General features: G+C 35.3%; 1 protein-coding gene across 1 annotated transcript; it reads left to right on the top strand.

Moving 5' to 3' along the window:
* Positions 1 to 14410: 14410 nt before the first annotated feature.
* On the top strand, positions 14411 to 31128 carry LOC128999140 (testin-like). Its single transcript, XM_054425514.1, has 12 exons — positions 14411 to 14528; positions 15770 to 15855; positions 17619 to 17758; positions 18962 to 19041; positions 19809 to 19960; positions 20919 to 20994; positions 21425 to 21842; positions 22875 to 22965; positions 23787 to 23946; positions 25134 to 25244; positions 26896 to 27063; positions 28469 to 31128. Exons 1-12 carry the CDS (start codon positions 14448 to 14450, stop codon positions 28652 to 28654), a joined length of 1749 nt encoding a protein of 582 aa, XP_054281489.1. The 5' UTR covers positions 14411 to 14447; the 3' UTR covers positions 28655 to 31128.
* Positions 31129 to 72089: the final 40961 nt, after the last annotated feature.

A 72089-nucleotide genomic window follows, 5' to 3' on the forward strand; every position in this document is an offset into this window, starting at 1 on the left:
ATATTTGGACAGTAAGTTAATTAAAGTATGTTCTTTCTGATTATGTGTTTTTTTGTCTTAGGTAAAAAAAATCCCTCTAGAAAACAAGTGGCCTCCGAATAATACCAAAGTAACGGTACGGTATTTCCTGAAGCATGAAATGGAATTTCAAGCAGAGCATGATAAATTCAATAGAAATCTTGGTTTAAGATATCTCCTAATGAGATTTTTGGAATATATCTGTCTGGTATGAACTTCTCTGGGCAATACCCTTGACTCAAGAGGTCAAAGTATGTTACCGGTTGGGTCGAGTCTAGTTCTGTATCCTTTCTCAGATTCTTCTAAATAGAAAAACAGGTGCGCGCTAGTCCACACACAAAGTACATTTTAGTCTGTTGTACTCTGTATCAACGATGTATATTTTGTTTTATGTTTTTGGTTGAATGTATTATTATTTTCACCTCAATACGGTTTTAAGAGAAATTATAACCGAACAATACATTTTCATAATTTTTGTTTAGGCCATACACACGTGATTTACAATTAATTGATGAAGTTGTTGTCAGGTAGGTAACTTATTTTTCCTACATTCACCCGACAAAGTTGGCTTCCTTGTACTGTTTATAGTACAGAAAGCTGCTAATTGCTGCATATTTATACTTTGCCGTACGGTTTATACTTTTCCGTACGGTTTATACTTTGCCGCACATCAGGATTCCAACGAAACAACACAAAACAGCGTGGTTCTATTATGCACGTAATCCGTGTACGCTTGGAAATAGGTTGGCAACACTTAAATATAATAATACTATGAGCAGCTGATTGACTATTATAACTACGATTTAACCTGTCATTTCGTGTTTATAGTTTCGGTATTTCTGAACTTTCTGGACTTTTCTTTTAAACGTTTTTAAAACATTCCTACGATCTTAATAAACAAGAAAATACCTTTAAAGCATTTATTTAGGCGCGGAAACCACTTCAAATTACAAAAACATACGGAACTATATTCTCAAAACGCGGAGCACATTTCTTGCCGAGGAAAAATAGCGGAGTGATACGGACCGCGGGTACTACTTTCTCTAGGGCACCATTTGTGTTGCCAGCTGAACCTAAAAACGTGTTGTATAGTGTTTGAAAGACTAATTATTTATATGCTTTATAGTGACTGTAGGAAAAATATAATGTGTAACACGAGTGAAAAAGGCCTTTGCTGCACTCGAGATCATTCCGCACTCGCCTGCGGTTCGTGCGTAAACATTGCTCTCGTGTGCAGCAAAGTGCCACTTTCACCACTAGTTACACAAATAACTATTTCCTACATTCACCCGACAAAGTTGGCTTCCTTGTACTGTTTATAGTACAGAAAGCTGCTAATTGCTGCATATTTATACTTTGCCGTACGGTTTATACTTTTCCGTACGGTTTATACTTTGCCGCACATTGCAATTCGATTGTCATAATACCACAGACAATGGAAACCCAGACGTATCACTGCGTGATGCGTAGGGCCCCGTCACATCCTGCCTCTAGCGGAGAATCGAGGAAACACGCAGTCTCGCCAGTCGCCGGCATGGTCGGCTGTCGCTGGCTTGCAATTAATTGCAGCACTAGCAGTTCAACTCAACGCCAAATTCTCGTCTATCATTCCTCCTCCACAACTCGCGCGGTCCACCGATATCGTACTCCCTACGACTGTGTGCATCCATCTGCCTGCGGACGGCATTTATTTTTCAATGTGTGATTATTTTAATCACATTTCCGACCAAGTTTAGCAATAAATTAAACATGGTGTTAAAAAAAGGTAGGGGACATATTTTACCTAGTGATTCCTTGGGTAAAAATAAAGAGAAAATCAGGAATTTTTTTTCCAAAATCGCTTCGTTACCTAAATATCCGCCATTTTGTATTTTTGACATACACTTTTTTATATTTTAATGTTTTTTACTGATTTTTATGAAACTTGGTATGCATGTTAAGGTAGAAAAGACCCGTGTTAGAAAAAAAGTTCATCTAGATTCAACCTACAATTTCAAAATGATGGCCATTAAAAACATTTAAGCTTAAATTACTCAAAACTGGCTGGTTTTTTGAAAATATTCCAAGTACAATTTTAATTTTCTATTATTTTAATTAGTATTATTTTAATTATCCTTTAGCATTTTTAATTTTCTATCAAACGATACCAAGTTCAAAAAGATCAAATAAAAAATAGCTGAAATATTATAAATTTTAGTTGTAAAAGGGGCAAACCTGACTATCTTCTGCCTTATTCTACCCCATTTCAGCAATAAAAGTTTTAGCAATAAATTTTATTCAGTCTGTAGTACTGTAATAGAGCGGAGCGAAGCGAAGCTTGTTGGGATCGGCTTCAATACAAACTTCCATACACAAAACAAACACACAAATCACTCAAAATGGCTTAACTTATTTTAGCCAAACTTCCAAGAATATTTGTTTCCACAAATAGGAATTCGGAATATTTAAGACCAAACCATTTAAATTTTTGATAATCTATATAATTAAAATTACAGTTTTGTCTGTACATTGCGTAGAATCATGCAGTCTTTGGTTAATTTTACGTTTCATAGCCTAAGAAAGCCGAAACGAGTCTTCTCAATTTCTGTCTGTCTGTCTGTTTGTCTGTCATTGTGTCATTCTGTATGGACTCCAAAATGTTAGTTTTTACTATGAAAAAGATAAAACATTAAGTGAAAGATTTTTTTAACAAACCATCATGATTTTTAAAGCTTTACGTTGTTAACGTATCAATTATTTGTGGCCTTTGTATTTATTTACATATTTATATATTTGCCAACGGATTCACACGAAATTTACAGTTGGATTACAAGTCGTGAATTGCTCAATATGACTAAATAGCCTATAAATAAAACGAATATCAAAAGTAACAATAATAAGAATACAGTACATGCAAATACTTGGACAAAGAAAGAACTAAGAGTAACGAGAAGTAAATACCCAAGTTGGTTGAATAACAATAATAATGAAAATATGTATACAATAAATGTCACATTGACCAATCTAGGAAATAATAAATAATAAAGATAACAATAACTATGATGAATATTTTTGTGAAAACAAAAATAATATAGCAATGATAAATATTTGAAGTGAATAATTATTGTACATTATTACCCATCTAAATCTTCTTTTGTACTTCGTTTCATAATTTATGCCCTAATTTCAACAACATTTCGAGTCATTTTCTGACTAAGCAAAGCAAATATAAATTGTCATTCCATACGGCATTTTCACTGCACGATGAGTAGGCCTAAATACGATTATCATAAAATTTGACGACACTATCAAACATTTCAAATAATTATTTTGTAAATACTTTGCTTTGGTTGATTAAAGCGTAGCAAACCCCCTAATTCAATTCTGTGTTTGTGTGTGTGTGTGTCTGTTAGTAACGCATTAATGTCCTTATATCTCAGTGTTTCATGGAAAAGACAAGAGCACCTTTGTTAATGAAAATTTCAACCGGAATAAGGTGTGCATGGTGAGGTTGGGGTAGTATTTTAACTACTAAACAGTGTGGAATGTATTTTAAATTATAGGCCTACCTTGAGGCAATTTTTATCATTGGATATAAAATATAGACTAACACGAGAGGGTGACATTTAATTGCGAAGCATTCGTTTTGTAAACATTGTAAACCGTCAGATATTGTATTTGCGAAGGTTTATATGTATTCCTAAAGTAATAGCACAAACCACGGAAACCTATTACAGTATTATATTGTCTGTGGTAATAGTTTTGCCAGCATATCTGGAAAATGCACACTAAATATGCAAACCAACTCCTGTTCTGAATTTAAAGGTTGGAGGTTTCAACTTACTAAAAGATCCCCGTGCGTAGAACGGGCACACAGCTAGTGCCTGTATAATTTTTAAGAAACTCAACGTTTTTAAATTTTAACATTGACCTTATAGGTTGCCATGATGGTCATAAAATAACGACGTATATGTAAACAAAACAAAGAATCATAGCATATGTTTAAAATCAAGTTAAAATATGACCTAAACACAGTACAAAGGATAAACATTCTGATGATAGGTTACAGGTGTTGACCACTGATCAATATGGTACGGACAGTCGTAAGTTTACATTTACGTCACCATTTGGTAACTACCACTGATGGAATAGGTGCATTTTATGAATTTTTGTAACTCCAATCTGGGGCGAGAGAGGTGCCTTTTGTCACCAGCATCATATTTTTAAGCTCACATACCTTAATCATTAAATGGCTTCATATAGGAAGGGCAGATCCAGGGCACGTATTTCACTACTCCTAATATCACATTTAGTTACAACCGCATTAGTTTTGATCTAGCATTTTATTCATCACAGTTTCCTAAAAAATAATACCCCCGCCGCAGCAAACCTGCCGACTAAGTGAATTTCCAGTTGCCTGAATTGATTTTCAATTAAATGTATTGAATTAATATTTGGTTTTATGAGTACATAGGCTTGCTGCTACAGGGAGGGTAAAAAAGTGTATTTTTTTGTAAAATATTAATAACTTAGTACAAAATAAATACATTTACCAAGTTTGATCTAAATATATCCATAAACAAGCAAACTACAACATTTTACAATATTCTCCATACAATTCTTAATTGCTACTTGATGTACGTACATCCCCAAAATGGGGGATTTTGGGGAAAAATAAAAAAATTCAAATGTTAAGCCCCATCGAGTGACGCCTCATTTTGAAAGTCGTGATAAAATAAAACTAATAACGCAAACTAGACGTCTCTATCTTTACACAGTAAAATATGGCAGCCAATTGAATATAAAATTCCAAGTTATTCTGATTTCTAAAGATTTCAACCAGCTTCCATTTTTACTGGATTGAGATAGAGACCTCTAGTTTGCATTGTTAGTTTTCTGTTATCACGACCTTCAAAATGAGGGGTCACTCGATGGGGCTTAACATTTGAAATTTTTTATTTTCCCCCAAAATCCCCCATTTTGGGGATGTACACCAAGTAGCAATTAGGCTCAAAAAGTACTTCATGACATGCCATAAAGGTGTGTAGAGTTTATTTTTCCTAGTGTGAACCGTTACAAAATTTACAGGGGGTCTCAAGACTTGAAAAACTGTAAGTTAAATTTAACTTCTGAGAATTTCAAATGGCTGCCATTTTGAACTGGATTAAGATAGAGACCTCTAATTTGCGTTTTTGGTTTTCTCTTACCAGGAACTTCAAAATGATGGGTCAATTGATGGGTCTTACCCTTTGAAATTCCTGAGTTTCCCCCAAACTCCCCCATTTTGGGGATGTACACTAAGTAGTGGTTATGCCCAAAAAGTACTTCATAACATGCCATAAAGGTGTGCCGAGTTTGGGTTTTCTAGTATGAGCCGTTAAAAAATTAACAGGGGGTCTCTACACTTTTTACTAACCCTGTACATATAGTCAATGGTAGGAACAGAAAGTGACACATTGGAAAAGCGAGTTTAGCATCATCCGTAAACATCTGTTACAATCACCCACTGCAGTGGTGATTTAAGTTTAATTTAATTTAAGTTTAGAAGCTTTTAAGAAGTTTTTAAGAATTTAAGTTTCCCAGCCGTATACAACACTGATTCAAGGTCTTCTTTCTGGTTACCAAAACTCAAGAACAATTTTATACACAAAGAATCTCTGATTCCTGACCTGGATGATGCCTAGTTATTTAATTTCATTTACATTGCACTTGCGATTAATTAAATCCGTTTTGTAATTATGTAGTTGTAGTTATGTAAGTAAAACGTTTTTAATCTCACTTGGTTGGGATTTGCTTTCAAAACGTGATCGAAAATGGTTGCGGTATTTGTAAACATCATATTTGTAAACATATCAGTGACAGGTAGAAAAAATAATCTTGATCTGAACAGCTGTTCGTTATTTCATAGATGATTAATCTTCTATATACATAAAACTAGCTGGCCCGACATACGTCGTCCTGTCCTATTGTGGTTTTATGTCACATGTTCGTTCATTTTCAAGATGAGCTCGTTCGCATGGCTCAATCACGTCCTGGTTGAAGTTCGTTCGCTACGCTCACTCACCTTTAGGTTGGAGCTCGTTCGCTGCGCTCACTTGCCTTCAGGTTAGCTCGTTCGCTACTCTAACTCGCCTCTAGGTTGAAGTTCGTTCGCTACGCTCACTCACCTTTTGGTTGCAAATAAGCTGTTCTTATAAATTAAAAAAAATATATAGTGCTGCACCCTGTTGGTAAACCTATTAACTTTTTAATGCTATTGAACATCACAGAATCAAATTGTTCAGTTGTTTAGTTTTTAGGTTATTTTTACGTTTTATACATTAAAGAAGCTGAAACAAGCCTTATCTCTATTTCTGTCTGTCTGTCTACTGTCTGTCTGTAACACTCAGGATGGCATTTTACGCAATATTCTTCAGAAAAACGAGAGTACCTATCAAAATCTAAGTCATTTTAATGTGTTCACTGGATTGGCGAGAGCGATTAAAATATGATCGTCCGTAATTTTATTTACAAAGTAGTGAGGCCATATTTTAATGGCTAAAGACACTCTCGCCAATCCATTGAATACATTAAAATGACTTGGATCTTGATAAGTACTCTCGTTTTCCTGGATAAGATGGCGTAAAATGCCATCTTGAGTGTTACAGACAGACAGCTAAAATGTTTCCAATAACATATATTTTTCCACGCCTCAAAATTTTCTGAGCCCATTAAACTGTTTAAAAACACTTATATCTCGAAAACGGCTTGAGATATGGCAACACTGTCTAAATTCTGGCACACTACGTGGGTGTCAACTTTTGATTATGAACAATATTACAACATAAAATAATCAAAAAATTAAAAAAAATAACATTATTTTATATTGGTACAAATAACAGTTACCAAGAAAATTTTCAAAGTCCAGACTTGTTGACACTTTTTTACACCTCAAAATTGCAAATATAATGGAAATTACAAGTCACAACTTTTAACCTGTAGTCTTGTAGTGCGGTGTTTATTATGAAACAGGTACCTGACCTGTTCACCTAAATATCCTCATTTCTCAGCTGTTTGTAATGGGATCGTTTAAAACTTGGTGGCGTTTGATAGGGTATATTAAATGCTAAATAAAAGTGTCCATGGCTTTTTTTCATAAAATCAGCAGTTTTTTTTGTAATTAAAGATATATAGTTTAAAATACCCGTATTTTGATACAGAAACATATTTTCAATGATTATTTTTTCTTAAATACATTATAACGTATTAAAACTGTTTACCAAGTTTCATAAACATATCTTAAATATCTTCAAGAAGAACTGGTAATATTGGAATTAATATAAATTTGAAATAAAAACTTCACCAATAAATTCAGAAATATTGGTGAAGTTTTTATTTCAAATTTATATCTTAAATAGTTTTCGATCCCCCACCCCTACCCTGTTAAAGGGGTTAAAAGTATTGTTGATGTAAAAAAAATTGTGGAACCTATGTTAACAATTAAATCGACAAAAAGAATATTTCTATCATTTCGGTTTTACAAATACAGATTTGTTTTTATATTTTTGAAATTGGTGCTTTTTCACATACATTAAATCGCATTTTGAAATACCTGTCATTTTGGCTAGGGGTGAGATATCCACCAAAGGTTTGCGTCATTATGTTTCTTTTGATAAATCCTTAAAAATGAGGGGTCACTCAATAGGGGTTGCTATTTGAAAACAATAAGTCACCCCCACCCCCGCCTACCCTGTTAGGGGGGTTAATAATATTTTTGATGTAAAAAAACGGAACCTTTGTTAACATTCAATGCCACAAACATAATATTTTAATCTATTTCGGTTTAAAAAATACAGGTCTATTTCAAGACTTTATTTACACACTTTATATGAATTTGAACGGTTGGTGATTTTTGACTCTAGGGACCTCAAAACGAAAAATAAATCGGCCCCAGGTCCAGGTACTACGATAAGTACTACTGTAATAGCTTATTCTATGTATGGGAAATTCGCTAAAACGCAGCAATTTTGAAACAGGATCATATTTTTTAATGAGTAATTTTCCTTAAATACATTATGACGTATTAAAACTGTATACCAAGTTTCATAAAGATATCCTAAATAGTTTTCGAGAAATATCTCATTAAAAGCGCATTCATTCAAATTCAAATAGAATCCCACGGCGCCACTCGAGGAGGAAACGCTTCGCGTCTTCCGCTACAGTGGCGCGGCAATACAGCCGCATCATGAAACAGCGCCCAGCGCAGATCCAGTTGACCGTCTGCATTAAAGTATTATATTGTCTGTGATAATACTGAAAAAGGTATACACCTATAAAAAATCCTAAGAAACTAATAATTTATTTTTCAAAATTATTAAAGTTTCATGTTTTTGTCTTCAATAAAAATATGCGAAAACATAACAAATATTGTTATTTTAATTCTAGAATGACCCTAAGTCGTTAATTTGTAGTGAGTTTATCTTACACATTTTTTTAAACAATAACCGTTGATTAAAAGGTAAAATTGTATTGCGTGGATGCGCGTGCACTTTATTTCTATGGCAGATCTTTTTAGGAAAACGATTCGAAAATTAACGAATTCACAATAACTAGTCCTGCAGCTAGCTATACTTTAGTGTGCAAACTTGCGTATACTCAATGTTCTTGCAAAACGTTTTAGTTTGATGTCTAGGGAGTTTAAAAAACCTGGGTGTTTACCTCTTACCCCCCATGTTTTCCGGCTATGACGTAATCAAAATGGCGGCCATTGATTTTTAAAAAGCGTATATTTCGCAAACTATTTGTCGGATTGGAATAAACTTTTTTTATTTGAAAGATAAGTTTAAATGCTATCTGTTTTATATTTACACATTTGTTGTATGTTTAGTACATTTTTTGTAATTTTGCAAAAACCTGTGTTTTTTAATATTTTTGTGTTATTTCTGTTTGTAACGTTTTATTGATACAATATATCAAAAACCACCAATGGAAAAAGTTGTAGAACATTTAAAAAGCTTTACAAAAATACCAAATTCGATATGTTTTACTCAAAATATTACGTCAGGAAACTAGATGAATCTCATAAAAAATCTATTTTGGCGCAAAAACGCCTATTAGTCCGGCATCTAGGGCAGTGCACAAGTCTTATATAGACAGTTTTACCATTCAATGTTGATGTATGTGTCTAAATAAGTGTTTTCAACTCGGGTGTCACTTCTGCACCCACTGCAGTTTCCGGTTATGACGTCATCAAAATGGCGGAAAGTGCTATATTAAAAATAACTATATTTTACATACCATGTATCGGATCGGAATGCACTTTTCTTTGTTTGAAAGATAAGTTTACATGCTATGTTTCATACGTTTACACTTTAGTTGTATGTTTAGTGCTTTTTTCGTAATTTTTTCAAAAACCTATTTTTTTAAATATATTTGTGTTATTTTTGTTGATTACGTTTTATTGATACAATATATCAGAAATAACTTAAAGAGAAGAGGTTGTAGCACGTTAAAATGGCTTTACAATAATACCAAATTCGATATGCTTTACTCAAAGGATCACGTCAAGAAACTAGAAAAATCGTACAAAACAACCTAATTTGGCGCAAAAACTCATATAAATCCGACATCGATGGCTGTGTACGAGTCATATATAGACAGTTTTACCATTCAATGTTGATGTATGTGTCTATAGAAGTGTTTTTAACTCGGGTATCACGTCTGGACCCACTGCAGTTTCCGGTTATGATGTCTTTAAAATTGCTACATGTTACGATTTCACCAACTATTTTACTTAAAATAAGACCATTACCCCCTTTAATGCAAATAAAAGCACAACAAATCAATGTAATTAGTTCATAGGAATGTTCCCACTATATAAATACCCCGGGTGCAGCAATCCTGTTGACTAAGCGAATTTCCATTTGCCTGGGTTGATTTTCAATTAATCTATTAAATTAAAATTGTTTAAGAGTGCCTAGGTTTGCTGCTAAAGGGAAACTAAGAATGTGGTTTTTTTATTAAAATATTAATGGCTTAGTGTTGGATAAATAAATCTGCCAAGTTTGATCAAAATATATCCATAAACAAGCCAACTACTACATTTACAATATCGTCCATAAAAATAACATTGGAATTTTAAATGAAAAATGTTTTTATTTTCTCCTTAACCAATAACCGTACAAAACACTTTTACATAGGCTACTACATTATTTGTTTTTTTCAAGGTCTTTCAAAAGGTTCGGAGAAAAATTGATAAAATTTGTGTTATAAGGGTAAAAAAAGAGAAAATCCCATTTTAGTCCCATAAAACCCCTCTTCGAACTCCGTTCCTATGGTCCGATCATGCTGGTTTGCGCAAATATCCATATTTATCCCGCCTTACACCTTCAAACCAAATTTTATCTAACAGTCTAACATTATTTGAACACACAGGTTTTTGGCCTCTGGGGACATCAAAATAAAAAATGTTAACGGTCCCGGACCATTACCATGAGACTTGCGATAATAGCTATATACTTATAATAGTACTAATTAATAGCTACTATACTTTCAAATGTGGAATGTGGAAAATTCGCTAAAATGTGCTTTTGAAAATCACGTAACTGCCTTCCACCATTTGTGTCCAACTAATAGTGCAAAAGTACTTGATTCTGTCGCAAATAAATATACAAATTAACTTAAAAAACAACTTTATTATTAAAATACAATACTTATTTGTGCAACTAGTGAGTGAGCAAAGGGAGCGATTGACTCACTGAGTAAGGGTTTCTCGAGTGAGGCAATTGCACTTTACACTCGAGTTGCATATTATATTTTTCCTACAGTTACCATAAAACAAATAAATTGGTAAAGAAACGTAACATATTTTTACACAGAAGTGAACTTTTAATATGACATTTTTAATTATACAACAGAACAACAGCTGACCAGCTGATTTACAGTCAGTGCTGCCAACGTATTTCGCGCGCATACGACCTTGTCTGCATGTTACTCGCTCACTTTTTCGTGCCTTCACGTTGTAAATCTGAAGCGAGTGAGACAAAGTACGGTAATTAAAGTGAGACAATGTTTTTTGATGAGCGAATTGGCCACTTTACTTTCTCAAATCAGTGAGAGCACATGTACTAACAATGTACTTATCTTTAGGTATCTTTAGGAAAAAGTATTTCCTTATCACACAACCAATGGACTGTAAACAATACACATTGTTGAATACCTATCAAGTAATAGTACCAAGTATCAAGTAATTAACAAGGTATTCAACTATAGTTATTTGTGCAACTAGTGAGAAAAGTGAGCAGTTGACTCACTTGAGAGAAATCCTTACTCACGAGCCGTAGGCGAGTGAGGAATGGTTTCTCGAGTGAGGCAATTGTACTTTGAACTCGAGTTGCACATTATACTTTTCCTACAGTTACCATAAAACAAACAAATTGGTGAAGAAACATAACCTATTTTTACACAGAAGTGAACTTTTAATATAACATTTAATGTGAAGTGACAAATACAACAGTACAACAGCTGACCAGCTGATTTACAGCCAGTGCTGCCAACGTACTTCGCGCGCTTACGACGTTGCCTGCATGTTACGCGCTCACTATTTCGTGCATTTACGTTGCAAATCTGGAGTGAGACAAAGTAATTAGAGTGAGACAATGTTAACATTGTCTCACTGATGAGTGAATTGGCCACTTTGCTTTCTCAAATCAGTGAGAGAACATGTACATTGTTAGGTGACTGTAGGAAAAATTTATAACTGTCCTGATTGTTTTTTTTTTTACCCGTCTGATAACCAACGCACTCTTACTTTACTTAGGTTTACTTAGGTAACATACCAATTAAATAAGTTATAACTTAACTTAATTGGCCAATAGTGGTATTGCTTGCTACTAGCTCAGCTTTTGCTTAGGATTAAAATTTTAAAGACAATTTTTAAGACATCATAACCGGAAACTGCAGTGGGTCCAGACGTGATACCCGAGTTAAAAACACTTCTATAGACACATACATCAACATTGAATGGTAAAACTGTCTATATATGACTCGTACACAGCCATCGATGTCGGATTTATATGAGTTTTTGCGCCAAATTAGGTTGTTTTGTACGATTTTTCTAGTTTCTTGACGTGATCCTTTGAGTAAAGCATATCGAATTTGGTATTATTGTAAAGCCATTTTAACGTGCTACAACCTCTTCTCTTTAAGTTATTTCTGATATATTGTATCAATAAAACGTAATCAACAAAAATAACACAAATATATTTAAAAAAATAGGTTTTTGAAAAAATTACGAAAAAAGCACTAAACATACAACTAAAGTGTAAACGTATGAAACATAGCATGTAAACTTATCTTTCAAACAAAGAAAAGTGCATTCCGATCCGATACATGGTATGTAAAATATAGTTATTTTTAATATAGCACTTTCCGCCATTTTGATGACGTCATAACCGGAAACTGCAGTGGGTGCAGAAGTGACACCCGAGTTGAAAACACTTATTTAGACACATACATCAACATTGAATGGTAAAACTGTCTATATAAGACTTGTGCACTGCCCTAGATGCCGGACTAATAGGCGTTTTTGCGCCAAAATAGGTTTTTTATGAGATTCATCTAGTTTCCTGACGTAATATTTTGAGTAAAACATATCGAATTTGGTATTTTTGTAAAGCTTTTTAAATGTTCTACAACTTTTTCCATTGGTGGTTTTTGATATATTGTATCAATAAAACGTTACAAACAGAAAAAAAACACAAAAATATTAAAAAATACAGGTTTTTGCAAAATTACGAAAAATGTACTAAACACACAACAAATGTGTAAATGTAAAACAGATAGCATTTAAACTTATCTTTCAAATAAAAAAAGTTCATTTCGATCCGACAAATAGTTTGCGAAATATACGCTTTTTAAAAAAACAATGGCCGCCATTTTGATTACGTCATAGCCGGAAAACGTGGGGGGTAGGAGGTAAACACCCAGGTTTTTTAAACTCCCTAGACATCAAACTTAAACGTTATGCAAGAATATTGAGTATACGCAAGTTTGCACACTAAAGTATAGCTAGCTGCTGGACTATGTCTAGTTAACTAGATAACACAAGTCCAGGTAAACTGCAAAAAGTTATGCATTTTATAATACACAGAAAACAGCGGCTTTTGCCAACAAAGATGGCGGGTTGTCGTGTACGCCCCATGTTAACTCTCGTCAACCCGCCACCTCGCATGTAAGCGACAACGTGCCACCACGTCAACCCGCCATCACTATTTTATGAGGTGGCGGGTTGTCGTGTACGCTCAATGTTTGGTGTCGTCAACCCGCCACCTCGCACGTAGACGTCAACCAGCCACCACGACAACCCGCCACCACAATAAAGAGGTGGCTGGTTGACGTGTATGAACATGTCTAAGCACCACCAGGACAACGTGCCACCACGACAACCCGCCACCACACATTTTTCCGAGGTGGCGGGTTGTCGTGCACGCTAGAGTCAACGTGCCACCCCGACAACGAGCCACCACGTCAACCCGCCACCTCAAACTTCTTCTTCTTTTTGATGGCGTGTTGACTTGGTGGCGGGTTGACGTGGTGGCGCCTTGGCGCGTTCCCACCGTGAGCAACTGCAGAAGTGCAGACCGGTTCATAATCTCTGTAAAATCCATTAGCGGTTTAAAATTGGTCCCAACTATGACCCAGATTTTAAAATATAATTAGAACTCGACAAGTTCACTCTTACTATTAGCATTGTGTATACATGTATACGTGTATACACTATACTCAATGCCACAGATAAAACATACTCCCTTAGTCAATGCTATATTGCTATTAGGCTCGAGGATTATCCTCCTAGTTCATGAATACATCGAATGCTTCGAGCGTTTGTTTGAATGCAGGAATAGGAATACTAGGGATATATTGGAATTCGAATAGTAATTTATTCGATTATCCTATCCCTAATCCCTATACCTATAAACTTCACTGATTCACTCAGAGAGTAAACGGTTATGTCGTTCCGTCATTTAATTAAGTTTAGTTTATAGTTTATTTGTTTATTTTATACTAGTTTGGTTTATAGTTTAATTTACTGAGGTTGCAGGTCGACGTCGACGTTACGACGTTATAGTTTCATGTTTATTTTATTCACACCATCGTGATCGTGCACATTGTATTGACGCTCAGTACGATTGAATTGAGATTGATCAAAACTCAAAACTTCAACTTCCATTGTCAAACCAAACGAGAACGAGAACGAGAGTTGTAGTGATAATGAAACATCTCCAGGCGTCCAGAGAAAGAAGGTGAAGACTGAAGAGATAAGTAAGATGACTCATGTCGACGATTTTTCGTTTTCGTTGATTAGTGAATCACCTATACATACGTTGACGTCATTCAGAACTCTCTTAAACTGTTGTGGTTGTGTGTAGTTGTGGTTTCAGTTTAAATAAGTTTATCTATATTCAATAAAAATGGACAACGATTCTAATAAAACAACTGTACCATTATGTATTAGAAACCTTGAAGAAAGGCTTAAAAACAACATCGACAAGGTAGGTATCAATGACAAAATTGGCTATATATGTTAAGGAGTAGGTCTACTGTATAGGTAGTGGCCTTTGTCCGATTTGTTACATTAAAGGTTGGTATTGTCTTCCCTGCAGACTAATCAGCTCTTATTTAGGTATGAAGAAGGGTTCAAAACATTGGAACAGGGCAGGTAGCTGAGTAGCCTGACTGGTTACCGGTACTGTGTTGCAGAATTGCATCACAGGTCTTTAAATGGGCACTTAATTAACTTACACAGTCGCGCCTAGCATGTTGCCGGGATGGTAGCAGTGAGCTAAGCTGCAAGTGGCAAGAATTGCCAAGTCGATTGTTTACATTGCTTTAACCGACGGGATGGACCGACTGGCTAACGTATGGTAGCATTTTAGAACCAAGAGTTCTCCAGTTTTCCGACAAGAGGGTTTTTGGGCACTTCCGTATCTGTTGGCACAAACAACCGAATGAAAATATTGATTATTTGATTGTTTCATTTGATATATCGTTTGGTTAACTTAGTATAAGTTAATACCTTACCTAACTAACCAAACAAAATATTGATCGATATTTTCATTCGGTTGTTTGTGCCAACAGATACGGAAGTCTACCTGGGTTTTTTATTAACTTACCTATTCTCTGTATGGTGCATTTTGTTTGTTTGCTGATTAGTTTTGGTCGGAGTACCGGTAGGCTACCTTATATTTTTCCACCTGAGATCTGTTGTGGATATAGGCGCTATCATAATGTCTGCTTGAGACTTAAACATCTTGTAGCACAGTTTACAGAAAAGAAATTGTTAGTAGGCTAACACCATCCTTCTTTATTCTATTCTAATTCTATACTTATGTCGCTCTGTGAGCAGTGGACTGCTTTGTTAAACAGATTTCATACTAAGATGTGGTAACCCACATACAACTGACCACTCAACAAAATACTGTAACCAAATCCAATATTTTGTTCTTCCTGTCCCATCCCAGGATGTTAGATCTCCATTCTTTTGTGATCACAGGATGAACCTTAAACTTGTGAGCAAAGCATTTAATTGAGTACTTAAACAGTTAACCAACAAATGACTTAGGCATAACACCGCTTGGTTTATTTCATATTTTCCTTTTAATCCATATTTATTTTTTACAAAAAATATTTCTTTAAACTTATGTGTGGTCTATGAGCACAATAGGCCTACTATTTATGTTACGTTTTTATATTTTGGTTTCTTTTAATTTGATTTGTTTTATTCTGTTTTTAGACACGTTTAGGCCATGAGTTTGGAGCAGGTGCACCGTGCTTAGTTTGTAAACAGTTATGCCCTGGACTCGACCTACATTATTGGAGGTTAAGTGTAATAATTAATTACTTATTTAAGAATTAACAGTCTCTTTATCTGTTGATGAATATTTTTGGATAAATAGAGTTTTATATTGGGAAGTATTTTATACCAGAGAGAAATAAGGTGCCTAGGCGAGGAATCACGCCTATAGGACGTCCGTGCGCTTTCAGCTTTCGGAGGCCTATGTTGCACCGGAAATATACTTGTAATGAGCAAGGAAGAGGCCGAGCGGTTATAGCACTTTGCTAAAATTCCCATATCACAGGACACAGGGTCTTTCTCCACCGAGAGCGTTGTAGTAGGTACATGTAAGAGAATTACTTTGTCCTAGACGCCACTAGGTGTACCATTGAATGTTTCCTCTCTACCTTACTTCCCTGTGTTTATACTTAATAATATAAAGAAAGGAAATCCAAAATGGTTTGTTATACTTCAGAAGGTGTATGATATAAATAATTAGGTTAATACATTTTTGTAATTAGTCATCAAATTCTACAATCAAGCGAGAGGGCCACAACTGGGAATTCCTGAAAAACCAGGAAAATCAATGTTTTTAGTGCCATTTTGTTATGGATCCAAGACAAATTTAGTAGGGTTTAGACCCTTAGCTACAAGTACAAAATGCAAAATGTTTGCCGAAGGTCTAATTAGACCGGGATTTAGACCCTCAGCAACTGATCCTACTTTCAGTAAAATAGTTTTGCCTGCATATCTGGAAAAAGTTATCTTTATTCTGTCCGATTAATCCTTTAAGGTATGCCTTAAGGGATTACTTGGACAGAATAAAGGTAACTTAACCTCTTGTCCCTACAATTCATGAAGTAATCCGGAAGGCAATACACAAAATGAAGTATCTGAAAAAAGCCCAACTCAAAATGCATACAAATTGCTATTATGAATATAGTAGGTAAAGTTTCCATGTAGGATAATTTTTTTTTTTTTTTGAGGATACATTTCCTGAATTTTTTGACTAAAAAGCATATCCACATGCCAAAGTTTTTGTAAATATGTATGTTTGTATCTTCTCGAATCAGTTGTTTGTAAATGTATTTTGTATATTGAAATTCTGACACCATCAATCCCTTATTGGGTAAAAGGTGAATACATGGTAATAAGGTAGGCTACCTAATAGTAATAATATAAGATCCCCACCCGTAGAACAGGCACACTGCTAGTTTTAGTAAAGCTATACAAAATTAAACTCAGAAACTAGGTATATTAAAGCTTAAATAAACATGTTTGTAATGTGTTTCGCTTTCCGACTGATTTACGTTTTACATCCGACAAATAGTTCAGTGACATTACAATATAGATTAATCCACTCAGTTCTTGGTTCCCACTGACAGAAAAATGTGAGGGGTAGTAGAGAAGTAGGCCTAAACATTGACCAGCACTTCTGTGCGTCGATGGTTTGCTACTAACCACACTAAAACATATGGGTGCTGGTTTTTGGCAGTGCTTGAGGTAGGGATGAGTGAGTCACGTTGAGTAGCAATACACGGATGTTTTCACAAAAGTACCTCCGCCCCCTCGCCAAGACTCGACCAGTTCTGGTCACGCACACAGAAATTTTGGCTGATTGTCGAGAGATTTTATTTTATTTTATTTACATAAAAAATACAACTTTAATTGCTAAAATTTAATTACTAAAGTAATTACTTTAATATTATTGATCAAGAGGGAGGTTGAGATGTGAGATTCCAGTGTGTTTACAAAGTAATATCCTGTGATTTCCATTTAGACTAAATAATTGTTTTGTTTTTAACAGAAATACTTGCAAACTTTGCAAATGTAAAAAAGAAATCCATGACGTAGATGAGGGTGAAAATTTAAGATACCACCTTATTTTCAACAATGAAAATGACAAGAAAACATCTCTTAGATCCCTAATAAAGGAAGAAGACAGGGGTAAGTAATCGAATTATTGAGTTTCAGGTTTTTATTTGTTATACTGTCTTAGAACTCCCCATTAAAGGGAATTATCTGTAAATGTTAGTATTTTAATAAATAACTCGTATTTCATATAACATTACATTTAGCTATAACCAAGATACCCAATTTCCATTAAGATGTATTGATAGAATTATTTAAACTTTTTCGGTTTATATTTATAGGTATGAGCTCCTGAGAAGCTTCTTATTTTTAAACCACTTGTTAGTGTAATTTAAGCTAAAATGGTTTAAATTCCCTTGTTCTGCCAAATTAAATTTTCCTTGGTCAGTAATAAACAACTGTAGTTTCAGACTACAAGAGTCCATGTTCAATTGGGACTAAAACATTAAGTCATCTATTCAAGTCGGACAGATCCATCAAAACCTCTGGAAAATGCACATGACTCATACACACAACAAAAATATTTAAAAAAAAAACTAGTAAAACATTGAAAATACTGGCCAGTACTGTCACGGGTGACACTTGCGGCTATGTCATTGCGTGGTTGGTGACGTAACGTCCTTCTCCTGGCCTACCTTAGTCTGCAGATAGCTTCATAGCCTGTATACTAGTGGTTTCAATTAATCACGTAGGCTGACATGGAATTTTTCTTTTGTAACATTGTAAAGCCCCCCATACACGGGCGAGCATGTTCGCAAGCATGTTGGCGAACATGCTCGGCATTGTCAACAGACGGACGAGCATGCTCGAGAACATGATCGCCGCTACTACCCAGTAGGCCTACTCTTGCTTCTCTTGAGCTGTGACAGTCAAGTTGTGTTTATTTATTTAAATTTAATATATTTAATTTATTTATTTTGATTAAATTCAAATGGATGCTAATGCTGTTGTGGCCATTTGTGGTGACTATATTATGGCGACGAGCCGAGCGCCGAGCCCAACATGTTCGCTGGTACAAAGGCTCGCGGATCCCACACAGAGCGAGCATGTTCGCCGCCAACACCGTCACGAACATGCTCGCGAACATGCTCGCCCGTGTATGGAGGGCTTAACTTGACTTGTTTTAAAATCAAACGAGAGGTTGGTCCAATGTAGGATGAAGAACAATGAGCTTAAGTTCAATGACCCAGAGATTATACCAGGAGAGTGTAATTTGTTTTATTTCTATATTCATTAAATTCATTGGTCTGACAATTTTCCTGCATTTATTTTTCATAGTCCTGGCCATCAAGCGGACCAACAACGCAGAAAAACAGATGAAATTCGATTGGATACCACCTGAGGTTCCTTCAAATATCGTAAGTTTTGTAACAACCGTTAACATACAGAATATGTAAACCCACAACTTTGCTATAAATCCTATGAGTATTGTACGTAAAAAGAAAACCAAAAGTTTTTTTACAAACCTTTGTAATTTGATGTGAGTTTAAAATCAAATACAGAAAAAATAATAAAATGCATTCAGATTCCTGTATAGCCTACAGTTAATTGTGGCATTACAATATTGACAAATAACTTTTTAATTGCGTAATGTATGGATAAAATTAGGTTATATGTTAGAGGCAGTTGTTGCCCATTCGTATTCATTGCATTCACTTTGTAGAGACAGCTCAACCGGTGAGGGAGAGGCCGGTTGCTGGGGGAAGTGACTTGAGTAGAGGGGGGGTGGGGGACTGATGCGCGAGCGCGGTGCAGACTACCTTAACTCAGCGTGTCTCAACGCAGACTGAGCTCAGCGGCGTACTGCATTACCATTGACTACCACGACCCAAGCGTCAGCGGCCCGAATTACGTCGTCAAAATTGGTACCGACTAATAGTATAGCGGTGGGCTCTCTAGTTACGTTTATACTCAATGGTATCGACCATGTAATATATAATTAGTTATAAGTTAATTTACCTTAGAATGTGGTACATGGATACAAGTTCTTTGTGTTCATATTTTTGTCAGAAAGATGCTCAGGTAGTAGCTGTTCAAAGGCATCAAACTTCAGTTAAAATTAGATATTGATATCCTTATAAAATATATTTAGATAATTTTTGTGTATTTTAAATTTGTTCTATAGGCCGCTGATTATTTGAGCAGCCTCCCTGAGGACAAGTTGCCCGTTACAGGCACAGTTGCAGCAGAATGTAGGAAATTGTGCATCAAGAAACAATTTCCAATTCACGACATTATACAGAAATATGAAGAAATGCCGAAAACAGAACTGAAAAGGTATGTTACTTCAAGCAGCCTTCTAAATTACAAGTTCCTAAAAACTTTTGTCTGAGGACCCCACCTTAATCCTGGATTTTGTTAATGACCCATTTCTTAAATATATAAATAATAATTATTATTACTATTTACTAATTTACTATTATAATCTTATTGTTATTATTTAGTAAATTAACTTGTTAGGGTCTACTGAGAAAATTATCTCCAAATGACTGTATAATGATGGTTTAGTTGAAAGAACAATATTTATTGCCAAACAATTTTATATAAAAAACATTTTTATGTAAAAACATTTTAATTTGCGAGTTTTCATAAGCCAAAGGGTACTATTTAAAAAATACTACATCTGCATTGAATGTTGACAACTGTCTGCTTCTGTGTGTGTTCGTCATTTTCCACATAAAGGATTTTTCTGTATTACATGCTAAGACAGTTTTGTTTTTTATCTTATGTTCGGAATAATGAGGGACAGTCAACACAAATTTTGTTAGAGGTGAAATTTACCAAGTAGAGATTCTAACTACAAGAACTTCTCAAAACCAAGGTGGATTTATTTTGCTGAGATTATAAAATCGTAACTTGAGATTATAAGTTGTGTAGAGGTGAAATTGACATTGATTCTTTTGGCTACTTTAAAGGGGTTTGAAAAAAAAATTCTGTATCAAAGTTTTCTACTGAGAAATTTGACAAAAAGAGTTTGAACGTCTTTAAATCAGTTTGGTTTTTCACGTACCAAATTTGTCTTTGGTAAAAAAGATTCATCCATGAGATTCACTCTTTAAAAACATATTTTATGGATATAAAACAGCTTAAAGAATGATTAACTGTTTAAATACGTGCTACTGTTTGGAGTGAATACTCTTTGGCACAACTCTTATCAACAAAAGTTCAGCAAAAACTTAAGTTGGTCATATTATAATATGTCATGAAAAATTAATTGAAATAAGAATTTTTTCAGATACTGCACTTTCTTGCAAAAATTACAACAAAACGCTGGAGTGGGACAAGTTCTACGAGTTACTCACACAAAAATGGCAAGTGTTGTATTTTATGTTACCAGCCTGCTATTTGTTGAACTCTGTGGTATCCTGTTTGAATGTAGCAAAACAGTTGCCTGGCAATAATATATTATTTTATAGTCTAAAACTACTGTCATGAAGTTATCCCGCGGTCATAAAAGTTGTACAGTAGGACCTTAATACAAAGTGGAGGAGAAATTATGATCATCTCCTAGGAACACGCAGATATAATCGTCTCCTGAGATTGCAGATGGCACTTTTTGTGATAGCGACAAGCCTGTCTAATAATTGTTGCAACTTTGGGTCAGTTGTCGCAAAATCTGACAGTCATGTATAGACTAACAAGTATTTTGATATGAAAAATTGCAAGTACATGTACTGTGTTTCTGCCTAAATATAATCACTTTATACGAAATGTCTAATCAATCATGTGTCTACGTTTCAGCTCCCCTACGCTGAATATCCTTTACGAACTAGAGTGGAAGAAATTAGTGCACCATTGAGGAATTTGAATTTAGGAATGCAACACCCCGTGAACTCATTCCCACACATCTATACAGTAGAAAAGAATCTGCAAACATCGCCAATGACAGATATGAAAAGTCTTGGCAGAACCATCCCGATAATGCCTCCTACAATTGATAACGCTTTGACAAATAAGATGTGTAATACTGGTCGAAAGTTTGTAACGTACGCTGGATGTGAACTTGATGATAGCACAAACCAAAACAATAGTACTGCCTTTGATGATGACAGAAGTGGCATCCTTCCACTCCAGAAAACAACGGTTGAAAATAGCAATGCAGAGGGACAAGACGGCCCTAACATTGGATTCAAATCAACCACTCCTAAGCTTAACGAAGGTAAACCTACATAATGAAACCGTGGGTACCCTCCTACGAACCTATAACACTATTTTTTTTATCCATCAATCTTTCCCAAATCTTCTGAACAGGAGAAGTTTCTATGCACTATGTTGACTAGATGTTATAGGGGATTATTACAAAAAATACATACTGTAATACCTTCATTTGAATTTCTTAAGGTAATTTGAACCAACATAAATTCTATTTGATAGTTAGTCCGATTTAAGGCCAATTTGGTGTTCATAAATATATGAGCACTTATCACTGTCTTGTCAAAAGATATTTTAGAAAACTTTTTCTACTACAACTACGTAATGAGATTTTACAGTTTTCTAAAAGTGCTCGAGAAGTAAGTAAAAGATTCAATCATTATCCAGTTCCAGTTACATTTTATTTACATACTGATTGATACAAACCTTAGCACTTTCAAGGATGTTTTTTTTTTGTCTATTTATTATAGCAAAATCCTCATCCACTTTAGGGCTATATTACAAAACTGCTTCGTTTTCAACGTTGTTTTTCTTCTGTTTAAAATAATGTTTTCTATATATTAAACGTGGGACGGTTTTTTTATTCAAAGATTCTGAAATAACCACTGGACAGATTTTCATGAATCTTCTGTTGAAATAATTCTGAGAGAAGGAAATGTCAACGCCAACATTTTAATTTTGGATCTCTGTTTTTTTTTTCTTTTTTTTTTTTTCTTTTTTCTTTTTTTTTTCGAGATTTTAATTTTGAAAAATTCTAGTAGCCGACACTACCTAACGTTTTAAGTTTGTTTCAGTGCAATAACATTTAGTTTAACTAATAGATGGTAACTTTATTACCTTTTAAGATTTTAAACATATATTGTTTAATTGGATTACTGGATTTATTGGTAAAACATGTAGATGCATGTCTGAACTTAATTTGGCAAATAATATGTCGCTGAATTTCTTTTTACAATAAACTTAAAATGTATATGAAATATTAGAGGTGGTAGTTGTATTGTTTTGTGTTGCCATTAACATTTACAATTTGTTTTTACAGGCGGTGAATTCCCGGACATAGTTCCAGCACAACCAAGCACATCCTACAGAGTGGATAATGAAAACAACTGCCAAGAGGACAACCCTGTCAGGTGATTTTAACGCAGACAGTTTTATTTTATTCGTCACAAAGAGTGTAAACTCTGTAATTTATCTGTAGATTAGGTAAGACCTCATTTTGAATTTTCAACAAGAAATTACTGGATCTTATAAACAATGGATACAAAACACCGTTCCGACATCAAAAATCCTACTGTTAAAACATTGTCTCCAGCGAAAGAAAATGGAGGAAAATTGCACAATAGACAACTCAATGTCAAAGAGAATTTAGTATCAGAGAAACAGCGAGCATCTTGCCGACACAAAATTATTGTACCGATTCTGGTATTGTGTGCAGTAGCTCGTACAGATTCAGGCAACCAGCTATAGTCTTACTGGAACAAAAAATATTGTAGGCCTACTTATTTAGTTATGGTTGAAACCAAAAATTTGAAATCTCAAACCAAAACCGAAAGAACTGAAACCGAATTTCAAATCTCAAAATCTTCACGCTAAGGCTAAACCGTTCTACTTGGCAATAATGCAATGATTATCATGCAATAAAAACTTAAATAAATTGACCCCTAGCCCTCACATAATAGCATGAATTACATGGTGTTGTCATAATGTTTTTAAGTGCAAACAATTTTTATAAACAACAAACTATAAAATAAGATCAATACTTAGGTTGGATCTCTGAATTTGCGGATGAAATCTCGAAACGAAAACTTTTCCAAAGTTTTGGTGTGCGAGCCAGAGATTTTTGATCGAGCCGAGCCCAAACCGAGCTATCGGAAACAATGGTAAACAGATCTGGGACTAGATTTTTTTTAATGCATCATGTTTATATGACCTTTATTGCATTTGTTTGCAGTGATGTGGCGTCCTCATGTGTCCTGAACACACAACATGATATTAGGTGTGTTGAGTGCAAGTGTTTCATAGACGACTCTACAGTTGCCGTATTTGCTAACAAGAGGAAGACATATGATTTAGCTTGGCACCCTAAGTGTTTTGTCTGTAGTGAGTGCAAAGTGAGTATATTTACCAAGTTTATTTGAATTTTCTAGGGCATTGTTATTTTTCAAAACATCATTTGTAAGGAAAAGTATAATCTCACACTCAGGATCGAACCAGCAATTTTCAGATTTGAAGGTCAATATTTTAACCACTCTGTAATCCAAATATGTTATGAAAAATGCACATGAACTCATCTAATTCTTAAAATACAATGTGAAAACTTAAAAATCTGGAATAGAGTTCATACAATATTTAATGATTAGGAGTAGGCAATAATCGACACCCAAACTGACACAAATTTTAAAAAAATTTCAAATTTTCGGGATTTTGTAGTTTTCTTAGTAAAAGTGCTATGATTTTTTTCTCTTTTTAATTTTATTTTTTTCCTGTAGTTTTAGGCTGACAGTAACCATGGCAACAGCACATAGTCCGTATTACAGTAGACTCCCTCTTATCCGGACTCGGGACCGAGGCCAGTCCGGAAATGGTTTTTCCGGTTAAACCGACGTCACTGAAAACTCGTTAAAATGGGTGTCGAGTCGATTAATAGTGTCCTTACACCTGGATGTTTATTTATATTATTTATTCAGTTTAGTTCAGCAGTTTAGTGTTATTTAGATTAGTTTAGTTTTAGGTATTGCACTAAAGAGTGTGGCACTGAGGACTTTCTTCATGCTTCTTTTTAAATTTAGGAGAGCATTGTATTGTAGACACGTGATCACAGGTCTCAAATCTTTCCCATGAGAACAGTCGTTTCAGTACCGCCCACTTCCTGCCGATCTAGTCCGGTTAAACCAATGTGCTGATAACAATTTTCCGGTTAAAGAGATGTCATTTCCGTCTAGTGTAGTCCGGTTAAAAAGTGTCCGGATAAGAGGGAGTCTACTGTATTGGCGGGTTAGAGAGGATTCACTGTATTTGCTTCAAACAAAGTGTATCGTAAATAATATAAAAGAAATATTAATAGGCATATTCAATTTATTTTACATTTTTTATTCAGCTTTTTAAGAGGGAATTGAAAACCTTACTCTGAAATAAAACCTGATTGGTTAGAGTCATAAACAGATTTCTATGTAACCACTTTTTAAGTAAAACGTTTCAAAGGGGAAGAAGCATATACAAGGTATATTCTTGCAGTACAAACTAAAGTTGTATAATATCAATTTGATTTTGTCAGTTGCATCAAAGTCTTATTTTACAGGAATTGCTTGCTGACCTCATGTATGTGTTGGACGAGAAAAACAAAGCGGTCTATTGTGGGAGGCATTATCCCAAAACTCTCAATATACACAGATGCAGCGCTTGCGATGAGGTAAGGATCAAATCTCTGTTGGATAAGTCATAAGTCATAGTCATGAGTATTTTATTGCATAAAACATTCTTTATTACAAAGGCAATGGTGAACAGATGCATGGTCGATCAATAAGTTATAAAAACTAAAACTAAAAAGTTACAACAAAATACAACAAGAACAGTACGATTGAGAGAAAGTTACCAATTCAAAAAAGTTAGCAAAAAAATTGTAAATGAAGATCTTGAAGCAATATCAGAGTCAAAAACAATAAAAAAACAATCTTAATCATATTTCACATACAGCTTGATCCATATTCTGCCCCTATCATCACTCTAATAATACTTTTTTGGACTTTAATATAATCTAGTGGTTCCATATTGTTTCTGTAACAATTCAAATAAACGGTATCAACAATCTGACACATTCTTTTCCCCCCAGCTTGTCAATAACGCTTATCATGGATAAGGGATGGTAGTAATTATAATATTGTATGGCAAAAATCCCAAAAGTTGCAATAAATTTGGAACTTAAATTTGTATAGCAATGGGTGTTGTGGCATTTTTTTTTAGTTAAAAGGTCTATAAAATAATAAATTTTAATTAAAACCAATCAAGCCACTTTTTTGTAATTCTGATCTTTGTTATTTTATAAGATTTATAGAATAATCATAAAAGTTGCAATAACTTTTGAACTGCGTTTTTTTACTGCAACATGGTTCGTACCATTTTGTTAAGAGTTAAAAAGAAAAGACTATAACATACTAAATTTTAATCAAAACCAAAACCGTTCAAGCCATTTTTTGAAATATGATTTTCCTGTTATTGTATGAGTTTTCATGGGGAAATTCCAGAACAAATATATCCACCCTTAAACACAAACTCAAAAATGCAGACAAAAACAATACATTTCCCATAGATGTATAGGTGGAGAAGGTAAACAAATCCCATTAGAGTAAAAAGTCTGTGAAATCTTGGTCTTCAGAAAATAATGTATCGTAGGTTTTACGAAATGATACAATACTTGTGAAATGTATTTTAACCTCAGGGCGTTCAGTTGTTCAGGAACTTAACAAGAATAAATATACAAAATTTGTAATTTGAATATTGGACCCGGAAATTCACACTAACAGTGTTTTGCATCTTTTCTTGGGAACTAAGAATATCATGATAGAAAATTGACCACGATGTTACCGTAATAAGTTTTGAAAATCTGCGAAAGTTTGAAAACTCATTTAAAATTGAGTAAATAAAAGTTATAACAGATTTGTAGCCTACAGTATATTTTTAATTTGAATCTTATTGGTTTATTTTGCATTGTTGGCAAGTTTTATTTATGAATCCTTGTACTAAAAGTAACATAAATACGTTTGGTATTTTTGATAAATTGTCTTTGGTATATTTTCACGATTTAAAATTTCATAGCTTGAACATACCATCACAAATAAAAAAAAATCAAAGTTAATTTTACTTCTTTGAATGTTTTTCCAAAGTGCAAGTAGGCTATGATGACGTTTTTAACAGAAAGCTTTAATCATACAATTTTGAATCTGGACAACCTGCAATTAATTGTTCTTGAAATATATTTTTGTGGCTCATTGGACACTCTGAATCCAAATACTTATAGTATTCATATTTCATTGTAATGAAATTTAATGTTTTTGTTCTTCCAGCTGATCTTCAATCCACAGTACACGTTTGCCGAAGATCAATACTACCATCTTAACCACTTCTGCTGCATAGACTGTGACATTGAGCTTGCAGGCCTAGAGTATGTGCTCAACGAAGACAACAAAAACCTTCCAACCTGCCTTAATTGTATAAAGGACATTTATTGTAAGGTAAGGTGATACATTTTTGCATTGTATTTTAGGGTTACATTTTTTATCAATATACCCCTCATGCAACTGAATTTTGATGAGCAGGAAAGTCTAATTAGTACATGAACTTTTATAGGACTGGGAAATCAGTAATAATTTTCATTAGCTTACAACCAAGCAGCCATTCACTTACAGTGTACCGTTGGTTTCCTTTTAACAATGTTCTGTGTGAAAATCACAATGTTAGTGATTTCGTGCTTGCGGGAGTTGATCACAAAGTTCCAGCGTTTCTGGTGTAAAAATTTAAAATTTGAGAAAATAAATTACAAGATTTAGAATTGATTCAACAGAAAGTAACTATTTACCACCCAACTGGGGCAATGAATTTTTGTTGAAGATATTGTTGTATTCAATTGTTATTGTTGTACATATTTGTACAAATTGTTTTATAAATTGCACCCGGATTTGACTTTTGTTTATTGATTTTGCCTGTATAGTAGTAATGGCGATGAACTAAAACTGATAACCATGATTGGTAATTTTTTATCTGTTTGACGGTGTGATGAGTGTAGCTCTTTACGGAATTTCACGTTGAGGTTACTACACCCTCTGGTACTCGCAAGTAGTTTGTTGAATCTTACCTGCGAGCGCTAGTGTTGCACCTCCTTATAGTAGCATCCAACTAACCTATATGCACTGATGAGTTGGCGCTGAGGACTTTCTTCATGCACAGGTTCGATTCCCCAACGTGTTTAACCCATATTAAGCTCATTAATGTATGTGGCCTCAGCTGGTGAGTGGCCTTAAATTAGCTTTGTCCGGCTTGGGTGGAAGTTTACAGCATTAATAAGTTATAGGTAATGCACATATCATCTGTTTTGCTTGCGTTTACACTAGTACAGAGGAGGAGGATACAGATTTATTTTTTTCTTTTATTTTGGTTAAATGCCGTCATATCGTGTTGATATACATATGCCTCAAACAGACATAAAACAAAAAAGCATTGATAAAAAAATCATAAATAAATTCCCACGTTGAAGGTTTAGCGATACAAATTAATTCTAAGCTAAATGGTTTATGGTACCTTGCTCTGTCAAGTGATCCTGTGCAGTAGTACATTACTTTAGTTTCGGACTTGGAGTCCATCATCAGGTGTGACAAAAACATCAAGTCATCTATCCTATTTGTGTAGATCCCTCGTTACCATTTTAGAACACATAAAACACAGACGGCAAAAACATGATTTAAAAAACTGGGGATAGTGTTATCACGGGAAACACCTGCGGCGACGTCGAAATGTCATTCAAAAGATCTTAAAACAAATTTTTTCTTAAGACTGCAAACTCTGCATGAATGCCGTAGAATTTTCATTCTACTCCTTAAAAGATACTTGCGTACACTGGAAAATAAATTTTTCCTCTTACAGAAATGCCGCAGGTGTGGAGATCCTATAGGCCCCAGAGAACAGGGGCTCAGCCACGAGGGTGTTCACTGGCACCCACGATGTTTCCAGTGTTCGTCTAATACATGCAACAAGCCTTTGTCAGCCAACAGTTTCATCTTTCAAGGAACAAAGCCTTACTGCTCGAGGGAATGTCGTGACCGCAACTGAGATATCGTTATTTTTTCCTACCACTGCATGGATATTATCACATTGCCACACCTGTAAACAATATGCAAAATTGTTCATTTCTGCTCGCTGAATCAGCTGATTTCACTGAAGGTTTTTTTCTATAAAACACTATCATCCGATAATGCATGAATGAAAGTGAAGAAAAAGCCACCATAACATAAATGACATTTTATATTTAACTAAAAAGTTTATCTGTGAGTAATGATAAGTTAATAATGGTGGTAGGAAGTTCTTGTATGCATTACGAGCACAAACATTCATTGCTACTCTAAAAATGTATGGCTGCACTCAGCTAAAGCCCTGTGCAACTATGATGCACTTTGCGCTCTTAATATACAAGCAGCAATTTGTGCATTATGTTTTGTAATAAAGTCATATAGTACTCGTTGAGTCGACACACTTTAAGGCGGCACTTTGGATAACCCAGACTGGTTTAAAATAAAAGTTTCTAATGGTTGTTTGTAAGTTGTTGGACAAGAGTTTTGAACTGTCAACATATTTACACACCTACACACCAAGACTGTTTTATAGTTTTATACATTCCTTTTGTATATTCCTTTATGTATTCCTTGTGTTACCATAACATATGCACTTATGGACTTTTACAAATCAAATTTACTTTTTAAACTTTATTTATTTAAAGTTAGGACAAAGTATTCCAAGAATTTATGTAATGTTTGAAACTAATATTTCTATATTTGATATTTTCATACTTTCAACCCTTCTCTACGTTTTTCACCTTAACATTTTCTGCCCATGTGTTCTTGTATAAATAATATTCCTACTTAAAAATGAAATCAAGAAGGTCCAACTGCATTCCGTATTGAAGTGAAATATTTGAAATATAAGTGATCTCTAATGTTTTAGTATAGGCTCATTAGTGCTACAACACTCTATATAGTCTTAAAATTTACCTACGTACTTAAAGTTTGTAATGATTGTTGATCAGTTGTTTTGTGGGCTGAATAGTCATTTCACACATAATTTTTTAACAAGAGTTTTGAAAATTTGAAACTTGCCTTAAAACTAAGACTGCTTTACACATCCCATGTATAAATTCTATGTTGCCATAACGCCCATAACATGTGCGCTTTTATAAATTACATATAATTTTTAAAGTTAAGTTACTTGTTCCATATATACAAATGTATATAACGTTTAAAACAAATATTTCTATTTTTTTCATACTTTTAAACAGTTTTGTCCTTTATTTACCTAAATAGTTATTTCAACCCATGTGATTTGTTCTTGTTTAAATACCATCCCTGCCTTATAGTCTGGAATTACATTTAATAAAACTATTGTGCTAATATTGTTAAGGAAATTGACAGGAAAGCAGGCTTACCTTTAAATAAGTCCATAGAGACACATATCAACAACACAAAAGTAGAAATTTTCTTCAACCACTAGAGAAGTGGTTTAAAGTTTTCTCTAGTGGTTGAAAAAATGGTCAGTGGCCCGAAAATGTCCTTAATAATTCCTGGAAAAAGCCCTATATTTTAATCAGATAACCTTATTGTCCTAGTATTTAATTATAGCCAGAAAATATATCTCATGGTAAGATAAAGTTATTTTTATTTATAAAAAAAAAAAAAATTAAAGTTAAATTTAATCTCACAAACTAAAGTCATGCTTCATCATCATTTCAGTCCTGAATAATCTTTTTTTCTGACTAATATTGAGAGGAAACATACTTATAACACAGCTTTATTAAAAGTAGTAAACAAGTTAGGCATATTGAAGTTTTTGTCACTTAAGTGGTACCATAAAATAGAATATCTTTATGAACATAAACCTTAAAAAGCAATAACTGTGACAGCATTAAAAATCTCACAATACTTTCGTCATGCCTTGTGTCGTTTTGGACTTAGTGATATATCAGACGCAGTGCAAGCTTATCTAGAGAATTCTAGTATTGCTTTTATCTGTCATCCTTTACATCGTGCCTGAATTTGTGGGATGCACTAAACAATCCCATTGAATACTGACAATGATTTTATAATAAATAGTTAACGCAACTTGATAAGACTGAAACTTGTATTATGGCGTAGCCTCAGTATCACTATAATTGTTATAATAGTATATTAAGGAGGATAGCAGCTACCTTACCTTGAAGAAGTGCAGATAGGCCATAGAACAAAAATACAGTTTGTAGTTTTCAAGAGTGTCATATATAGTTATAGTTTTGGACAAATATTTACCTAAATCGGCATTAATTGTTAATTGAAGTGCCAAAACATATTTTTTGACAGTATATACTTTTTTAGTATTTAAGAGGGTAAAATAAAGTTGTAATATTAGACCTGTTTTATCTTAAAACAGCATTATTTTCTATTGGACACAACATATTTTTATAGTCATTATATATATTGTATCATTATTGTTTATTTATGTATTTTTATAAATTATTTATCGTCATGTTAAAAGACAAATATATTTATATTCATTCTAATTAGTTTGTGATGTCTACCTCTTTCCCTCGTTGTCTTTTCCTCGCAATATCATGTTTGGTAACAGGATTGTTTCATTTATGATCTTCCATCCCTCCTTTAAAGGACCACCTTAGAAATGTGTTTAGTAATAAACTTAACACATTTTTGTTCTGATTGTTTAAGCACGTGAGTGATTGCTTGGAAAAAATATTAATATAAATGAGTGTCAAGTCAATCCCGAAATTTCAAGATGGTCCTAGCCAATGACAGGATTGTATTATTTTATGATTTGCACTTTTTAGTCATTTAAAATTAGTGTGGAGTGTTTGTTAAGCCCTCTAATGTTTTAAATGGGACTTATACATTTACACTGCACACTTTTGCCATCTTTCAATGTAAAAAAATAGTACTTTTGTCACTTGTCCTTAAAAAACTTTAAATGGACTTTTCAACAAAGAGTGACTTAAAAATACAGTGATAAATAAAAAGTCTATAAAATATTTCGTAGAATAGGAAATTAAAACTAGTTTCAATGCTGTAAAATTTCAATGGTGACAAAAAACATATCGCTGAGTTAACTTCTTCAATTTGAAAATTTCAGGTATAGTTCTGTTAATAAAACAACAAATTTATGTACAATTTCATTTCGTTTATACTATATTTTAAGATAGGACTTTCCTAGTATTATTTTCGTATCAGTTTAGTTGACATAGTAAACTTAGAATAGAACTGAGTGCAATGAAAACTTCCTTTACATAAAACTGTGTTTAGCCAATAAATCTTCACGCCAATGTTCAAGCCTTATTACTGTTTATTCTTACATCGGACCTTTATTTAGAGAATGTATCCAGCCATAATATGCAGCCAATTTCCTGTAGCAAATTGCCCATTAAAAACTAAATCACACATGTCACAACGAGTATTACGGCTTTATGTTCAAGCAGCACAAATAGAAATTATACATTAGTGCAGCTGTGAGCTATAAAAGTGACCTATTTAGAAGCAAACATAAATAGCTTACCTGGTTCATATTCGAAACTACTTTAGTTTTAATTTCTCCCCTATACAGAGTGTTCAAAAAAGGTGGGTACATATTTTACATAGTGATTCCTTGGGTCAAAATAAAGAGAATAATCAAGAATAACATTTTCTCCAAAATCACTTCGCCATTTTGTATTTTTTTCATAAACATTTTTATCTTTGCATTTTTTCAACCGATCTTTATGGAACTTAGTATGTATGTTAAGGTAGAAGAGACCCATGTTAGAAAAAAATCATTTTGATTCAACTTAAAATTTCAAAATGGCGGCCATTTAACATTTTTAAACTTAAATTACTCAAAAATGGCTGATCTTATGAAAAAATTTCAGGAACACTTTTATTTAATTTAGCATTTTCAATTCTCTATCAAACGATACCAAGTTCAAAAAGATCGAATAAGAAATAGATGAAATATTAATATTATAATAATGAAATATTATTGTAAAATGGAACAAACCTGACTGACTAGCTTCTACCTTCTTCATGTTATGCTGAACGAGAATAAGTAAACTGTAGTAGTTTGCTTGTTTATTGATTCATTTTGATAAAATTTAGTGAGTATATTTATTTTATACTATCACATTTTACCAAACATATGCTTAATTACCTTTCCTGTAGCAGCATAAGTATGTGTTAAACCACAGCCACCTCTAATACACAAGGCCACGGTTGGAACTGGCAAAGATGCAATCACCTGCCTGGGTCCGGCACACACGCTAGGCTATCAAAACATCAATGAGAGTATTGCTGTTTACTCTATTCTGTATCAATGAATGAAAGTATGTAAACTAAATATACGAGTATTAGAGGATTTAAGATTATGGTAAAATATAAATTAGAATCAATGTATCCAACTTTATTAAGTGAAAAAATACAACATAGCACAATATGTCAAAAACTAACATAACAAACATAATGTTTTTATTTGGTTGTATTTATCGTATGAATGTGAAAATGTCTGGAATTTGCATATTTTCTTTGTTAATTTGATAATTTTAAATAAAACTCCCATTGCAAATAGATTTTTAGAGACTAACATCTAACAATTTGTTCAAATAAAATGATTTTCAATTTGAAATAGGAATATAAATACTTTATTATATTTTAGCTCTGACTATTCAATAGTCAATGGTTTTAGCCTACCTGAGGAATCCCAAGTCTACATTTCGTCATTTAGTCTGCAAGATTGTTACAGCGGGGAATTAAAATAATTTGAATTAAAAAGTAGGCCTAATTTGTATAGGAATCCAATGAATGGGTAAAGTTTTAAAAATGCCACCATTTTGCTTATAGAAATGTTTGGGAGTTGAAATTTTTACAAAATATGTTCAAAACCTACTTAATAAATTTTATGTAGTTTCATAGCTTTTGGTGTATAAACGGCCAAATAAAATACAATCAAACGTCTATACCCCTATAGACACACTCTGTATATTTTTAATGCTGTTTATTTTACAAAATACCAAAGAATCTTTCAACTGATAATTTACGTACAAGCTCATATACTAGTTAAATATCAACACTTATCTTAGAGAAAGAAACCCTTTTTTGGTGGGGTCATTATAAAATATTGTCTATTTAACTCAATTGTAGTCTTTAATTCTTTCACTATTACAATCAGTTTGGAAATCAAACTATTCAATACATTATCTTAACTTCTTTACAACTATTCAAAGTGCAAAACAATAATATTTTATTCTGATGGGTTTAGCTTAGATTTTCCAAGCTCATTTACTCTCACATACAATAAATTCCTTTACAACCTGACTTGTCATTTTGACAAAAAATGCATTTCTACCTCTCATTGCAGGAAACCTAGATATCATTTATCACAGTGAATCGTGAACCAATAGTTTAACACAACTTTCTCAGTTAATTTATTAATTCAAGAATCTTTTTTCTGAGAAAACTTTTTGTACTAGAAAATCACAGTTTGATATAATAAATATATTTCGAAACAGATCTTTAGATTTGCAATTTGAACTGTGTAACATATTTTGTTATCCTCGATAGTATTTACATAGACAAAAGTGTAATATTGCTCTTTTGTCTGTGGTACGGTATTATGTTTTCAGTGAACTGATTGGAAAAGCTTTAGCGTTTGATGTTGGCCCGACAAGTTAAACAACAAGACAATCACTTCATGAACACTTTCATTAACCTTCCCAATGAATACAGAAACACCCTCAATCAATAAAATTACACATAATATTTTCTTAAAGTCCTATTATTACCAGGGTGCAATTAAATCTTCATTATACATCATCATTCTAAATAGGGTAATATTAAGTTTACCAATTCCAAGAAGATGTATTTATTTATTTTACTTGGGTTGTAAGAAAGAGAATGACAATGCGTGGATATCAAATTGATTAAAATATGTGTCTGAGAATGTAGTTATAACATATTCAACTTTTAATTAAAATACATAATAAACTAATAAAATGCAAAAATATCCAGGTCACAGCAAACCTGCAGAATGAGCAAAATTCTATTTGCCTGGTTGTATTTTCACTTTATATTTCTTAAATATTTCACAAATATTTTAAACAAGTATAATTTATTCCCTATTTAAATAACAATAGGATTCATGAGTAGTTAAGTACAGTATTCTGTTATAGGAAAGGTAATGTTTTTTTGTAAAATGTTAATGTCTTAGTATGAAATAAATAAATTTGCCAAATTTGAAAAAAATTTCATAAACAAGCAAACTACAACAGTTGTCTTATTCTCCATAAGGATATCATGGTAATTTATACTTACTGTTTTTTTTTCAAACTTCCCTGTGATCATGCAAACATTAAAACTTTAATATAACTAAATTGTTTGTTTTTTTAGTAGCCTAAATGGTGTTAAAATAATTTACAACATTTTAACCAAACAACCAATCATGAGCAAACTCATTTTAACACCATAAAATCCTCCCGCTCCCATAGTCCGATCATGTTGGTTCACAAACTTGTACGAATTAACAAACCTAGGTTTACAAGTCTGTGCCAAGTTTAATTAAAATTAAATAATTTTAATTCGAGTTATGTGCTAATGGACACCACCCACACATATAGGCCTAATATTTTTTCGCTACACTACATACAGTACCATGTTTTTATAATGGACTTCCAACGCTAGGATTTAGCCCGGGAAACAGCTGTTTACCGCCTGCTTAAGGGTGTTTGGTCAAAAATTTTCATGTCCGATTTTTTGTTATTGTTCAATTATACTAAAAATTAGAGATACAAAAAGCTTGAAAGTAGTAAATTTTTTATCTTTGGTAGGCCTACCAATTCACAGGAAGAATGGGTAATGTGATTCTCACCAAAATTGGTATTCAGGTGTGGAAAAATAAGATAATAATCACTAGCTATTTAAAATTATAAATATAAAAAAAATAAATTTGTTTTTTTATAAAAAAAATTTTAAAATAATTTTTTTTTAATAATTGTTTGTTTTTTGGAAAAAAATTATTTGTATGTTGGAATTTAAAAAAATTTGATATGTTAACTCGTTTGGGCTGTGAATTTGTACCTTTGATGCCTTGTGCTGTCGGAGCACTACTCGTTGAGAGTGTGTACACTAACACCGAGGCTGTAGAATACTTTAACATCACGTAATTATTAACATCTTTTAACATTGAAAGAATACGTTTATCATTGTATTCTAATGCCCCGGTGTTAGTATACACACTCTCAACGAGTAGTGCTCCGACAGCGCAAGGCATCAAAGGTACGAACTCACAGCCCAAACGAGTTAACATATAACATTTTTTAAATTCCAACATACAGATAAATCTTCCCAAAAAACGGCTATTTTTTTAATAAAAAAATTAGGCCTAAATATTTAAAAAATGTCATAATAAACAAAATTTAAAAATCTTTTAAAAATTTATAATTTTAAATAGCTAGTGATTATTATCTTATTTGTCCACACCTGAATGCCAATTTTGGTGAGAATCGCATTACCCATTCTCCCTGTGAATTGGTACCAAAGATTAAAAATTTACTACTTTCAAGCTTCATATCTCGCTTAATATTCAAAATAGAAAATTTTGTCTTATATATTTGTATCTCTAATATTTAGTAGCCTACAATTGAACAATAACAAAAAATAAGGCATCACATTTTTGACCAAACACCCTTAATCAATTATTGGGATTTCATTGCTTACTGTATTGTTTCCGGACGCCAGCTGATTATGATTGGCAATGAGTGGTTTTAAACGAAAACACAACCTCTCTTAGAAGTGATGAGTAGTTATAAGTCATTTAGTCAGTGGGAATATAATATAACGGGTTTTATTAGGTTAGTTTAGATTAGTATGGCGAAAAATATCGTATGTCACTCGTCCAAAATGTGTTTACCGTAATATACCTATTTATGAAATATAATGGATGGTGGTTTTGGCCTCTAGTGTCCCGGGTTTAACCATGAGAACTACGAAAATTGCTCATTCCATATAGGGGAATTCAATAAAAGAAGAAATATACCCCATATAAAATGTGGTACATTCTCATATAGCTTAATCAAACATGGTAGAATATTTTTTAATTTTCTGGAAAAGGTGGATTCCATAACATGTTTATTAGTGTTACGTCCTATGACTCATGAAAATGCTATTTGTATATACAGGTTGGTCCAAAAAGAACTGACACATTTTGACATACATATTTACAAAATTCTAACTACATTTACAATGTACAGATAGAAAAACTCAAAAAGTTTTTGGTGATATTTAATAAATCTCAATATGGCAAAATTTAAAATAATTTTAAATTAAGGCTATGCCGGCGTTAAATACAAATTGAGCACATCGCACCCTTTGCTGCATTTCTCGGGGATGGAATTAACATTGCATGGGTATTGCGGCAGAGCTTAAACAGTGGCCATATTGAGATTTATTGAATATCACCAAAAAGTGTTTGAGTTTTTTTTTAAATCTGTATATATGTAAAGGTTACCATGTAGTTAAAATTTTATAAAAAACATTAATGTTAAAATGTGTCAGTTCTTTTTGGACCACCCTGTATTTTAGTCATATATACTTTTAGATGACTACACGTATGAAACGTTACTTATTCAGAAAACTTGGCATAACAATTTTTAGCACGGATAAATAAGTGTTGTGTTTGAAGTGGCTTTAAATACTGATACGTCAACAACATGAATGTATTCAAAGTTGAAATATTAGCTGTATTTAATGAGCACAGTAAAAGTGTCTAAGCTGTTTCTTTGGATTGTTTTGTGAAATACGAATAGGCCGTAATTTTAAAGTAGTTTTTGAAGTGTTTAAAACAAATACAGATCTAATAAAATGCATATTTATTTTTTCGATTTTAAGATTTATTAAAAATGCGTGATTTAGAATTATTTGGCTGCTAAATTGCCCAAATGTTCTAGGTTTGCACAGGTAATTAGTTTATTTATAACTAGTAACAGAGCCCGTTGTGGTTAAATACAACGGTCTCTAGTAAAATTAAAATAATGGTTATGAAATCCATACACCACTTTACTCACTAATATTAATGGTGCATATTAAGCACATAACATTTAGAAACACGCACACACATAAGGAACACACTTTAAACACAAATTCAAATTTTTAACAACAAAATTAATTCAAAGAAAAATCAATTAAATAACAATACAGGGTTAGGAAAAAGTCTGGAACCCCCCCCCCCCAGTTAACTTTTTAACATGTTGCAGTAGGAAACCCAAACTCGGCACATATTTACAACATAAGAAATTGCACTTTTTCATCAAAGTTACAACTTTGCCCCATCCCTAAAATGGGGTATTTTGGGGGCAGCCCCAAATTTTCAAATGTAAATACCTATCATGTGACCCCTCATTTTAAAGGGTATCTCAAGACAAATTAAATTGTGCAAACTAGAGGTCAATATCGCACCCCTAATCAAAATGGCAGTCATTTTGAAATATCCCCTATTTACTTTTTAAAAGGTTATAGCAGGAAAACTAAACTTAGCATACCTTTATAAAAACAGAGAATTCACCTTTTGGTCAGTATTAAAATATTATTTTGCCTAACCCCTGTATAACAATAAGCTCTTAAGACTCGTACCTTAAATTTTCTACTAGTGTCGTTAACACTATCTACGCGAGTTGTGTACACTACTTTACCTACGAAAGTGTTTTAAATACTAAAAATCACTACTCATAACTTTTAAGAGAGGTTATGTTTTCGTTTAGGTATAACCTCTCATTGCCACTAACGGTGATGCAACAAAACATTGTATCAAACACTAATTGCACCAATCAACAATTAAATTGGCCTGAACAGCTGATTATTTGAAATTCGAATCATTACAATTTTGCTTCTCCTCTCTCAATCCTTGAACCTCATTGGTCCGTTACCCGTGTTGCTATGAGTAAAACCATGTAAAACTATGCTGTTATGCAAGTAAACAATGCTGTTATGAGATACTTTTCAATTCTAAGAACTGTACTAAAACGGCTACTTTAAAAAACTGTGGTAAGAAATAGTTATTTGTGCAACTAGTGAGCAAAGTGAGCAATTGACTCACTCGAGAGAAATCCTCCGAGAGGAATGGTTTCTCGAGTGAGGCAATTGCACTTTGCACTTGAGCTGCATATTATATTTTTCCTACAGTTCCAATAATCAAATAAATTAGTAAAGAAACGTGACATATTTTTACACAGAAGTGAACTTTTAATATGACATTTAATAATCAACACGATCAACAACAGTACAACAGCTGACCAGCTGATTTACAGCCAGTGCTGCCAACGTATTTCGCGCGCATACGACCTTGTCTGCATGTTACGCGCTCAATATTTCGTGCCTTCACGTTGCAAATCTGGAGTGAGACAAAGTAATTAGAGTGAGACAATGTTAACATTGTCTCACTGATGAGCGAATTGGCCACTTTGCTTTCTCAAATCAGTGAGAGAACATGTACATTGTTAGGTAACTGTAGGAAAAATTATTAACATACTAGTAACAGAGTCCGTTGTGGTTAAATACAACGGTATCTAGTAAAATAATAGTTATGAAATCCGCACACACCACTTTACTCACTAATATTAATGGTACAGATTAAGCACATAACATTTGGAATCATACACTTAACATATAGAACGCACTTAAAACACAAAAGAAAATTGTTAACAACAACATTTAATAAAATAAAAATCTATTAAATAACAATATAACATATAACAATAAGCTGTTAAATTATTAACACATGTTTCGTATGATTATGCATACTGGTAAACCAATTATTGCCATCTATAAAAATTATTGGTTTTTCTTTTCCGAGTCGGGTTAGCTCTTCTACCCGACCGATTTTCATAATTTTGGCCTTAAACTTAAGGTATGGACGCATCATAGATTTGCCATCACGCATCGGCATTCATTTTGACGTATATTTCAAGCTATAGGCCTGCACAAACTGTCTCCCTGTACATTTCTTATGGGAGTTAAATTTGTTTGTTTCTAGTTCGTTTGGCTCTTCTAAACGACCGATTTTCATAATTTTGGTCTTAAAAAAGCTATGCAAGCACATATTTGTCATCAAGCATCATCATTTATTCTCCTAATGTATTACTCGACAAAAAATATAAATTTGATTTTTTTGAATTTTTACTTCAATTAAAGATGTATTCCAGCAGTTCTATAATTACAACCTATATGTTGTGGTGTAAACCTTTAGTGAAATACCAGCTTTCATTTGAGCTATATAATCAACAATAATTATAATTGTTTTAGTACTTATCTGCAATTAATGGTACGCAATTCTATTTTTATTTAAGTTATTTTATATGTCTTAGTTTTAAAATACTTCTAGAAATAAAGGCTTTCATTTAAGATATTGATAGTTTTAATCATTTAAGTTCAAGATACTGTATCGCTCAATCAGAAAACACAAATTTAATTATATCTTGGATATGGAATTTAGTTTTAGATATATTTACTCAATTCTAATTACAGTACGTTATCCTATTTGTTTTGACCTAAGAACCTTCAGTGAAATACCAGCTACCATTTGAATGATTGATTATTAAGAGCGGACTTACCTAAAGCATGCTGCTAAATCACGAACAACCCAAATTGTAAAAAAATGAGTTCCTTATTTATCATAGATTTATAGTCAAACGATATTGCTTGAAACCTCAACAGTAACTGTCTACTTTGACGGGTTTCACCTAGTAAATCTTTAAAAAAATTAAATCTTCATAATTATTTTCAAATCTACACGAATTAGGCTTTCCAATGACCCATTAAGCAACAAAATCGGTCCGGTAGAAGTCTAGATTTAGTTGTACAAAGTTTAACAAAAATATATCTAATCACAGACAAGGGAAACAAAGACTTATATTTCCTTAGTCAATGATCTAATTCAGTATTTTCTCACCAATGGAGGGGGAATAGACCAATGTGGATGTTATATTCTGAAAGAGATAAATTTACTACAAATAACTACTATGCATTTCTTGAAAATACTTAATAAAGGCAGCCAAAATCTGGCTACAAATAGAAACTTGAAAACAGAAACTTGAAAAAAGCAGTTTTTAATGTATTTTTGTTATTTTTACATTTTTCCCACATATATTTAATAATATCACTCTTTCATAGCTATTTGCAAATCTACATGAATTAGGCTTTCTAATGACTCATTAATTAACAAAATCGGTCCAGTAGAAGTTTAGATTTAGCAGGTCCGTGAAGTTGGCGTACCCATATTAGCGTATCCACTTTTGATCATACCAATCGTTAGTTCATCGTTAGTTCTCGATAGTTCCCAAATTTTTTCGTTAGTTCTCAAAAAATAAAAAAAGTTATAGCCGATTATAAGTGGGTACGCTAACTTCACACTTCCGGGTTCTAGCACGCGCCGTTTTCTGAGGAGAAATGTTAACATCTATATACCAATCGTTAGTTCTTCGTTAGTCCTCGATAGTTCCCAAATTTTTTCGTTAGTTCTCAAAAAATAAAAAAGTTATGAGGCATACAAAGTGGGTACGCTAACTTCACAATTGTACAATTTCCAGCGGGAACAGTTTTTTTTACTATAAATGCCTATATCTATATACCAATCGTTAGTTCTTCGTTAGTTCTCGATAGTTCTCCAAAATTAACGTTAGTTCTCAAAAAATAAAAAAGTTACGAAGCATAAAAAGTGGGTACGCCAACTTCACAGTTATAGAATTTCCAGCGGGCACAGTTTTTTTACTATTAATGCCTATATCTATATACCAATCGTTAGTTCTTCGTTAGTTCTCGATAGTTCTCCAATATTTACGTTAGTTCTCAAAAAATAAAAAAGTTAAGAGGCATACAAAGTGGGTACGCCAACTTCACAATTATAGAATTTCCAGCGGGCACAGTTTTTTTACTATAAATACCTTTATCTATATACCAATCGTTAGTTCTTCGTTAGTTCTCGATAGTTTTACAATATTTACGTTAGTTCTCAAAAAATAAAAAAAGTTAAGAGGCATACAAAGTGGGTACGCTAACTTCACAATTGTACAATTTCCAGCGGGAACAGTTTTTTTTTTACTATAAATGCCTATATCTATATACCAATCGTTAGTTCTTCGTTAGTTCTCGATAGTTCTCCAAAATTAACGTTAGTTCTCAAAAAATAAAAAAGTTACGAAGCATAAAAAGTGGGTACGCCAACTTCACAGTTATAGAATTTCCAGCGGGCACAGTTTTTTTACTATAAATGCCTATATCTATATACCAATCGTTAGTTCTTCGTTAGTTCTCGATAGTTCTCCAATATTTACGTTAGTTCTCAAAAAATAAAAAAGTTAAGAGGCATACAAAGTGGGTACGCACACTTCACAATTATAGAATTTCCAGCGGGCACAGTTTTTTTACTATAAATACCTATATCTATATACCAATCGTTAGTTTGTCGTTAGTTCTCGATAGTTCTCCAATTTTTTTGTTAGTTCTCAAAAAATAAAAAAGTTATGAGGCATACAAAGTGGGTACGCTAACTTCACAATTGTACAATTTCCAGCGGGAACAGTTTTTTTTACTATAAATGCCTATATCTATATACCAATCGTTAGTTCTCGATAGTTCTCCAATATTTACGTTAGTTCTCAAAAAATAAAAAAGTTACGAGGCATACAAAGTGGGAACGCTAACTTCACAACTATACAATTTCCAGCGGGCACCGTTTTCTGACTATAAATGCTTATATCTATACACCAATCGTTAGTTCTTCGTTAGTTCTCGATAGTTCTCCAATATTTACGTTAGTTCTCAAAAAATAAAAAAGCTACGAGGCATACAAAGTGGGTACGCTAACTTCACAATTATAGAATATCCAGCGGGCACCGTTTTATGACTATAAATGCTTATATCTATATGCCAATCGTTAGTTCTTCGTTAGTTCTCGATAGTTCTCCAATATTTGCGTTAGTTCTCAAAAAATGAAAAAGTTACGAAGCATAAAAAGTGGGTACGCCAACTTCACAATTATAGAATTTCCGGCGGGCACAGTTTTTTTAAATAAAAATGCTTACATCTATATACCAATCGTTAGTTCTTTGTTAGTTCTCGATAGTTCTCCAATATTTACGTTAGTTCTAAAAAAAAAATAAAAAAGTTACGAGGCATACAAAGTGAGTACGCTGACTTCAAAATTATAAAATTTCCAGCGGGCACCGTTTTCCGACTAAAAACGCTTAAATCTATATACCAATATTTAGTTCCATGCATTGTAATTTGATTCATCTTCACACAATGAAAATCAAAGTAACACTGACATTAGAATAACTATCATATTATGATTCTCTCGAAGAGAAAGGATTGCTTATCAGTTCCAGGATAGCGCTTATCTGTGATATCCGCAATAGTAGTTGCAGGTGTCACTCGGTTAGATTATTTTTTAGGAGTGATAATTTTGATTACGTTATCAAAATGATTAACAGTTGAATATGTTCAGTTAATTAGAACATCCAAAAAAGACAACGCTTCCAAAAATTGGTTTTAGATAAGCAATGAAATCATATTTATACCTACTTAGTTGTGTGAAAAAGTGCATTTTATAAAAAGTCCATCATGGAAACAAAATAAACTATCCATCAAAATGAAAACCAGAGTCTGCTAAGTAAAATGGTATAAAGTAATTTATAAGCAGTGATTATTTGAATTGGATTAAGCAGATAAAATATGTACGATCAAAGAACTTCTGTTTGGTTAATTAAACTAATCGTTTGTATTGTTTGTATTTGTTTGTGTTCGGTATTAGTATTATAAAATTACATCATTAAACGTAACACGTTACGAGTGACAGTTGCACGGATCGAGACTGGAAGGTCATACGGACTTGAACAAACTGGAGACTGGAGTAGTGGATGGAATAAATGTGTACAACACATTACTAGCATGGCGTATTTGGTATGGCGGGGTCGAGACAATATTTATTTAGTTGTATAGTAGTATACTGTAAGCATTTTTCGTTGAATGAACGTGCGCGCTGGAAATCAGAAGCATTAAATATGTTTATCTATTGATAATGGGCTATACGTATATTTATTTAATTTTTTTAGAACTAACAAAATAAATGAGTGAGCCCATCTTACGATTAATATTAAGATATAGGCACTTTTAGTCAGACAAGGGTGCACGCTAGGAATGATTTGGGTTTGAGGTTGGCATAACCACGTTTAAGACCTTATTGCCTTTTTATTTTTTAAGAACTAGTAATAATATGGGGGAACTAACACGACATAACGAAGAACTAAAAATTGGTAAATAGATATAAGCGTTTTTAGTCAGAAAACGGTGCCCGCAGGAAATTTTATAAATTTGAAGTCAGCGTACTCACTTTGTACGCCTCGTAACCTTTTTATTTTTTTGAGAACTAACGTAAATATTACAGAACTATCGAGAACTAACGAAGACCTAACGATTGGTATATAGATATAGGCATTTATAGTCAGAAAAAGGTGCCCGCTGGAAATTCTATAGTTGTGTAGTTGGCGTACCCACTTTTTATGCTTCGTAACTTTTTTATTTTTTGAGAACTAACGTTAATTTTGGAGAACTATCGAGAACTAACGAAGAACTAACGATTGGTATATAGATATAGGCATTTATAGTAAAAAAACTGTTCCCGCTGGAAATTGTACAATTGTGAAGTTAGCGTACCCACTTTGTATGCCTCTTAACTTTTTTATTTTTTGAGAACTAACGTTAATATTGGAGAACTATCGAGAACTAACGAAGAACTAACGATTGGTATATAGATATAGGTATTTATAGTAAAAAAACTGTGCCCGCTGGAAATTCTATAATTGTGAAGTTGGCGTACCCACTTTGTATGCCTCTTAACTTTTTTATTTTTTGAGAACTAACGTAAATATTGGAGAACTATCGAGAACTAACGAAGAACTAACGATTGGTATATAGATATAGTCATTTATAGTAAAAAAAACTGTGCCCGCTGGAAATTCTATAACTGTGAAGTTGGCGTACCCACTTTTTATGCTTCGTAACTTTTTTATTTTTTGAGAACTAACGTTAATTTTGGAGAACTATCGAGAACTAACGAAGAACTAACGATTGGTATATAGATATAGGCATTTATAGTAAAAAAACTGTTCCCGCTGGAAATTGTACAATTGTGAAGTTAGCGTACCCACTTTGTATGCCTCATAACTTTTTTATTTTTTGAGAACTAACGACAAAATTTGGGAACTATCGAGGACTAACGAAGAACTAACGATTGGTATATAGATGTTAACATTTCTCCTCAGAAAACGGCGCGTGCTAGAACCCGGAAGTGTGAAGTTAGCGTTCCTACTTATAATCGGCTATAACTTTTTTATTTTTTGAGAACTAATGAAAAAATTTGGGAACTATCGAGAACTAACGATGAACTAACGATTGGTATGATCAAAAGTGGATACGCTAATATGGGTACGCCAACTTCACGGACCTTAGTTATACCTCTGTTAAAATCTTTTAACAAAAATATCCCTAACTCAGTATTTTCTCATAACTATAAATTCGGAGGTTGCTTAGCTTTTTTGCAAATAACTTTTAAATGGAGAGGAAATCGACCAAGTGGAAGGTGATATTCTAAAAGAGAATAAAATTTCCTACAAATTGATATTATGCACTTCTTGGAAATACTAAAAAAAGGCAGCTAAAAGTCGCACTTAAATAAAAAGTGTGAAAAACACAGTTTTCAATGTATTTCTTATGGAAAACATGTTTTTTTTTATTTTTCACCATAAATCACAACAACAAAAAACTTTCAGAATTATTTGCAAATCTACACAAATTAAGCTTTCCAACGACCCATTAATTAATAAAATCGGTCCAGTACAACTCTAGATTTATTACTACAAAGACTTTTAAAACTGAATTATATTGTAAGTAGATGAATGAATGAACAAGTAACAGAAAATCTTTCATTGAAATCTCCGGATGCTTTATTAAAATTCCCATAGCCCCGTCTTTAAAATGAAACCTGGAAATCAATTCAAAATATTTAATTATTTATAAAATATTTTATTTTACCTTGTATACTCCAAACGTACGATTCTTAACCATGGTATTATAAATTAAAGTTAACTAAGTAAATGGACTGCAAATACCCGAGCAGAATTTATAATGGTTAGCTAATGCTGATGACAACATTTAAAATATTTTAACTGTGTTTACATTTTAATAAAGTTTTGTTGGATTTTCATGTTTCGACAGGAATCAAACCCCGGCTTGACTTGCAATGTACTTTACTCAATTAATAATTGGTAACTTTTTGTTTTCATTGTATTTAAACCTCAGTTTGATATATTCTTGTGTGATATTTCGTACCTTATTGGTAAATATATTAGAAATTGTTTGACGAGAAGATAAATTTATAATGATCACAAATTAGATAGAAAATTATGTGGTTGTATAGTTTATTTATTTCGATTTTGCTAATGGCTAATAACAACCATTTTGCCATAAGTCAAAATATTACCAATCATTATGGTAAACTATATCGATTCAAATAAAAAAAAATCTAAATATACACAGCACGGAATTATACTTAAACCGTTATCTTATAATTTTATCATCCGTTATTATCTTTTAAAAAATATCTGCGCTAATTTTTATAGGGCTTGCTGATACGGTAATGGTTTATTTTGTTACATCTAAAAAGACTGCGTTCTTCAAGAAGTTGTTCGGGTGAGTGCGAAGTTAAACAGAACATACACCGTTTTATCCGTTGCTATGTATGGAACGAAGAAATGTCATGCTTTATTTAATGGAAGGTCTAAACATTCATTCCCTTGTCTCACATAAATGCAAATACATACACTAATACATTTATCTTTGAAATAGGTTTTGTATTGATTTATTTAAGGTTGATAGCCACAGAATAATTCGCTGTATATTAACGAATGGTTTGGTTACGTTATAATGTATAATGATTCAATCGTTCACGTTTCACCACTACAGTTCCAATCCTCTTACATCAGGTAAGAACATTGATACATAATTTATTCGAATTTCCATTCTACAGATTATGTTTTCACTAAAAGATTTGGTTAAACATGCCCAATTTATTCCCTATTATATAACATTAGTTGTAACGAGTACTTAGGTTTACTGCTTCATGGAAGATTAACGTGTGATTACTTGTGAAGTATTAAAAAAGTAGTATGAAAGAAATATTACGGTGCAATTAGACCACCTCAACATTCAAATGAAAACTAACTTTTCACTCAAAACTGTTCAATATAGTTCCCGTATGGTATGGTAGAAAGTAACACCATTTTAAGCGTCGGGTTCAGGGGGGGGGGGAGAGGGGGTTAAAGTTGATAATTTGGTAGTTTTTTGTTTTTATTAAATATCTTGAAAACTGTGGTTTAGCGCTAAATGTATAGTTTTCAAAAATATGTCTGCTTGCCAATGACGCCATAGACGTCGAAACCGGTCGCCTAAATAGACGACTCCAGGATTACTTGGACGAAAAAGGTAATTTAACCTCTTGTATATTACTTTTGAAGTAATACGGAAAGCAACACACAAAATGAAGTTACAAAAATAATTACGTTAAATAGCAAACAAGAATGATTATCTTTATATGAATAATTTATTCCAGGACAATTTTATTATTTTGTTGAAGGCAAAACCCCATTATTTACCCACGTAACATGATGTCAACGAATAAAGTAACCATTAAAAAATACCAATAGAAGTGCGTCCGCTCGTACAATGTCTACGCTTTTATTTTTACATTAACTTGAGGCCAACTTAGTAACTCTTTAGTCAAATAGACGGTCGTGCATTATTGCACCCAAGAGTTCCTTAATTGCGCCTAGCACTCAAAGGGCCCCAAAAAATGTTCCTTAATTGCGCCCATCCCAAGCCAGGTAGGGGGAGTTGCCCGCAGAAGGAATATCCTTGTTTACATGTCATACTAACCTATCCTAACCTAACCTAACCTACTCAATTATACAGTCAAAGAGGGCCGCCACTTGGTGCAGTTAATGAACGTATCGGGTGGCCCCCTGGAGTAATTGGTGCAATTCAGGAATGAATACCTGACTCAGGTCAGTTGGCGCAATTAATGCCCGCCCAAATAGACTATTTACTTTGTATTAATCACCCAGGTCAATGCAAGGCAAACTGTTTTAAGACTAATCGTAATCCTTAAAAAACCTACATCTGCATCTGCAAAACCTACACTCTTTGCCGACGACACCTCCCTTTCAGTTTCCGGCTGCGATATCGATAAGTTAGAGTTGAGTGCCTTTTCTGAGGCAAACAATTAGGTCAATGGTTTGATGACAACTTGTTAACCATAAACCCTGAATAACCCCAACTCATACATTTTTCATAACCAACAAACACCACAAGAGTTTTAGCCTTTTCATAGATGAAACAGCGGTTCACCCAACTGACAGAGTTAGGTTTTTGGGACTGACCCTAGACAAAGGTCTGAGTTTCAAGAGCCATATAGAAAGCATTTGAGGAAAGATAAGCTCAGGAATATATGTGTTGCGCAGCCTGAAAAACACAACAAACTACAAAGTCCTGATTACAGCATATTATGGCCTAATCAACCCCCACTTAGCGTATGCTGTACCAATTTGGGGTCATGAGAGTAGAAACACCAAGTTTTTATTCAAACTCCAAAAATGGGCAGTGCGAACTATTTTTTTACTGCCCAAGCACCAATCTTTCAGTTATTACTTCAAGAAATATAAAATTTCAACTTTCCACAGTTTATATATCCTGGATACATTAACTTTTGTCAAACAAAATTTGTCTTTATTTGTAGTCTCAGATAAATCTTCAGCCTGTCCATACCCTTTACGTAATTCACATGATTTACCTGTTCCGAAATATGCAACCTACTTCTTCAGAAAGCATGCACCCTAGGCTTTAAACTACACAATAACCTATCCCGGTCCCTGAAGTTGGAATCAAACCATTCAAAGTTTAGAAAACGTTTGAAAGATTATCTCATTAGCTTCTCATGTTACAGCGTCAAGGAGTTTTTTCAACCTGTAATATAGGATGATAAGCTCAATTTGCTTTGTAAATAGATGGTAAGCTTATTTGTATATTTTGTAAGTGTAGCCTAAGAGGAGTTGTACTTTTTTTCTGACTTAGGTAATGCAATTGTTTTGTTAATTTTCAGTTGAATAAACTAATTTGAAATATTTGAAATTTGAAATTAAATATTCAAGTACTTACTGTATCGCCACGTCATCGAATCAAAATAATTATGAACTTATTCGTCAGCAAGAAAGGAGCAGACAATACACTGGGGACTTCCCAAGATGAAGTACGCATTTTAAAGCAATTCAAAACCTTCAATAGTTCAATCAAAATAAATAACGGTTCATTATATTTCTCTTGTAATTATTTGAACGTTTTCATTTGCATTTCTATACACTTGGGGTTTCAGACCTGAAGCCGAGTGGAAACTGATTCAGAACATTCGACGTTTTGCTGGGAGAAATCTTTGCAGTTCTAAGAGATGCGAGCGAAAATAAACGCATAAAAGATGAGTTTAAGTTTCTATTAAACGTGAATATGGAGGACTTAGAAGGGCTTAAGCTCTCTTTATTGGAAAATTCGCAAAACTTAGATGCTTAAAGATAAGTTATTCTCAGTAAATGATTGGTAAACCTCTGATTCGTTTTCCAGTAGGTATTATTGAACAACAAAACATAAAATATGACAATTATTTTGTTTCTTGGTAATTCGACGTTTTTTACTTCTCCTCTCAACACTTTCGTTTGGTACATTTATTATTGTAGTTAATATGCCGTTGATTAATAGATTTTGTAGTCAAAATACTGTAGAATGTATTATCACAAAACGAGAACCAAATGTTTCCCTAGTTAAAGTACGTAAGCCCCTTTTCTAGTTTAGTAATCAATGTTTGTCCAATGTGTGGAAAAGTCTAAGTAATGTGTTGTTAGTTTTTACTTCTAAAATTGTGTTAAACTCTGTGATATAAGTTTTAGACCTTATTAGTTTTATTTATTTCTTCGTAGACTTAATAAGTATTATTAGGTATGAATTAATAGTACACTTCGTATACTTCTCGTTTTGACAATTTTTTTGCAAGAAAAATGTTGACTCCTCCAATACAATGTAAATATGTCTACTGGAAATAAATATATCTTTGTCCTAAAAGTCGATTCACACCATATCAGTTACAGCACAGTTCCGTCACAGACCAGCCACAGTTCAGTCACAGTTGCATCCGCAATTTCTCAGTCAAACTGTGTCATTTAGTTTCAGTCACTCTTACGTCACTTTATTTACGGTGTTGTTAGAGTCAAAAATGTTTAATTAAAACCTGAAACTCTATCAAATTTTCATCGTCCGCCTTGTTGATTGTTACAAACATTACTTAAAATATTAACTCGATAATTTAAATAAGGCAGAGCGACTGACGGAACTGCGACGGATGAGTGTCGATAGCGCAATAGAAAATCCATTAGAGAATATTTTTGTTAACGGCGACGTGCCTGAAGTGACTGGACTGCGACGCGACGTGTCATAACTGATGTATGTGAATCGACCTTACACACACCTTTCAGTCCTTTCAGTCCATCCAAAACTATCCAAGGATCTGTGGAGAGATCCTTTCAGTGATCTCTGCGACATATTGGGCCAGCTGTTTCTATTAGTTCCTTATTCTATTAACAACATATTTTTGTTTAGCTAGCTTGGTAGTATCTATGTGGCATTCATAGGCCTGCTGGGTGTACTCAACCGTTTGCAAACATTTCAGAATAATGGAACACATAAAATCCACCTAAATAAACAGTGACAACCTAAATATCACTCGAATGTTGACTAACTAGTACTCGCATATTTCACAGAATTGTAACATATTGTGTTTATAACGATAATTTGAAATTCACGAGTAATGCAATAAAGTACTTATTAGCAATGATTTGTGTGTGTTTTTATCAGCGTTTATTTTTTTTAAATTACTCTAAGTCATGGGGCAACAGAAAAAAGAATTCCCTTTTTGGATTTTTTGAAAATTGATCCAATTTTGATGAAATTTTGTACACACATGTAAACCTACATTTATTCATAATTTCTTTCAAAACCTTTTTGTATAGCTTAAAAAAGAAATAATTTAATATATTGAAGCGCTGTTATGCCTAACGGTCACGAAGAAAATTAAAAAAAATTGCAATTGAAAATTCCCATGTTATTCTTATGGAGAAAATAAAAACTGTTGTAGCTTACTTGTTTATTGATATATTTAGATAACATTTGGCAAATTTATTTATTCCATCCTATACTATTGACGTAATGTCAAAAAACACTGTTTACCTTACCCGTAGCAGCAAACCTAAGCACTCGTTAAATCTAATGTTATTTAAATTGGGAATAAATATGTCTTATTTATGGAAATATAAATGTAATCAGACAAGTTGAATTTTGCTTAGTCTGCAGGTTTGCTGCGGCGGGGTATCTTTGCTTCAAGTTTGTCCTTGTTTGAGATAAACGAGCGATATATACACTTGATCTTTCACAAACCCTCGGACAAAAAAATCACACCACAGATTTCGTGTCTTAAACCATTCAATACACTGTGCTTTCAACTGCACCTCCATATTGCAACTTAATGTTTTGAAATTCAATCGTGCTAACAACAATGGAACAGCTGATTACTGTTAAAGGGGACTGAAAAAAAAAACTTAAAGACGCCAGCTTTAAAATTAGCTATAGTTGACTTTTTCTACGAACAATTGTAACGAGTTATTTTCCCTAGGGGGGTATATTTTTGCTATTTGGCCGCGCACCGATTGTTGAGGTGAGCGAGCGGCGGCAGCGAGGCTAGCGAGCGCCCTTTGACCCGGCTTATCAGTGCCGATAAGCCTGGGATATCCTAGATCTTCAGGACAGTCTAGGACAGAGATTCGAATGGTGGATCTTTTAGAGTGAGGAGGCGAGTGTTTGTGTCTAGTGAGACGTCCAGTGGTGTACGTGACAGTGGTGTCGGCGTATGCTGGTGGTGTGATCGCGCCGAGTGTTGGTGTAAGTTGGGTACTGACCCACTTGTGGTGAGTGGACGACTTGATATTATTAGTTTGATATATTAATATCTGATTTTATTGCGAGAGTTAGAGTTGTAATCGTGCTGGTCAAAGCCTGACGGTAGTTAGGATTTATATTAGTCAGGAATGATATTAAAGTGTATTCCTGACGGTTCTGGGCAGGTGCTAGAGCGCAAATAATATAATTTATTGACTGTAGTAGTTATTATTTTGCGTTATACCAAGAGTTAGTTATATTACTAATAACTCTGAGGCCCGACAAACCTAGGCTGCACGATTTAGCGTGCGTGGTTGGAAGCACGAGGCCAGTAGGCTAGTAGCTAGTTTTATTAGCCTATTAACAGAAGCCCGGCTAAGCAATATAACGTTGATATAGTAGCAGTAGTGGTAGTAGCAGTAGGGTTGGTATTGATTAATCATTTCATTATTTTAATTTAACCTGAACAGCTTGCTTAGTAATCCAACACGTTAGCTTGGTAGCTTGGATAGCGGAGTACCGGCTATCAGATAATATATTTATCTAGTGTTTGGAACGTAGTTAATATTTATTTATCTGTTACTAAGTAGCCCAATAATTTAATAGTAGTGCAATTGCCATTTAGCTTTGCTTGTTTGGCTTGGTATTTATTGAGACCAGCTGGTGTAGTCACTCTACCTATTGGGCACTTGTATTGTTATCTGGTATTATTATTGAGTGAACTGTTTGATTGTTAGCTTGGGCAATAGAGTTGTGTATTGGATTATAGTGGCCTAGTAGACCCCGCCTGGTGATAACACGCGTTGTGGTTTTTATTGGCAAGTCGTCGTGTAACTCACCGTGTTTTAGGCACTCTGGGCTTAACTATTGGATAGTTAGGACGAAGCCCGAGTTGCGTAGTCAGCAACGACCCCCTAGGAGTGTGGAGAATCGGCGTAGGTCTGGTAGTGATTATTGCACGTTTGTTTTGGTGACTTGTTTTTGACTTGTTCACAGTGCCCGTGTATGAGCCAGTCCTATACCGGTTAGACCCGGCTTTTGGCCTAGTGGTTTCCCTGACCTTGTCGCAGACCCTGGAACTTTACCCAGCCATTGTAGGCTGAGCTATCCTCGGCAAACGGTTGCGACTGACTGCACTTTTAATATTTTTTTTCCAGTGCAGAAAATCTCGTCGCAAGATGGCGCCCGAACAGGGACTGAGGTTGGCAGTGGTGCTGAGTTGCTGACGTATTAACGGCGCCCGAACAAAGTAATTTTATTTGTGCAGATTTGCTGCGACTTGTGCAGATTGGCTGCGGACCTGAGCTGTTGAGCAGAGTTTTAGGCAGACCTGCTGTGATTTTATAGTCGGTTGGGTAGGCCTAACCTGTTTTCTGTTACAGCGTGATGTGTTGAGAACCCTAATTTATTTAATGGTTGTATACATAGATATTAGTTGGTAAATATTATTTTGCTAATTAATTGAGCTTTAGTGTTGAATATTATTTGAGTGAGAACCCTTATTGTGTATTTGTGGTTTGACTTTCACACCTATATTTGGTTTGATTTATAGTACGGTGTTAAATAGATTTTAATCGGTTTCGCTCTTATTTTTGCGGATTAGTCGTGGTATTTGAATTTTAAATATGGTTGTGACTACGAGTACGACGTCCGTGCTGGGCGGTACGCCTATTACGTCTGCTATTGCTACGACTAGTTCTGGGGTTAGCTCCGAACTGTCGGTGATGACGACATCGTCATTGTGGCCGGCGTCTTCGCCCGTTTGGCCGACAATTTCTTCGGTAGTGGCTACGACGGTGACAACTTCGTTGACCTATTCCGCGCCAGCGACTTTGTCCTTGGGGTCGCAGCCCCGGGACGTTCGCGTGGGATGGATCTATGACCTCTCGAAAGGGGAGCTCATGAGGACGATGGACCAGTATGGTTTGGTGACCACTGGTACTTCTGCGGAATTACGGCAGAGGTTCTCGTCGTTTTGGAAGCAGCGGAATGCCCGTCGGTACAGCGATGATCGGCTGTGTACGGCTGGGGCAGCTGCACCGACATTTTTACCGCCAGCTACTAAAACTGGGGGGTTTCCTGACCCCCTTAGAACCGTACCTCAGGTACTGGGTAATACGGGATCGAATCAAGCGGAGATAGTGGGACTTAGCAGTGAGTTAGAGGCGGTTAAAGAGATCCTTGGGTTGTCTTTGGAGACCGATACCCGGACTCTTAGAGAACATCTGGCATCGGTGGTGCGACAGGCGAGGGGCTCGCCGAGTAATGAGGTCGGCTATGGGTTCGAAAGACCCGCCAACCCTACGTCCCCTGTTGTGGCTGCTCAGCTGTCTACCTTTGGGTTACCAAGTAGACCCGAGGGATGGCAGCGGCCCAATGATAGTTCTGAGAGACCAGCCCGGCCTTCTAGCTTGGAGCTGCCACGAGGCTCGGATATGCTCTCAAATGAGGCCAGCAGGTTGGAGCCAAAGGATTGCTCCAAAGTATGCAACACGGTACGGAAGTGGGGTTTAAGGTTTGATGGCCGACGAGACCCTGTGTCGTTCCTGGAGCGCCTTGAAGAGCTGATGGTCTCGTACTCTATAACATCAGAGGACCTGCTCAGAGCGCTGCCGGAGCTGTTGCAAGGCTCAGCGCTTCTATGGTACAGGAATTGCAAGGAGCTCCTGTATTCCTTTGAAGCTTTCCGGCGTCAGTTTGAAATCCAGTTCTTCCCACCAGGGTATTGGAGGAACATGGATGAGGAGATCCGGAAAAGGACACAGGGTGAAGGCGAGCACTTCCGGGACTACGTTGTTGCCATAAGTACCTTGCTTAGGCGTAGCGGTACGTTGTCAGAGCATGGTAGATTGGACTTGATCTACAACAACATGCGACCTGAGTACAAACTCATGGTGCGACGGCGGGACTTCCGCAATCTGGCCGAGATGGTTGAGTTGGCCGAAGACTACGAGGCCTATCTGCGAGAGAAGGCGGCCTTTCGACCTCCTCCTTCTCCAAACGTAGCGCTGGTTTTGGAAACCGCCTACGCACCCAAAAAGAAGGTGGAGAAGCGCTCCGAAACTGTCTCAGTCGAGAAGCGGAGTTTCGAGAGACCATCTCCGGAAGACAAGTCACTTGGGCGAGTTGCTTCGGATCGGGTCCACGGTCAACGGCCCGTGACAGCAGCTAGAGCGCCTGAGGGTCCAAAGGGGACGGTGAAATGTTTTAGGTGCCAGGAGATTGGTCACTTTGCCCGAGAATGTGGTAAACCAAGGACCGTCTCCTGTTATGGGTGTGGCAAACCTGGTTTGACGGTGAGTCAGTGTGGATGTCGGGCGGGAAACGGCAGGCCAGCTCAGACATCAGGAGGTCAACTGGGCAAGGCCACCCAAAACGAACGACCTCAGAAGAGTGGTCCGAGTGGCTCGGAGAACTAAACAGCCTGGTTGGTGGAGTAGACGAGAACCGGCTGGTTTCGGAGACAAGGCCCTTTGTTGAAGTTGTGCTGATGGGCAGTGTTTTTAAGGCGTTATTGGACACTGGGTCCGTAGTTAACCTGGTTGGGCGAGAAGTCGCCGATCATCTTCAACGCCAGGGGATAGAACCTTTTAAGAAACCCTCTCCTCTAAGGATGGCAGATGGGTCGCGGTCTAGGGCCGAGTATTCGTTCCGATTGGCAGGGGAGGCTGCGGGAAGACGGTGGGTTGGAGACGCCTTGTACGTTCCCACTCTTACCACGGACATGATTTTGGGTATGGATGTCATACGACATCTCGGACTTGTGACGGTCGTGACGGAGGTGATAAGAATGGGCGTGGGTGAGGACTGGTCTAGTCAAGTGGGCTGCCTAGATACGGTCGAAATTAGTGACCAAGACCCCAGAGGCCCTGACGATGGAGATCCCCGTCTTATTCCTGAAGCCGAAGTATCTGACACTTCGTTGGCTGGTAGTGGCGTGGATTATGATCCCGCTTGTGATGACGTCAAGGGCGAAGGAGTGATAAAGCCGTTGACGGGAACCCAAAGCCAGTCGTTGGCGATATTCTTGAAGGGAGAGCTGTCAAAATTTGACGATGTGCCCGGGAGGACCCATCTCTTGGAGCACGTTATTAGGCTGAAAGAGGGAGTGGTTCCGGTGAAGCAGAGACATTACCCGAGAAATCCAGCTATGCAAGCTGTGGTTAATGGGGAGGTGGATGTTATGTTGAAGGATGGGATTATAGAACCTTCTTCGTCTCCATGGAGCTCACCGATCGTGCTGGTAAAAAAGGCCTCGGGCAAATTTAGGATGTGCCTTGATTTGCGAAAGGTTAATGAGGCCAGCGTGCCGGACGCTTACCCCCTGCCGAGGATAAACGCCATTTTAGAAAAGCTTCGGCGGGCCCGGTACATAAGTACTCTCGATTTGTACCGTGGCTATTGGCAGGTGCCTCTCAATGAACGGAGTCGCCCGGTTACCGCCTTCACGGTGCCCGGGATTGGCTTATTTCAGTTTAAAGTGATGCCTTTTGGTTTGCATTCGGCGGGGGCCACGTTTCAGCGTTTGCTGGACAAGGTGATCGGCCCGGACCTAGAACCATCGGCATTTGCGTATCTGGATGACTTGGTCTTGGTTTCTGAAACTTTTGAGAAACATCTGGAATTGTTGAGGACCGTCTTCGCCAGATTGAGAGGGGCGGGATTGCGCCTGAATCCTGACAAGTGTCATTTTTGTAAGACCCGGTTAAAATACCTGGGTCACGTAGTCAGTGATGCGGGAATCGCGACCGATCCAGAGAAGGTCAGGGCAATCAATGACTTTCCTACACCGCGAAGCGTGAGGAATCTTCGAAGTTTTCTTGGGCTGGCCAGCTGGTACAGGAGATTTGTTGACGGATTTGCGTCGTTGGTCAGGCCTTTGACCAAGTTATTAAAGAAGGGGGAGAAATGGCAGTGGGGCTCAGATCAGGAGATTGCTTTCGAAGCAATGAAGAACCGCCTGAGCTCAACACCAGTTTTGGCATGCCCGGATTTCTCGAAGACGTTCGTGCTGCAAGTAGATGCCTCAAACGATGGCCTTGGTGCGGCTTTGACGCAAGACCAGGCCGGTAAAGAGGCCGTAGTGGCATACGCGAGCCGTCTGTTGACAGACCAAGAGCGGAAATATACGACTACCGAGAAGGAGTGTTTGGCTCTGGTCTGGGCGGTGCGGAAGTTCCGACCATATCTGGAGGGTTATCGCTTCGTGGCCATAACGGACCATGTGGCATTAAGATGGTTGATGAAGCTGCAGGAACCGTCCGGTCGGCTTGCTCGTTGGGTTATGGAGTTGCAACAGCATGATTTCGAGATCCGGTACCGTAAGGGTACGTTGAATCGTGTTGCAGATGCTCTCTCCCGTCAGCCCGTGGGTGGTGAAGATGACGATACCCCGGCTGACGTAGCTGTGATGGGAGGAGACCCACGAGAGGCCGCATTAGAGACCGAGGGTATGCAGCCAGAAGATGGCACATGGTACCAGCGCACTAAAGAGTGTGTGTCGTCCAATCCCAGACGTGTCCCGAGTTATTGTATTAGGGATGGGGAGTTATACAGGCGTCTTGGGAAAGATAAGAATGATGAAGGCGGAGTGGTATGGAGGACTTGTGTACCACCATCTAAGGTTAAGGATGTGTTGGTAGAGAACCATGACTCTCCTATGGCGGGCCACCTGGGAGTTAAGAAAACAATTGCCCGGGTTGGGGAAAACTATTTCTGGCCGGGTTGGCGTCGTGCCGTGAAAGAATACGTTAGGTCCTGTGCCACGTGCCAGGAGTTTAAGGTATTGCAGCAGAAACCGGCGGGACAAATGTATTTTCGAAACCCTCAAGGGCCTTGGCATTCGGTGTCGGTCGACTTGATGGGTCCTTTCCCCAGATCCAAAGGTGGGCATCGTTTTCTTGCAGTTTTCCAGGACCTGTTTAGCAAGTGGGTTGAAATCAGACCCCTGCGGTCAGCTACGGCCAAGGCTGTAGCTAGTGCATTCAAGGACGGGCTATTGCTGCGTTTTGGCGCCCCTGTGATTCTTATGAGTGACAATGGAACCCAGTTCGTCTCTAAGGTGTTCCGAGACCTGACGAAAGAGTGGGGAATCGAGTTCCGTCAGACTGCCCCTTACAGCCCGCAGTCCAATCCGGTTGAACGGCCAAACCGGGTTATCAAAACTATGATAGCCCAGTTTGTTCAGGATAATCATCGTACTTGGGATGCACTCGTTGCCGAGTTCCAGTACGCGATGAACACCGCCGTTCACGACTCCACTGGGTTTTCACCTGCCAAACTTTGTTTTGGGAGAGATCTCAGGCTACCTAGGGCAATCGGGTCGTCTCTGACCACAGGACCGGAGCCGGGAGATGACCGTGAGAGAACCGTGGATGAGCTATATAGTGACCGGGAGCGGGCGTTTAAGAGGTTGTACGATAGTTGTCGACAGAACTTGAGGAGGGCTTTCCAGCGCCAGTCTAAATATTATAATCTTAGACGACGTGAGGTGCAATACCATCGAGGTGATCAAGTCATGAGAAGACTACATGTCTTGTCCTCTGCGGCTGAAGCTATAGTGGGCAAGCTGGCCCCTAAGTTTCAGGGTCCTTGTACCGTAGTGAAGCGAGTGGCCCCTAATATGTATGAGGTAAAGGACGAGGGTAGGAGAGAGACCCATGTCGTCCATGTTAAAGACCTTAAGACCTACCATGAAAGAACCGATGCTTAGTCATTCTTGGTTATGCATGGTGGTGGTTGGTTAGATAGCATGTTTGTGCTTGCTATTCTTTTGATGATTTGTTTAATCGAGTAGTTTTGTTTTCGTTTTGCTTTGAGACCCGTGGTAAAAGAGGAATCATTGGGTTAAGAGCCGGAGTATTTTGTTTTGGCCGGAGTTCAAAGATTTTTTTTTCTTTTGGCCGTTTTCTTTTTTTTTTTCATCCCGATGTAAGTGGGGGATGTAACGAGTTATTTTCCCTAGGGGGGTATATTTTTGCTATTTGGCCGCGCACCGATTGTTGAGGTGAGCGAGCGGCGGCAGCGAGGCTAGCGAGCGCCCTTTGACCCGGCTTATCAGTGCCGATAAGCCTGGGATATCCTAGATCTTCAGGACAGTCTAGGACAGAGATTCGAATGGTGGATCTTTTAGAGTGAGGAGGCGAGTGTTTGTGTCTAGTGAGACGTCCAGTGGTGTACGTGACAGTGGTGTCGGCGTATGCTGGTGGTGTGATCGCGCCGAGTGTTGGTGTAAGTTGGGTACTGACCCACTTGTGGTGAGTGGACGACTTGATATTATTAGTTTGATATATTAATATCTGATTTTATTGCGAGAGTTAGAGTTGTAATCGTGCTGGTCAAAGCCTGACGGTAGTTAGGATTTATATTAGTCAGGAATGATATTAAAGTGTATTCCTGACGGTTCTGGGCAGGTGCTAGAGCGCAAATAATATAATTTATTGACTGTAGTAGTTATTATTTTGCGTTATACCAAGAGTTAGTTATATTACTAATAACTCTGAGGCCCGACAAACCTAGGCTGCACGATTTAGCGTGCGTGGTTGGAAGCACGAGGCCAGTAGGCTAGTAGCTAGTTTTATTAGCCTATTAACAGAAGCCCGGCTAAGCAATATAACGTTGATATAGTAGCAGTAGTGGTAGTAGCAGTAGGGTTGGTATTGATTAATCATTTCATTATTTTAATTTAACCTGAACAGCTTGCTTAGTAATCCAACACGTTAGCTTGGTAGCTTGGATAGCGGAGTACCGGCTATCAGATAATATATTTATCTAGTGTTTGGAACGTAGTTAATATTTATTTATCTGTTACTAAGTAGCCCAATAATTTAATAGTAGTGCAATTGCCATTTAGCTTTGCTTGTTTGGCTTGGTATTTATTGAGACCAGCTGGTGTAGTCACTCTACCTATTGGGCACTTGTATTGTTATCTGGTATTATTATTGAGTGAACTGTTTGATTGTTAGCTTGGGCAATAGAGTTGTGTATTGGATTATAGTGGCCTAGTAGACCCCGCCTGGTGATAACACGCGTTGTGGTTTTTATTGGCAAGTCGTCGTGTAACTCACCGTGTTTTAGGCACTCTGGGCTTAACTATTGGATAGTTAGGACGAAGCCCGAGTTGCGTAGTCAGCAACGACCCCCTAGGAGTGTGGAGAATCGGCGTAGGTCTGGTAGTGATTATTGCACGTTTGTTTTGGTGACTTGTTTTTGACTTGTTCACAGTGCCCGTGTATGAGCCAGTCCTATACCGGTTAGACCCGGCTTTTGGCCTAGTGGTTTCCCTGACCTTGTCGCAGACCCTGGAACTTTACCCAGCCATTGTAGGCTGAGCTATCCTCGGCAAACGGTTGCGACTGACTGCACTTTTAATATTTTTTTTCCAGTGCAGAAAATCTCGTCGCACAATAATAACACGTATATTAAGCTGTAGATTTGATCCATTCTTTTTGGGACACTTTTATTTATCCATCTAAATTTATTTTATAAATACAAAACATCTTTACCTATTCTAATTGGTACAGTAAATTAAAAATTCTAACGGCAGTAAATTGTATCTCGTGTTGTCCTTATAGAGAGAAAATTAATTGCTGAAAATTACTGGTACATGTACATTTTTTTCATAAAATTAGTCTAATAAATATTTAATTTCAGGCTCTATACATTTGACAAAATTCTTGTTTTCGCCTTGTATCAGTAAACGTGAGTGATGTTAAACTAGAACCAATGTTGCTTATATTGGGCGTAGGTATAAACATACATTTCCTTTGGGGATGTTTTATTTCATTCAGGTCCACTTCAGACATGCACGTTTTTTCACATTAATTTTTACTAGAGGTCGTCCAGTGGTCGAAACTCGACCAAAAATATTTAATGTACAGACTTCTTTATTTTCATTCCACACTTTGAATAGAACATGTGATTGGAGTTTCTTCCATTTGTTTTGATTTTCTGTTTATATTTCGTTGTTATTTCGTCACCAGCATGGCAACTCATAATATCCATGTTAAATTTTTCAAAAATTTAAATTCATTTTTTGTGCTTATTTTTGAGCCTATTTTAATTTATAAAGGGATTCTGCACACCTACAGGAAAATAGCTTTCTAACAGTATGCGTAGATTTTCCCTACGATGCACACGAGCTGAGAAAAAAGGTTTTAAAGAAACATGCTTGCCTATAAATATATAGATTATTTTTATTAAAAAAACAACACACCTATTGAAACATATTTCAATTAATTCTATAATATTGTTGAAACAAATACGAACAATAAAAACTGTTTTAGCTAGTTAATACTAAATTTACAGCTATTTTCTACAATCAAATTAATTTAAAACATAAAAAACGTCTCACAAAACTACCTGAATGCCCGAAAAAGTATAAAAGGGCTACTTACAAACATTAATGAAGATTTTATTGAATCAAATCTGCCTAGACAATAACTACTTGGCATTGAATCGTGTACAAATTAGCGGCAATTAACTAGATAGTCAACGGGCTTTTGAAATGCTTAATATCTGAAATGAAACGAGCCTACTCAATGCCTATTAAACATGTTCGCCTAAAACCTTTCGAGCATATTTGAATGGAAATGAATGAATGAATAAATGAAAATACTTATTTATTGAGGCAAACGATTAGGACCACCTTTACTTACAGTTAACCTCGTAAATCTAAATATTTCGTGTAATACTGTCTGTTTGTAGTTTGGTTGATAATGAACCTCGTCGTAAATATCATGAGTGACAAATGCGGGTTTTGACAACTTTGAGTTAACGTATTTAGTTTTTGAATACAAAAATAAAAGAATACCCCATTAAGGAAAACAGTTCGATTAATATAAGAAACATTTTGAAGCCTCCCAAATAATATACAGTGTGTAAATTAAGTCTTGAAACAAATCAGTATTTTTAAAACAGAAGTAGATAGAAATATTCTGTTAGTGGAATTGATTGTTGTTCCGAAATTTTTTACATCGACAATATTTTTAACCACTTTAACAGGGTAGGGGGTAGGGGGCGACTTATTTGTTTAAAAAACAACTCCTAATGCGTGACCCCTCATTTTGAAGGGTTTGCCAAAAAAAAAAACAATGTCGAAAACCCGTGGTAGATATTCCACCCCTACATCCAAAATTTGAGGGTATTCCACGCGGGTATTCCAAAATTTGATTTATGTGAAAAAACACCCATTTTGGAATACCCACCATTTTGGCTAGGGGTGAGATATTCTCCTCGGATTTGCGTCATTGTGTTTCTTTAGACAAACCCTTCAAAATGAGGGGACACTTAATAGGGGTTGCTATTTTTAAAAAAAGTCACCCCCTACCCCATACCCTGTTAGGGGGGTTAAAAAGTATTTTTCATGTAAAAAAATGCGGGACCTTTGTTAATAATATTGCCACAAACAGAATATTTCTATCTTTGTCGGTTTAAAAAATACAGATTTGTTTCAAGCCTTATTTACACAGTAGATACTTATATTACTTATTAATTACAAGTAAGTAAGTGTTAATTTACAAGTAAGATATTACCTTGCAGATAATCTATCACAAAAACAATTTATAAATAAAAAAACTTTTTTAAAACAAAACATTTTTAAATGCAATAAAATGTAGAAAATAATTTATAAATATGTGAAGAGTATAAATACTTGTAAGATTTTAAAAAACGAAAAACGTCGGGTGCATGCAATAGAGAATTTACAATTACCTTCACCTATTGAACTACTGCATTATCATAGATAAAAGGAGTATAGACTTGGAATTCGTTTTGAACTTGTCTAGATACAAATTTTGTTGCAGCCTCATGCTGTTTCTATAATAATAAAAACAATCATGTGTGTCTTTTTGGTTTGTTATAGTGTGTTTTTGTTTTCCTTAAACCATGTTTTCCACAGTTATAACTGGAATAGCCGTACTTAAAAGGAAGCAAATTAAATGCCTCATCATATCTTTTAAAATCTAAGATTTTAGAGCAGTTTTTGTAGCAATTTGCTAATCTCTAGTATTTTTCTAAAAAAAAATGTCTGTAGGCTTATATTTTACCTTTTTTTGTGAAAATCAAAATTTCTTATTTCTAATAAATTTGAATAGCAATTCTGATGATTTGGGCTCACCAAAAGCTGTCTATTCTTACATAGAATTTAATGGAGAATATGATGGTAGTGTCAAAGTTATAAAAATGTATGAAAATACTAGAGAAATTTTAAAATTTTGTGTAAATGTACAGGTTTTTCTATAAAAATCTAAATAATGTTTCTGCAAGTGGGTGTATCGAATATATTTTTTTTAAATTGTGGATTTGAGTCACACTTGTGTTGCTCTACCACCCGAAAAAATTTTTAACACTAGGTCCAGACCACCTATGTATGTGTCCGTTAGCGCGATAACTTGTGCAAAAACTATCCGATTTTGATGAAAATTGGTACAAACGTGTAAACCTACGTTTATTCGAACGAGTTCGCGAACCAGCGTAATTGGATTATGGGAACGGGGGTTTATGTGGTAAAAATTGATTTTTCCCATTTTGACCCTAAAAACACAAAATTTCATAATTTCTCTCCTAACTTTTGTAGAGCTTAAAAAAATTGTATATTGAAGTGTTGTTGTTTGCCCAAATGTTACAGAGATAATTACAAAAATTGTTAATTTAAAATTCCCATGTTATTCTTATGGAGAATAACTGAACTGTTGCAGTTTGCATGTTTATGTATATATTTTAATCAAATTTGGAAATTTTATTTATTTCATACTAAGCTATCAACGTTGCAATAAAAACATACCTCAATATCTTACATGTAGCATTAAACATAAGTACTCACTAAAATTAATGTTATTAAATAGGAAATAAATCTGACAATTTTTAGGGAATATTTTTAAAGATCCAGCCAGGTAAATGCAAATTCGCTTAAACTGCAGCTTTGCTGCGGCGGGGGTATTATTAAATATATTGAAAACTGTGGTTTAGCACAAAATTAATTAAAAAAAAGGAAGTTTGCCAATTACTCCATAGACGTCGAAACCGGTCGCCTTATAGACGACTACATGATAGTATTTCTGGTTAAAGTGTGGGTATGTTTTCTGTTATAAATGAAATATGATGTACGACCTGTCGATTTATCTAATGTGTCACACTGTATTTGGTGTATTTATAAGTCTAGTGAATGGTATACTATTTATAATAAATTCAACAACAACCCCCTACCCCCACTCATGATTAAATAAATAAACTTGCAACACCCAATCCACCCGACAAACCATATACCAAACCCAAACCCACAGCCAACCTCACTCAAAACATAACCACCCCAACCTATTCCCAACCAGTGCCTGTGGTAGAATTGAGCTTCGTTATTACACTTTTAGTTATTTACATGTCTCTGCTACAGCTGCAATCCTTTCCCTGGCTGAAGAGGACATAGTCCTAAAACAGCCCCAGTCCAGTAGGGTTTCGTTTCAGCTCACTGGACTTGAACATCACAAAAAAAAAAATACTTGGACGAAAAAGTTAATTTAACCTCTTGTATATTATTTGTGAAGTAAGACAACACACAAAATGAAGTTAAAAAAATAATTACTATAAATTACAAAAAATAATTATCCTCTTCATAATATTGTTAAGGTGAATCTTACAGGGCTACTAAGGCTTACAATTTATATTTATAAGAAAAGGGAAGCTAAATACAAAATACATACTAAATATAGGGCTACAAAGCTTGGAACAAAGTAACTGGACATGAAAATGATTTTAAAACATTATTCAGTGATTCTAGGGGGATGGCCTGCTAGGAGCCAGAAGAACATCTTTTACGTAAGCGTAGGGTGACATGCACATAAAATTAAGGTTCTTTGTTGTTAAAATAGTAAATAGTAAAAACATCGATGGTAAAATACTATGCTGCAAACCCGAACTCAAACGGAAAACTGAGTAAAAAATTGGAGCCGTTCAAAGATTCAAAACTGCCTACCAGAATATATTTAATACATTTTTGTATCAGGGGGCCAGATTGGAGTAGGTTTACTGTTGAACCAACTAATAAAGTTCATAATAAAGTTCCTAACAAGTTCTGCCAACCTGTTTAAAAAAAAAATAATATTTTTGTATTAAAATTTAAAGATGAAGTAAGAGTAGTCAAGTATTCGTCTAGTTTCCTATCAACTCATCCAACCCTCTGTATCCTAATATTACCCTCTTCACTCTCTGTATCCCTATCATCATCCTTTTACAGTACTAGTAGATCGGTCGACCTAATCATAAAGGATTACAATTAATCAGTGGTAAAATAGTTTTTAGCTTTGAGACAAAATAAAATAAAAATTACTCACAATTTGTTAAACCCAACTGAGGTAAATATATTTGAATACTGTCACAAGGAGAAGGATCGTTATTTTCCATAAATAATTGATGTATGAAGTTATTTTTTTCTATCAACCTGTGAATATTTCAACTTATGTATCTGTTTAACCTAGTTTTCGATCGACCCTTTTGTGGATTACCCGGGGGCTAACCAAGGCCATTTATTAAAAGCCCAATGATCAAAGACAGCTGAGTACAGTTCCCAACCCAATTTTGACGCTTACTGGAACTGGATTAAACCGGCGACCTACTTTTTAGGACAGTACTAAAACCATTCAGTGCTATATATTTGGAGAGACGACCTTACTAGCCTAACGCGTGTACTTGTTAGTAAATATTTGCGTCTAATCGTTAGCAGACGCTGATCCACGGGGGTGGTGGAGAACCCCCCCCCCCCCCCCAAATAAAGCAGTGAAAAATCGAGCTCGGGCCGAGTTCAGCGATCGCGGTAGACGTCCAGGATTTTGCCGCGATCGCGGAAGACTATGGTGACGTTTCCGTGACCGCGGGTGGCAACGATAATACAACCGCGGAAGATATTCAGGATTTTGCCGCGATCGCGGGAGACGATGTTTTTGTGATCTTAGGTGATGATAATAATGAAAATGATTACGATATCATGTTTGCAACACTAGCTCACTGAAATTTGGCGGAACAATTAGAAATAATCAAATTTGATCAAGCTTAAGCAGTAGGAGTAGGCTATGATTGGTTATAGTTTACAGCAAAACATTTTCGTGGGAACCTAGAAAAACTTTTAAAATCAAGAAGAAAACCTGGAATTCCACATAAAAAAATAGTATACACCCTGTATAACCTTGGTTTCTGTCTACCTTAACGGTCTACTCGCTACCTTATTACGTATCTTATAAACTAATATTACACCTTATTAGCATGATAGTTTTCGTTATTCTGCGATCAGCCAGATAGAAAATCAAGAGTAGTAGCCAAAGGTCACTCCTATCGCACCACCTGTCAGGGCAGGTGGGGTGAATTAATTGAGTTTAAAGCCCATCAGGCGGAAATGGCGTAATTATAGCGGATTTCCGGTGGTACGTCACTTGTGACGTATGTGGGTAGTGACGTAGGTTGTTGAGGTAATTTGGTGTATGCGGGTGTGCTACGTCACAAAGTGACGTGGTGGGTACTGTTTGAGCTGACGTCATAGGTGATGTGTACTTGGGGTGTATGAGGGTGATCATATGGTTTTCTACAGTTATAGTGTAGGGTAGCTTCTTTCTTTTGTTTATTCTTTATTTATAGAAAACAGAAGAAATGAGAGTAAGTTGTACAGTGTGGAAGTCAACAAGATTTCGTTGTCAGCTTATGATGATAAAAGATTCGTTTGTAATGATGGCATTAGGACTTTTTTGCCGTGGGGACATTACAAAACAGCTGAGAATTAAAAGATGGAGAACGAGGTTAAGTTTGACTAAACTCGAGTGTAAATGGAATAAGTCAGAAATAGAGACTCGAGTGTAAGATTGGAAATAGCTGAAAAATTGATTGCCAAACCAAACTTTATAGATCGAACAGTGTACAATGAGATCTTGGGAAGGTCATCTTTTCTTTTTTTTACAGAACAACTGGCAGCTGTACATATGAGTAAGACGAAACTTCTATTCAACAAAGCAATCTACTCTACATCGAGTTTATTTGATTCATCCACCGTTGGTGTTAATGGTTGTTTATATCTAAAATTTGGTACTTTTAAACAATGTCCAAATTCAAACTATCCCCCTTAACTGACGTGTCTAGTCTACGTACCGTACAGAGAAGTACTTGACCATCTGTCTGTATGATGTACAAACGGTTGTATTCAGTCTGTGTGATAATCAGAAAGAAAACCTGAGCTCACTGACTGTGCAACAAGTCGGTAGAGCAGTACACTACTGTTGAATGCAAAATAAAAAAAGGAAGCTAGCCTACAGTTGTAATGATGGCATTAGGACTTTGACAATGGAAATAGCTGCATCGACCGAACCATTTACAATGAAAACTTAGTAGGCATTCATATGAGTAAAACCACAGTGATGTTAAACAAACCATTGAGCTTAATAAGATTGCATTATCAACTCATGATGATAAAAGATACATCTTATCCAATGGGATAAGTTCCTTACCATGGGGACACTCAAAAATTCCACAAGAAGAATTCGTCGAGATGGAAGAAGAACACTCGCTTTTGACAGACTAAGCTTGAAGTAATTTGCATAAGGGGGGTCTCCATAGCACAGGGTTATTTGGTCTAGACCTGTGTGAACCTCTTTCCCCCTGATTTTAAACAAACCAATCTATATTGGTATGTCCATATTAGATTTGAGCAAAGTACGAATGTATGACTTTTACTACGATATTATGAAGTCCCAACCGTTTGGTGTTCATATATAAAATTTGGTACTTTTAAACAATTTCCCAGTTGAAATTACCCCCATTAGCTTATCTGCTACGTGCCGTACAGAGTATAACTGTCCACCTGCCTGTATGATGTACAAAAAGGTTGTATTCAGTAGAGCAGTACACTACTGTTGAATGCAAAAAACTTGAACCCGCATTAATCGTTCCGTTGGTGGACACACACACACACACACACACACCTGCGGGCGGTGTGGGTAAAGCAGTACGCTACTTTGAATTTGAACTATCTAAGTCGGTAATGTAGCACTGTATGAAAAAATATTTCCAACTCTAAACATTCTTGATCACAGTTTAGTATTACTTTTAATTCTGTAGGTTAATGCTGCTCTGTAAGCGGTAGTTGTTTAATACCGGAGATCTGGAAATACAATGACGGAGACAATATTTATTCAAAGAAGCTCTCTCCCTCCTTGTATCGTAGTGGGAGTAGCGTGAGTCCTTGATCTAAGAGGTTTGCGGGTTCGATCCCTACCAATCATAAAAAAACGTTATATTTTTATTTTATTTTATACATATCTACTTGCTGTAGTTCATAACAAATGCAAAACAAATGATAATTCATGTATCGAATGTTAAAAACAGTTAAAAGAAGGCTTAATTAGAACTTTACAGTTGAGTATAAAAAATGGCCTTTGTAAAGGCCACCAATGTTAAATGTTAAATTTACATTTCGTAGGTGTTTTGTACTCTTGGGATGAGAGGTAATCTAAATGATGTTTGTTTCTAGCGGTTGGTAGTTTATGAAGCTATGTATGAACTAGAGGTTCACGGGTTCGATCCTTACCAATCACCAAAACGCTTAATTTACTGTTGATGTAATATGTTGATTTTTGGTATGGTATCGTATCGTATCGTAGTGGTAGTAGTGTGAGTCCTTGATCTCAGAGGTTTGCGGGTTCGATTCCCACCAATCACAAACAAAACATTATATATTTTTATTTTATTTTATACATATCTACTTGCTGTAGTCCATAACAAATGCAAAACAAAAATGATAATTCATGTATCCAATGTTAAAAACAACTGAAAGAAGGCTTAAGTGGAACTTTACCGTTGAGCATAAAAAATGGTCTTTGTAAAGGCCACCAAATGTTGGATGTTAAATTTACATTTCGTAGGTGTTATGTACTCTTGGGATGATGGGTGGTCTGAATTTATGTTTCATCCTAGTAGTTGGCTGTGTATGAGCCAGAAGTTCACGGGTTCGAGCCTTACCAATTACCAAACGTTTAATTTACAGTTGGAGTAATATGTTGATTTTTGGAGAAACTAATTTTAAGTATCTCTATTTGCACCGAGAATTGAAAAAATAACTGCTGCCTTACTGATAACCTATGTTAAGTAATATAGGCCTAAGTTGGCTTATTTTATTTCTTTGATTTGAGGCATCCCCCTGTGGGATAAATTTTAATTCCTTTTACTTACATATAAAATAAACACTTTAAAACAATTTCCAGGTTTTCGAGAATGATTTAAAGGCACGGCAAATGTTTTAGCTAATTTTACTGGTCTAAGTGGTCAGCAAACTGGTTTTTAGTGGACGGTAAACACTAAAACAAATGCATTTCGCTAATGCAAGTGTTTCATACAAGCACAAGATGCTAAAAGCTCTAGTAAAAATTAATAAAAATTCCACGATCGAATAAACAAAATCTTGAATAAAATCCCTACAGAGCTGTCGGGGTTTACTTAATATAATCGAACGGAGAATTTATCACGATACGGTTTAAAACAAATTTTATATTAATATTCGTAGCTGATTGTTCGAATCAACCTACTCCCAAGACTTGGTTCTTTCACCCGCCAAGAAAAAACAAAAAAAAACGGGGTTTAGAACTCAGATGACGAGTCTCGGGGTATTTAAACAACGAATTAACTCAAATAAATGTACGCAACACTTATTCGTTAAGCGAACGGAACAAATGTACTTTCGTAGCTAATTGATCCAAACAAACCGAAATATATCAACCGCTATTCACTGGCAGGTAGGAACTGGTGGGGATTTATACGAGTCGGCAAAACTAAGTTACTAAAATTTAGATATTGAAAATCTAATTTGGAGCTGGTAAAATAAGTGGCAGATGAGTATGCGTAAGTTATAACGGGAAATAAACGTAGCTAACCTTCGTAATAAAATCGTAGCGTTATGTTGCGCGTTGTCGTATACTTCGTGTGAGAGGCTTGTTCGGAGCTAGTAGGCGGTCTGGATGAAAGTATGTGTCAGATTGCTGTTTATTTGAATTTTGTTAACAATACTATTTTTGAGACGGTTAAGGAAGTGGTATTTAACATGTCGCGTGACTAATTGATTATGCTGATTACTTGATTACTTGACTACGCTATTAAAGTTGGGAAAAGCCCTTTCGAATTAGGCTAGAATGGTCTTGATAAGACACTATGGTAGAGTTCTGTAGCTGTCGATAATCTAGAATATTAGAACCAAAAATTAATTTTAATTATATTAGATATTATATAATTTTTATTGAATTTGAGCTTATTTTAATTTTATTTTAAAACAGCTGTACTCCCACGATTGGCGAATGGATCATACTGTAGTAAGCGACTAAGCGTTGGCCGGTCCATCTCCCGGCTGTTTGGCTTTAGAACTGAATAAATTGTAGTACAGTGAATGAATTAATTAAATATTATGCAAGTTATATTCCTAATAATGAACGACAGCAAGAATAAATAAAATACATTTCTGATAAACTACAAACAATTATTCAATAGGCTATACAATTATCCTAGACATTTATCCATACCGTGGTTAAAAGTGGACTTCTATAAGCCTATGTAATTAATTATCCTATATATTAAAAACGTGACAGGGTTTCTTTATTTCACGATTCTGAATCAACCACTTGACGGATTTTCATGATTTTTTTGTGTTGAACGAAAGATCATTTTGAGAACTAGGGAATGTCGAAGCCACAATTTTAGATTAGGGTTTCAGTTTTTTAGAAATTAAGTATAAATTTTCAAAAAATCTAGCAGCCGACGGGCGAGTTTTAAGTCGTTTTAATGGTGGTTTAACTAACAGCTGGTTTCTAACTGTCATTGAAATGTTTATGTTACAAGTTGTTTGTATACAAAAATATTGGATCGTCTGAGTTCGCCTACACACTATTTCACTTTAGAATGTAATTTCTTTGCTACCGTAAAAGATCTATGTTATCAGGGGATTGTTTAGTTATGAACTAAACATTTAATCGTATAATCAAGTTTTGTCATAAATGCAATCCGCCTAAATGCTTAATACTTTAAAATATAAGTGGTTTACGTGTTGATACATCTTTTTCTAAATGTTTGAATATAAGTATACATACATACAGTATTCATAAGTAGTAGTAGTAGTATGCATACAGTACACATTGTATTCGTAATGAAAATGTCAACTGGCGTAGTAGGTCTCCAGAAAACTGACCAGTAAGCTGCGGGATGTCAGTGGAAACCAAAATCTATTCATACCATATCATAACTATCCCAGTACAGTAGTACTGTATGATTCAGAAACTTTATAAAGGGGTATATTCCAAAAGTAGACCAAAAGGCTCGGATCTCAGATGGGCTGGGCAGGCTTTGCATGGCGAAGATAAGATACTTCAACTTATAAAAGTGTATTCAAGGTATAAAAGTACTACAAGGTAGACGACTACTTGGAAGACCAAGTAATGAAAGACATCCTCAGACTGGTATCTTTCTTAGAAATGGCATAAGATGGAAGAGAACGGGAGGCCAGGATCATTTTAGAGGTTTCAGTGGTCAAGGTAAAAATAAGGTATGGTAAGTGATAGTATGCAGTGGAAGGTGGTATGTAGCTACTGTACTCAAAGCCAGGGTGTGTGTGTGTGTGTGTGTGAATCGGCCACCAAGTTGTGAACTAGCTGTTCTGAATCATATTCAGTTTTAATTGACTACTCGATTCCCGGACTTAGGACGGGCCAACAGCTCGTTTACTTATTATTATGGTTGTAACTGGACGTATGTATAGTCCGTGGCTTGGCAATCAAATAAAAGTATTTATATGGGATAGGGTACTGTTATCAACATTTTAAATTACTGAATTGTTACCAAATTACTGTTTCAAAAAATGCAGATTCCATATTCAGCCGAGCCATTAAAATGAGGATTTTCCGAACAATTATTAATATTACAGAATAGTATTTAATGACATACAACTTTTCACATTTCATCAATTATATGTTAGAGTTTTGCTATGGTCAAATCCAAATCGTTTCCCCGTTTAACCAACTATTCCAAAAGAAAAAATAATATGGTGCAACACAAATAAACAACCGATCACCTACCTATAACTTACACTTTACCTTCTTAATGCAACCTTACTTCAAAACACAATGTAGTCACGAATACACTCATAAACCTTGACCTACCTTCCCCACATGCCTAAATTGGATCAGTGTTCAATATGCGTTTTATTAAGTGTTAATAACTTACTGTATCGGCGATGTATTCAACATAATATGAGGTATTATCAGATTAAATACCGATTTCGATGCAGATCAATATATCGCTTATTAAATCCTTACTAGTGTCCCTGTTGCTCGAATTCGAACAATTTCTAAGCATTAGAGGCGTTATTTTAAAAGGAATAACGTGCATAGTTTCTGATGACTTTAAAACATTCG

Source organism: Macrosteles quadrilineatus, unplaced genomic scaffold (assembly GCF_028750875.1).
Source record: "Macrosteles quadrilineatus isolate MER2022 unplaced genomic scaffold, UCM_ALF_1.0 Scaffold_7__1_contigs__length_78375512, whole genome shotgun sequence".
NCBI classification, from domain to species: domain Eukaryota; kingdom Metazoa; phylum Arthropoda; class Insecta; order Hemiptera; family Cicadellidae; genus Macrosteles; species Macrosteles quadrilineatus.

What these genes read in the sequence shown, in the direction of transcription:
- LOC128999140 (XM_054425514.1), top strand. Translation starts at nt 14,448, where the DNA reads ATGGACAACGATTCTAATAAAACAACTGTACCATTATGTATTAGAAAC. An exon ending in AATAAAGGAAGAAGACAGGG is followed by an intron (nt 17,759 to 18,961) that starts GTAAGTAATCGA and finishes TATTTTTCATAG; the next exon opens with TCCTGGCCATCAAGCGGACC. An exon ending in CACTCCTAAGCTTAACGAAG is followed by an intron (nt 21,843 to 22,874) that starts GTAAACCTACAT and finishes TTGTTTTTACAG; the next exon opens with GCGGTGAATTCCCGGACATA.